The 60,948-nt window shown below is 40.8% G+C and overlaps 3 protein-coding genes across 5 annotated transcripts; 2 read left to right on the plus strand and 1 right to left on the minus strand.

Annotated features, from left to right (window-relative positions):
- Nucleotides 1-581: 581 nt before the first annotated feature.
- plgrkt (plasminogen receptor, C-terminal lysine transmembrane protein) lies at nt 582-13,220 on the plus strand. Its single transcript, XM_069673510.1, has 5 exons — nt 582-704; nt 1,156-1,257; nt 9,999-10,129; nt 10,758-10,867; nt 11,398-13,220. Exons 2-5 carry the CDS (start codon nt 1,177-1,179, stop codon nt 11,523-11,525), a joined length of 450 nt encoding a protein of 149 aa, XP_069529611.1. The 5' UTR covers nt 582-704; nt 1,156-1,176; the 3' UTR covers nt 11,526-13,220.
- Nucleotides 13,221-13,685: 465 nt separating this feature from the next.
- Nucleotides 13,686-14,931, plus strand: rln1 (relaxin 1). Its single transcript, XM_069673817.1, has 2 exons — nt 13,686-13,884; nt 14,417-14,931. Exons 1-2 carry the CDS (start codon nt 13,686-13,688, stop codon nt 14,743-14,745), a joined length of 528 nt encoding a protein of 175 aa, XP_069529918.1. The 3' UTR covers nt 14,746-14,931.
- Nucleotides 14,932-15,435: 504 nt separating this feature from the next.
- Nucleotides 15,436-56,532, minus strand: jak2a (Janus kinase 2a). Of its 3 annotated transcripts, none has more exons than XM_069673033.1 (24): nt 56,169-56,532; nt 39,736-40,021; nt 33,757-33,880; nt 33,560-33,680; nt 31,877-32,022; nt 31,178-31,484; nt 30,860-30,979; nt 30,389-30,546; nt 30,184-30,289; nt 29,625-29,811; nt 28,292-28,416; nt 27,180-27,314; nt 26,556-26,643; nt 25,033-25,160; nt 24,812-24,950; nt 24,520-24,671; nt 23,400-23,550; nt 23,178-23,311; nt 20,935-21,124; nt 20,503-20,627; nt 19,465-19,637; nt 19,065-19,182; nt 18,670-18,783; nt 15,436-17,494 (listed from the first exon to the last, which is right to left on the minus strand). In XM_069673033.1, exons 2-24 carry the CDS (start codon nt 39,995-39,997, stop codon nt 17,381-17,383), a joined length of 3,417 nt encoding a protein of 1,138 aa, XP_069529134.1. In that variant the 5' UTR covers nt 39,998-40,021; nt 56,169-56,532; the 3' UTR covers nt 15,436-17,380. The 3 variants fall into 3 exon arrangements, with proteins under 3 accessions (XP_069529134.1, XP_069529132.1, XP_069529133.1); XM_069673031.1 differs by having other exon boundaries at nt 30,178-30,289; XM_069673032.1 differs by lacking the exon at nt 56,169-56,532 and adding an exon at nt 47,043-47,134 and having other exon boundaries at nt 30,178-30,289.
- Between the last annotated feature and the right edge of the window lie 4,416 nt (nt 56,533-60,948).

The following is a 60,948-nucleotide window of genomic DNA, read 5'->3' on the forward strand; positions in this document are numbered from 1 at the left end:
TTGATCCCTTGGTCAAAACTTCACACAACTCGAGGGTTGGCTGTGGTCCAGAGTTAGAATTTTATTCAGATTTCAATCATCAGAAAGTACTTCTAATTGCAAACAAGCACCGACTTTAAAACATACAATTATCGTCTCAGACCTTAAAGTAACCCACAAACGCCAGCAGAGGGAGCCATTACTCATATAATTGCAACCAGCCTGTTACCTGGGGACCATGAAATATTACTGTTTAACACAAGCACTGTCTGTAGACTGTATATTTTTTCAACCCCAGTTTTGCACTCACAGTAGAAGCATGTTAATAAAATAGTGACTTACGTTAAATCATGAATATTATCTGTACTTAAAAAGAAATCCCCACGGATTTCCTATGCGCTGTGATAGAGTTTACAACAACTTATTTTGGTTGTGAGCCATCATTATGATGATATGATCCCATAATTTTAGCTTTTGACATTTGTAAAGCACCTTTATTATATTTATGTTTTATTTTGAAGGGTGTACCGGAAGTACCGCGTTCATTGGTTGTCTTGACGGCACTTCCAAAATATGTGACAGAACCTCTGAGAGGAAGTTAGCTGTGTTTGAAGCGGTGTACACACGCTTGTTGTGATAGACCCATGTCCTTGAACCCTCGTTAGTCCTGCTTTTGTGACTAACATAATTCTATTTTATAGCTTACCGTCTTCAAAGTACAGTAGGTATGTAAGGCTTTCATTTTTAGTAAGTCTAGCTACTCAAGGTTAAAGCTGAAGCTAATGAGGTGAAGCATGGGACGCTATTATATTCAAGTAATACTAGCGCATATCGCTAGTCAAATTAACAGGAAAAGCCTGAAAGAGACAGACGTTAAGTCGTTTAACGTTTGCTAATGTCACGTATTGCTAGCAGCTAGCAATAGCAATATGTGTAACAGAAGCATTGAAATGAAGCTGTGCAGCTGCTCTATAGCTGACAGCTCTGACTCAGTTAAAGTTAAGGGAAAAACTGGCGGTGCAAGTAAGGTTACACTCTGAAGCCAATGAAGTTTTGATACTGGTGAACCAGTTTTACCTCTATACGTTGAGTATTTGTGCCTGTAACTTTGCTAATGATATGTTGGCTCATCTTTTGTCTGCAGCCAAAGTTCATTTTGAGTTTCTGTATTTATAGGTCAACAGCAACAACGCCACCATGGGGTTTCTCCTGTCTAAATCCATGGATGCAAACTTTAAAAAGCAGCAAGAGTTCATGCTCCACAATGCACGGTTACAGGTGAGTCAAGGTGCACACACTCAAAAAGTGCTCCTCGGATTTGACATAATCTGATTGTAAGGATGCACGATATTTTTGGCACGTTATTGGTATCTGCCAATTATGGCTTGAAAATGACATGACAATGACAAGCGTGACGAACATAACAGTTTTATTTGAAAGAAAATGTTACAAATATATATGGCATTTTGTACATCACCTAGGTTTTAAGTAGTTTTCTTATATTGCCCAGTGAATGTGTACATTTTAAAAAGCACTGCATTATGTTATTTCTGCATCTGCCAGTGGGACACTACAGTAAGAGTAGGCATGATATCAATTCCGCTACAGGGGAGACTTGATGTTCTCTGCAATTAGGTGGAAAAAAACATGTGCCTAATATATCGGTATCGAAATCGGCAAAAAGGGTTGGAAAATGTCGGCATATCTGCATAAAATCCACTATGGTGCATCCCTATCTGTTTGTTGTTTTTCTGTAAAGAGACTGTCAGCTGACTTATATCCTGATCTAGTGTGCCTGCTTGAACAGGGTCCCTGTGTCAAAATCTAGCTGTGAGTTTATATTTAGTTTATACTGCACGTACAATGTGCGTGTCCTAAAATACGATCTTTTTAATCAAATTATCACACAGCACACACTGGGCCGTGTAATATTCAGGGGAAAATAAGTCAGTTATACAAGTGGACCCAGCTGATTGTCAGCAGATTTCTTTCCTGAATCTCACAGTATCAAAGCCACTCACAGTTCTATTCTGAGAGCAAAGATTTCACTGCCCTTATTACTTCTTGTTTTTTCATTTAAACAAAGGATTGTTGTCTTTTCCTCGCCGTCTTGGTGCCAATTTGTTGTTATTTATTCAAGCCTGCAAGCAGCCGAGCAGCAGGTGGAATGTGTGACTGTCATAACTCCAATAACATTATCCGACCCACAGCCAAAAGGTGTGTTGCGTTTTCTGCCCCGTAATTTCCCCTTGTGCTCCAGCTGTGTATGTGGTGAATGATGGCTTATATTATATTTAGTGATGGCAAAGGTTTGACAATTGAGTTTTAGAACACCCTTATTTAAGACACGAGGACTCACAGGTGAATATTAGGTACATGTTTGAGAATTGCTGTTGTGTATTTACATTGTTTCAATGATCCAGCTAATTGCAGGAATTTTAATATGTATTTAACCTAGAATCACTTTTAGATACATATTTATTAAGTCTGTCTACTTAAAATTAAATGAAGGCAGATATCGTAATAGTTTATATTTCAAATTATATTACTATTTAGATGAACAAAACATAATCACGTCTCTTATTTATCTCTCTAACAGAATATTATAATTGCTTCTTTTTTAATCTTACAACCTGAAATTGAATGATTTTTAAGCCACCAAATTAAATGTGTGAGATTGACCCCAGCAATTAATGTAAAGCAACACTGGCGCCTCCCCCTGCATTAAGGTGTCAAAGATATCTTGGTCTAGCTAATTGGTCCATTATTTTTCCGTGTGGACTCTCAAGGCATTGGGTGTGAAACCACAGGGTCCATTTTTGACACTACTTGAAAATTCATTGGATACGTGTGTGTTTGTATGACTCATGTCCTGAGACCTTTCGCAGCTCTGAAATGTTGAAAATTTGATTTTTATTCCATTCATGTTCAAAACTGTGTCTTCGCTGCTAATAATAGGGTTATGCTTTTTACTCACAGTGAATGATATTGAGTGGGTTTGGGTTTAATATAGGTGTGGAAAGACCCCCACAGGGATTTAGATTTTTTTTATTTGATTGGTTTTTCACCGCTGAGATCATCACTTTCTAAAAATAATACAAATATATTATAAAATAAATGGTGTTCATTTCTTCAGCACTTTACAGAAAGTAGACACATTAAACAGAAAATACTTACAATAAAACACAGTATGATTATAAGACGCTAAGGGCTAATCAGATGTAGTTTAGAAAACTGAAAACCTATACAATAAGATAGATTACAGTGATTGAAAGTACCAAGTTTCTGACCTTTGAATGCACCATTCACCTTTACAGATGTAATGACACTCAGAGCTAACATCTGTTTTCTTCATTGTCTTGGAGCCGTTGCTGCAAATCCTGTAATTTTATGTTAAACTTGGGGGACAGCTTAAAGTGCTCAAATTTTAGATGGTATGAACCCTGGAATAAGTCATCAAGTCCACAATTTGATCTTCTGCCATGTAGTGCCTTGTTGCTAATAAAGAATACCATGATTTAAAGCAATGAAATTATGTGTTTAATATAAGCTCAGCACTAAAAGCAAGACAGAACCAGTCATTTAATGTACTTATTATAATGAAAACATGAATTACATTAAAATTCGTACATTTTCCACGACAGGATTTTTTTCACTCCAAATTTAAAGATGGCAATCAGGATTTCAAAACGGCTCAAGCACTGGGGTCAGGAGGACAACATTAGAAAGGGACCCAGAATGGTACCCTGAGGAACCCCAACATCTAATTAGACACGAAATAATGAGTTATTTTTTTAAAGATATTAATGGATTCATCAACCACTGATCATATCATATTGAAAGATACAGCTTTTGTAGCTTCTTCATTAAATGTCTTTATAACCCAAATAAATCTTACAAGTGATGTAAAAACAACCTTTTATAAATGAATGGTCATGAAGAAATGCTTAAGACATTTAAGACATAAGACTGTGTCTTCCGTGATGTGGGCCTTCTCCGCTCTCTCGCTCTGTTTATCATGTCTCTGTGACGTCATCAGTTTACCAGGTATTGCCTGCTCTTGCAGCCTTAAGATAATGTCAGTGAATTTCCCACTTACGTTTCAGCTCTTCTCTCTCTTTCTCACCTCCAGGAAGGAGTCATCATAGCTCATTTCTTTCTTTCACTTTCTCTTTGCTGTTTTTTCCTGTCACCGTCCTGCAGTCATTGTGCAGTCTTCCGCTGCTTGTCCAAGCTTGCCTCCTGATCTATGTGTCATGCCTTGTGATGTTTCCACAGAGACACAAGCTTAAGGTAACACTATGTTACTTCTTAGCTTTGTCAATTTTATGGCAAGGTATCCAACCTCAAGTATCAACAACCGACTAAAGCTCTAGATGCCATTAGATACCATTTGGGTAGCAATTGTATTTGTGCTAGTATCAAAAATTCTCAAGTGAAAGCCAATCTCCAGGCTATTTGCAATTTGTCTGGCAAAGCAAGCTTTTGGGGGGCTCCAAATTATGTTAATGTGACCACGGTTTAAGTGATTTGGACACTAAATGCGTTTGTTTTCACATCTGTGCGGTTGGAATTGGATTTACTTGTTGTGTGTTTGTGGATTTGATGAGTTTTTTCCTGTTGATGAGTGTCCACGTGGTGAAGTAGCAGATGGAGCAATGCAAGAGGACTGGCTGTTAGATGCTTTGATACAAGGGGAGTGGTAGGTGGAGTGCAACAGAAGGGGCGTTGAGTTTCCGGATGGGGGAGAGCATCTGCTGGCTGACTTCATGATTGGTGTTTATTGTTGGAGTGATCTCGAAAGAGAAATGTCCGAGAAAATTCCCACATATTTTAAATGAGATTCCATGTCCGGGTGCGTCAGTGGTGCTGATGATGCTGAGGGGAAGATTCAATAATATGTCTACTGTGAATCTCCGAACAGATTACATCATGTCTAGCTTTAAGCTAATAAGAATCTGCTGTTCTTTATAAACAATATACAACCAATATAACAGCTCAAGCGGGACAACTTTTTTGATTAGTCTACTGACAGAAAGATACTGCACAGTTATTAAGATTAGAAATGGAATAAGGTTATTTTTTACAGCAAAAATATTGAAAAATAGGCTAAATTACATTTAAATGACATCATGTTCTTCCAGCTTCTCACATGAAACAATCTGCTGATTCGCATGTCATATATCACTATATAAAACACCTCTAGATTTGGACTTTTGGTTGACCAAAGAAAGTTTTTTGTAGTCTGTACAATTGCACTTGAATGCATCATTGAAGCTGATTTATACATGAGCCAGAGTGGTGCCATTCAGCCAAGTGGCAAGCTACCGATCATATGTTGTTGAGTCAGGGTTCTGTTTTATCAAAGAAATACATTTATAAATGTATCTTTTTTGCAATAAGCCTTTATGTAAATATTTGTTATGTAAATAAAGGCTTATTGCAGAGACATGACATTGGTGGCGGGCGTCCTAGATTGAGGAAGTGTTGTTAAGCAAGCTCCCTGGCCTCTGCCAGATGACCAATTTTTCGATGCCTGGCGGGGGTTTTCCAGGGCCCATTGGAGAAGCGGATAGCGTCCTCCGAAGGCACAGAGCGAAATTGCATTTTTTTTTCAATCATAATGGCATTAGCTCCCCGTAATAGCATGATAGGACTGAGGTTGAAAATCGGAGAACTGGCCCTTTAAGCAAGTGAAATATCGTAAGAACAACCATTCTGATTTTCTTTAGACCAAAGAATGCCTTTACTTCCTCTCATTGTTTACAATTAGTTTCAGCACCATTACCTGAAGACCTGAGAAACTTTATTGAGTTGTTTATTAAATGTTTGAAATTCCCTAAATTCTGCTTTGAAAAGTCTTTTGTGAAGGTTTAATTTTTGGAAGATAGAAAAAATCAGCCATCAGTTGGTTAACTGACTGATTGATTTTTTCATGTTTGTATCTTTTGGGAAACGAATGCCGAGGTTGTGATCAGTGTTTAAATTCATCAGGTCACAAATCTAAAATTAGATTTTGTTAAAATGTTTGCATTTTAGAATATTTGAAATTGAAACTTCTGGACCAAGAGACACAAAATGATAGGTTATATGTTTTCATCAGCTTCCATCTCTGTTTATCTACTATTTTTTATTACTATATTCTACACATTCCCTAAAAAGCTAAATAGAAACGTCCGAGTAGTTGGGACAATCATTATCACTGACGGGAAGCGGGTAGTTTCCAGATTTACAGGTTGTCGAAATCAAACATCCAATGTCTCTGTTCTACTTCCTGTTTCGTGATCAAGATCAAGAATTTGGATGACATCACAAGAGTAGATGTCTCTTTAAACATGTCACCAGAAACCCCTCATTAAACATTTCCCAGAGCACCGTAATGGCTCAATGAATGGATGAGTAATTTCCACTTTCTGTCCGTGGTGAGGGTTCTAATTGAAACACGATTAAATCCTTGACTCATTAACAACACCTGCTGCTTTTTATTGGATTTTCTCCACACGATTAGATAACAATGTTGAGTATGATAAAATAGTCCCTGAGGCATTTAACAGCTACTAGCTTCCTCCTTCCTGGGGAGAGTCGCTGTAGTAGTCAGCTCAGTTACAGTAAGGGATTGTAAAGTTTCATGACTAAGTAGAAAAAAGTGCATGTGTCCACAGAATTTTATAACTTTGTTCCCAAATTTTTCACCTCAATTGTGGCTTAAGGGATTTTTTATTATAGCAAAGACAATTAAAGGTAGGTATGCTATATAGGTGTATTTATTTGTCCCATTAGTTAATCTGGTAATTATTTAGTTAGTTAATCAATTAAATGTTTGGTCTATATAACAACAAATGTCAGAAATTCCTCTAGCCATCAGTATCATCTTACAGTGGTTAGCGCTGTCACCTCACAGCTAGAATATCGTTTCAGGCGTAGTGGGCCTTTCTCTGTGAAGTTTGCATGTTGTACCTGTACATGTGTGGATTCCCTCCGAAAGCTCCGGCTTCCTCCCACAGTCCAAAGACATGCACGTTAGGTTCATTGGTGACTCTAAAAATTGTGAGTGTGAAAGGTTGTCTATCTGTATATAATTGACTGGTGATCAGTCCAGGGTGTACCCCGCCTCTCGCCCCATGACAGCTGGGATAGGCTCCAGTCTCCCTACAACCCTGTACAGGATAAGCGGTATAGATAATGGATGGGTGGATAAGCTTAATGTGCTAAATAAAATGCAAACATGAATCGCAATATAAGTCTTAAATTTTCCACAACAGGATTTTAAAGACAGAAATCAGGAGTACAACATAAGAAAGGGACCCAGAATGGTACCCTGTGGAACCCCGACATCCAATTAGACATTAAATAATGAAATAAACTTTAGCTGCCTCTGTGTAATAAAGCGTACAATAAAATAAACACATGATCTGGCTGATAATGAGTCAAGTTGTGATAATTTCCTCTCACAGTAAGGGAGCAGTTGGCTCATAATCCAATTTCAGAAGAACACATAAGCACTATAATCATGTATCTGGATGTATCTTTGTTGTTCACAAATTTAGTTAACACCACAAGCAGTCTCACAGCACGCCATAAAAAACACATTTGATCTTGTTAAAGGTTGATTGCTTCATTAGTGGAAGTGCCTTTGACTGTACTTTTAACAGCCAGTCACTTCCTGGTCCGGTGATTACAGTTTAACCCTCCTGAGCTGTTCTGTAATTTCATATATTTTCTTTTCCTCTACTTATGACCTTTATTAGTCGCCAAGTGTTGAGTAATCAAACAGCCCCACATCATGTGTCACGCATTATTAACCACAAAAGCTTTTTGATTAGCACTATTACAATATCCGTTTTTAGATGTTTCCCATTGGTATGTAAAGATTTTCTTTCCTGTATTATATCAAGTATTTTGTTTTGTTGAAGCAATGTTTCATACTGTCAGACAATGAGGGAGTTAACTGATCCTCCTCGTCTTTACTTACCCTGCTTGACGAGTTAAACACATTTCATGCTGGGTGTTGGTCAAAATGAAGCCGACTCCCTCATTCAACATTGTCAAATGAACTGAACATGTTCAGGCGCCTCATACAGCCTGGCTTAGAAATGAATCATCCTCTGGTCTGTTTCATTTACTGTTTAAATATAGGTACTTTAATACTTAGAGTTTCTAGCAGGGATTCTGCCTGGCTCAAATTTCATTTAATTCTTCTGCTTTAAAGTATAGTAGTTGGCTCTGATGCTGCCTCAAATATTTGGTCGCTACATCGAGTCGATTGCGCAATAAAACAACCCGTTTGTTCGTCTCAAAAAATGTACCCTACATGGCAATAGTGAGAAACATTGCTGCAACTAGCAACTACTGTTTTACAGCAGCAAAGAAGAACATATTTCAGGTACATTATAAATATAGCTACACATCTCACATATTAAGGCTGTAATATTGCTGAAGGATGATGGTTTCTCTGACACTCTCTGACGGACAAAGGACAGCTGTAACCCAAGCTGTCGCCAACATTAGCTCTGTTGGTTCTTTGAGTATTCATTCCGTGTGGTGAGCCAGGCACTATAACAATGAAAGCAATCATAAGTCATCCATACGGGGTTAGTTTTTTTTCTATACACCGATCAGCCGTAACATTATGACCACCAGCCTAATATTGTGTAGGTCTGAAGGTGTGCTGAGGTATCTGGCACCAAGACGTTAGCAGCAGATCCTTTACGTCCTGTAAGTTGCGAGGTGGGGCCTCCATGTATCGGACTTGTTCAGCACATCCCACAGATGCTCTTCTGTTGGATCAGACCACACGGGCAAGCCTTCACTCCCCATGCGCGTCAATGAGCCTTGGCCGCCCATGACCCTGCCGCAGGTTAACTGGTTTTCCTTCCTTGGACCACTTTTGGTAGGTCCTGACCGCTGCAGACCGGGAACACCCCACAAGAGCTGCAGTCTAAGAGATGCTCTGACCCAGTCATCTAGCTATCACAATTTGGCCCTTGTCAAAGTCGCTCACGTCTGTATGCTTACCCACTTCCTGCTTCCTTCTTCCAACACATCAACTTCGAGGACAAAATGTTCACTTGCCCTCAAATACTTGTCATGGCAAGTCTTCATTAAATCTCACTGACATGTTATAATTTTTCTAATCGACTCACTCAATTGGTCCTGCGATCTTTTTTTTTTTTTAAAGGTTTGCATCATCAGTTAGTTAATAGTGCCAATAAAAGCTCATCTTGGACACGTGCACTTTGCGGGAAGAAAGGCTTTTAAAATGAGAATGTCACTCTCGTGTCGTGTGAGTGTCGGACAGGAAACGGCAGACAAAAGAGCCGTCAGCATCGTGACTCTGTCTCTGAGGCCGAACTGGCTGTCCCTCGTTCATTCGACCCCGTCTTTGTCTCTCTGTCTGTCTCACCGCTTCGCCATCCAGCTGCACAGACACGTTTCATTTCCTTTGTTGTCATTTTAATTGCATAACACCGTGAGCAGATCTTACCCTCTATACATCTCCCTCGCTGCTTTCTTTTAGATTAAAAACATCTTCTTCAGACCTGTCCTTTAAATGTACTGTGATTTATTATGATTGTTTGATTTGCCTCTTTGCAAACAGCACAGACATTTTACAGTTGAAACATAAACGTATTAGTGCTCTCTGCTGGACAAACCATATAATGAAGATACGGTTTCTAAATGACTCTGATCTTTCAATATTTAATGTAAAAAGCTGGATATTCAACTCCTTCGTGTAGGTAACCTTTGTATTCCTGATCCTTCTGTACATATTTGTACCTTGAGATGAAAGCTTATGTTAATTTATTTTGTGATTAATAAGAATAATCTCTATAAATAAAGTAAAAAAAACAACTTGTAATCAGAAGCTCAAATTTTCTTCAGGTAACAAGCGTTCATTAAGAGGCACCAGGCAGTGTCCATATTTGGCTCTAAAGGTCTGTAATGCCTGATGACGTCTTCTGTGTCCTTTCTCCTGTGTGCGTATGTCTGTGTGTGTGTGTGTGTGTGTGCGCACATAGATGGAGCGTCAGATCCTGATGCAGAACCAGATGAGGGAGAGACAGATGGCGATGCAGATCGCCTGGTCCAGGGAGTTTCTCAATTACTTTGGTACTTTCTTCACAGTGGCCGCTGTGGGACTCACTGCGGGGTGAGTTTTGTATTAAACAACACTCTCTGATGTTTATTGCTCAAGATTCACCCAGAGATCATCTGTTTAAAACGCACACACACACATGTACGCACGCAGTTATAGCTCAGTGAGAGAAACACCTGTGTGAGCAGCAGTCCATTAACCCTTACTGATGCAGCTCCGTGGATGTATTAGCCTACTTAAAGTAAGTTTTAACTGTGTAGCTAAGCTAACAGTTACAGGCTTAAAATTGAGCGCCCCCTGTAGCCGGCACATCTGCAGCTGATGCATAGAAATGGCTGTGACTCCGGGGTACAGAGGCTACGTTCCTTAATGCCCTTTAAAGGGTGTCGTCCCCACACTCTCCTCCACTGTTTCCGACACTATCCACTGTCCTCTCTCTCTGACATTAAAGGTATAAAAATAAAAGACATGACTGTGACTCCAAGAGTCTAGTTTACTTTTTACTTCTTTCGTTGCATGTTCCCAAAATGCATGTTTTGTTAAAATACCAAAAAGTCTGTCTAAAGTTGTACTGTAGTATTGGAGTTAAATGGAATTGTTTAGCCTCAGCTGAAGCCTTTATGCTTGTTTTTATTACATATTGACCACATTGTCTTCCTTTTGTCCCCTTAATCGTCTTCAGTGCCATCAAAAGAAGGAAACCCTTCCTGTTGGCTCCCATCATTCCTCTGGGCTTCATATTTGCCTACCAGATGGACAGCGCCTATGGGACACTTATTTATCGTATGAGAGGTAAGACAATGCAGTTGTAAAACTTATCGCCATCAGCCCACATACGCACACTTAGCCAGAACAAAATAAGCTTTATCTGTTTGCATCATTTTCCATTCAGTGTTTTATAGCGAAGCCGCTAAACGATTGAGTAAATTGGCTTGAAACATGTTTGCATGGCTCAACCTGGCAACACTTACAGAACCCTTCTTGTTTCAAGAGTTGGGTAACCTGATCAATTTACAACATGTTATCATGACTGTGAATACAGTCAAAATGCCCCAAAATAGACTCATACAAACATGTGCACATACTAAGCCAAACAAACTAGCATAAGCTGCTACTAATACACACAAATTAAACATTTCTGCCAGTAGTCTCAACTGAAAAGACACAAACCTAATGTTTAATGTTATTAACTATCCAATACAAAGACCAATGTCCTGACTTAAAAGAACATAACACAACCACTGTACATGTAGCACAAAAGCAGTCGGTGTCACTGACGCACGTTTTCCACACACTGATTTTTCCCCTCATTGCACCTCCAGGAGAAGCTGAGAGTATCATGACGTCGGAACACGACCGTCTGGACTTGCCTCACGGGACTCCGACCTTCGATAGCATAGAGAAGGCTCGGCGCGCTAAAAGCAGCCTCGCCTCCTTCTTGGAGAAATGAGGAGTCGTTCATCTGAGACAGAATCATAACCGTCCGGTCGATGCATTCACCCGATCTGCTTTTGCTTGAAACATCAAACATAAACTGCCTTTTTGACACGAAGGAGTCCATGGTTTGCACTAATTTTATATCATGGACTTTGAGTCAAATAAGCTTCACTATTAATAGATATTTAAAAAAAATGTGTTTTTTTTAGGTTCTTATTGGAGGTGCATCATTAGCCAAACAACACTAAACCAGAGTAGTACTGCTAGTCAGTAATACACTTTCAATACTGTCGTCTATCATGAAACAAAGCATCAACATCAACAACAGTTCTATTCAACCATTGTAACATTTACTCAGACTTTAACTGTGTCCCAAATCCTACTACTTCTATACAGCATGACCTGTTTCACCAGTTAGTACACAAATAACAACGAACTAACAGGAAATGCTACAATACATGTGAATCAGATTTAACCTCATCTGTAGGAAGTGTCTGCCAATTCAACAATTCAACTTCATAAGATTTAGGATTTTATTCCAACATTTGCTGTTGCTGTTTGACCACCACCTACATGTCGTCCATGTATTTGTTTTCTAGCCGTGTGCAGCTCCATTGTCTGTGCAGTGCCAATCATCATTTAAAAAAACGGCTTCATTTGCATGCTGTATAACCAGGAAGTAGTGTGGATTTAGGATACAGCAAAGCATTCTCTTAAAGCTTCATGAAGGGATTTCTGCTTGCTATAGAGTGAAGAGTAAAGTCACCCCTACATAAGCTGTGTCTCAGTTCCGGGGCTTATGGTGGATGAGTCATTCGTAGCCTGTGTAGACCGCCAAGGCTGTTTATTTCCTGTTTGCGTCACCAGCTGTTCCCACCCTTACCCTTGCGTCACCAAACGCGGCTCCTGTCGCCTAGCAACAGGTAGCTAGCGAGTTAACTAGCTATCATAACTAACGTCAAGCAATCTAACCTATCATTTTAAAGATAATTCGTTTCAAGGTGTTTTTATCATTTGTATCGCTAGCTATTCGACTGAGTTGAACCCAAAACTTTTTAATTTAAAAGTGTATTCATCGGTCGCTTGCGAGTCCGCCATCTCGTTTGAATTGGCGCGCAATGAATTTCGGGAAAAGGAGGACACACCTGAAGGAGCCTTAGAAACAGGACAGCCTTCGACGCGCCGCTATGAAGCAATCGTCCTTCAAATACAGCCTTTGAAGGACGCAGCCCCTGGACTGGGACACAGCTATATTTACGCCGTACGACTATTCATGCACATTTGTAAATTTTCCTGCCTCATACAAATGCAATATTTCCATATTAGCTCAAGTTTGGTTCCCAAGTTCACACTAAATGTTATTAATCAGATAGTCCAAGCAGCTGCAGAGAGATCAGATGTTCCTATCAAAACATTACCTTACAATCGCCAATTGTTATTACAAAACTGTATAAAAAAATATTTTTGGTCGTTGCACCCAAAAAAGCACAATTTGCAACATTCAATTTGAGTGCTGAGGAGCTTTACACCAAAGCTGTAGTTAAAACTGATGCACCTTTAACTTTTATTTTTATTATCAGAGTGGTATTAAGTGGTTGTCAAATATTCCAAGGTGCTGATATTTATGCATTGTGTATTTACCATCATTTTAACTCGTGTGTGACCTCATGAAAACTGTCTTTGTAAATCCAATAAAAATAAAAATCTATTAAAAAAACAGAAATATGTGTTTGTTTTTGTCTGTATGGACACACTGTGAAAAGAAGCCGAAAACAATCTTAATTTCCTCCCTGCAAAGTGAACAAGACGTCAAACATGGCTTCAGATAGTTTTCATGAGTAATGTGATATAAAAACATGTCCCTCATATTATTATAATAGAGGAATAACAGCAAGTACGTCATTGTCATCAATCTAACTGACGCCTGTGTATGTGTGTGAGAGAGAAGGAGGTTGGGGTCGAACACATGAGTTGATGAGTGAACTAGTGACTAAGACTATAGAGAGTACAAGAAGAGGAAACCAAAGTCTGCTCTGCAGCACAAACAGAAGCATCTTTTCCAGCGTTCAACAGGCTGCAACAAAACATCTAAGAAACAATCGAGGTGGAGCTCAGCTGACCCTCCTGTCGAACACCAGCCGGCTCGCTCCGTTAGTTTGAGGACAAGTGCAACATGCTGTGGAGACTGACTCTCGCCGTGGCCGTGGTGTGTGTCAGCGGCATCTGCAGCTGCGTGAGGGCTGACGTGATGAGCAGGCTGATCATCCCGAGGGACTACGGGGTGAAACTGTGCGGGAGAGAGTTCATCAGGGCGGTCATTTTCACCTGCGGAGGCTCCCGCTGGAAACGATCCACAGATGGGGACTTAGCAGGTGAGTTAACAATACTACACTTTGAGTAATGACTCAATTTGTGCTCTGTTTTAGTTATTATATAATATTAATAGGCGTATCTACTTTTGTAAATATCTCTTTTTAACACAAAATCTTTCTGATGTAGTAATGGTGTAGTGTAAGAAATTGACTGCCAGTAAGGAGAGTGATGAAGCGTAGGAATGTAATTATTGTTTTCCTCATTCATACATTTCTACAGAGCACATGTTAGATACTAAATTGTTTCACAGTAAAAGCTGAGGCTGCCACAGGGTGCTAGTTACCCCCCACATTTCATTCAGACAGCTGATTGACAGAGCCTCGTATTTCAGCACCATGGTCAGCTCACATTCTGTATTGATTGGACATTACATGACAACTTTTAAGTGCAAAAAAAACATCATTTCTGTGTTTGCAGTCTTAAAAACGCACTTTTATTTAACATGTTTTTTTTTTTACTAACACAATAAATGCTTTTGAAATCCTAGTCGGTCTTAATTTAATCATTTATCCATCCTTTTTCTTTCTCCAGATCCCATCCAGTGGACTTCCCCCAGTGACGTTACAGTGCAGGACAACCATCAAACCTGGCAACCCGGCACAGAGCTGACACCAGATAACCTCTCTCCCCTCCGTCTCAGCTCCTCTTACTCCCTTGCAGACCTCGTGGCTCTCTTAGGAGTCAGACAGCGGACTCTGAGCGATCCCGACATGCAGCCGTCTACATTTTTCGGAGAGCGAGACGGGTACCCAGCTGACCGGCCCGCGTCGAGCAAGTGGAAGAGGAACTTTTCTCTGGGCGTGGCGGGGAAGTGCTGCAACCAGGGCTGCACCAAAAACGATATCGGACGCTTGTGCTGAGGAGGGGGTAAAGGGGAGAAGGCAAAGATGGTGTGATGGGGGGGTGATGGACAGTTGTGGGAAGATGTTGGAGGTTAAATATGTAGAGTAACATCTGCTGTTTAAACTGTAGTCAGATAAAGCCACTTATGTCTTATTGCACAGGATTTACAAACAGAGTTACAAAGCTTTTCATCTTTTCTTTATTCTCCTCACTTATGTTTAAAAAAAGCATCATGTTCTGTATGTTTCGTTTGTCTGCTTTTAATCATTGAGAATAAATTTTAAATACTGTGTTAATATGAAATGTTGTGTACGATCTTTCATTGTGTTTACATGTTTGCAAAGGATTAAACGGCATTCATGTTCACCCCTGCAGACTCTCTTAAACTACCTTCATACTAGCACAGTCCAATATCACACAGTAATGCTGTTAAGGCTGCTGTGAACATATCACCGTTCACAACGTTACAGCTGCCTGATCATTTAGCACACTGAGGAGCAAATAAAGAGGATTCTTTTGGTGTCACTCTTTCTGACGCATCTTTCCAGAAATACCACTTTAGTCTAAATGTGGAAATCATTTTACAATATACCACATATCCCTTCTTCAGTATTTACCACTACATGTATTAAAGGCGGGTGCATGTCGTGATCTAATGACAAAACAAGGCTTAATGTCGTTCACACAGAAAATGGAGACAAATGGAGTTTAATCAGGTTAAACTTCAATCTTGAAGTAAGAAATGGCATGTTACACAATATAATCATATTTGGTTCAATACAACAATGCACATATATATTACAATATGAGTTTAAAAACCCTGCAGTAAAAAAAAAAGCCAAATTAAAGAGACAGGACATACTTCAATAGGCAACAGACTGGACATTAACAAAACATTACAACTGGCCACAGCATTAACTGCCCGGAGGTGAGGATGGAGCGTCATACGCACTACAGCTCCGGGAAGAAAATAAGAGACCACTGCAAACGACCACACCACTCGTTTATTGGCATAACATGATGACTGGTTAGAGCTGAGGAACTTTCGTTTTGTGTTCAACTTTGGCGCCCTCTCATCCTGTATATGTATCACTCACTTTAAATGTTTGTCCTGGAAAATGTAAACAAAGGCAGCGTGCAGTTAATCGCTTCTTCTGACACCTACCCCCCACTGGCTGATCCAGGCCATAAAAATAGCTATAAAGAAATAATCAATCTTGTCGCTGATGGTCTGCTTTGCTTTTGCTTGTTTCATAACCAGCGAAAAACTCCTCACGGGACCTTTAAACAACAGAATACTACTGTTTTAACTTCAACATCAATATTTAGTGGAACAACCTGGTATTTAATGACAGCGTTCATGCATCTTGTAAGTCTTTCACATTGCCTTTGGGTGACGTTCGGCCACTATTGGCCCAAACATTCAGGCAGCTCGGCTTTGTTCAAAAGCTCGTGATCATCCATCTTCCTCTTGATCACATTTGGAGTGGTCTCTTAATTATTTCCGGAGCTGTATGTGTTTGTTTGTGTGTTTATATTTAAGAGCAGTGACTCATTCTCGGCGATGTAGGAGGGCATCCACGCTGTGTTACTGTTTGCATATACGTATTTTTCCCTTTAAAAAATAAGAAACGTGCTGTTGCACAAGCCATTTCCTCGCACATGCTGCTGCAGATAAAGTTTTAAATATTTCAGCACAAAAAACATCCCGTCTATGTTAACGTTAACTATGTACGTTAATGCTAACGTACAATGTAATGCACATAATAACACATACACGCATCCAACATAGTCATACTGTATATATCTTTAAATGAGTGGGAAACGTTTTAAATTAAAGTATGTTTTGCAACAACAAGCGACAGCAGAAAATCAAAGCATTTCCCTTTGTAACTTTTTCTCCACCTTCAGCACAAGAGACCGTTTAACTCTTCACATTAGGAGTTGGATAGTATTATAAAACATATACAGCTTAGTCATGTAAGAGAAGATAAGATGCACCTGATACATAGTTCTGGAATAGATGAATGAGGTGGTATTGCTGATGTAATGTAAACAGGAGACAGGTGTTTAAAAAGATGTGTAGTTGTAGAAAAAAAGGCAGCTTCATCCGCTCAGGCATCAACCTCAATTTAAAGTGAGTATCCACGGTGATGGCAGGAACCTGAGTCCAACCCTCTTGGAATCTGAAGGAAAGGCGACCCGGAGGTGTCCCGCTCGGCTGCACTCAGATGGCTAACTAACTGTCCCATGGCTTCATTTGGTTATACACAATAAGTTTCTGCTTATTTACAACAATGAAAGCACAAAATCAAAGGACTTCAACATTCAACACGAGTTACTTAAATCAGAGACAATATCTCAGAAAGGTATGTTATTTCTCCAGTCAATGACTATCGTCAAATTCACGATGTAAAACCCAACATCAGAAACAATCTGTTGTTTCGTGTATGACGTCCGTCAGATGTAGTGTATGAACCAGTTAATTTGCATGTTTCATGTGGCCACAGTAAGAAGCAAGTTAGCTGCTTACAAAGGAACTGGATATCAGCATTATTTATCCTCCATATTTCAGACATCGAGAGCACACAAAAAAAAAACTCCCACTGTGGACTCCCAGAAGTCAGAACCTAAAGGTCAAAGGTTCTGGGATCAATGCCGCTCATCCATGCTGTCTCGTACAGTGTCCACGCTTTGGAGTAATGTCTTGAAAGTAGGGCGCAGCCGCGGCTCACTGTTCCAGCACTCCGTCATGATCTTGTGAATCTGGAGGAAGCATCGGAACAAGAACAAATACATGAAAATACGTCTCTTTTGTGGCGCGGCAAGTTTCACACCATAGAGCCAGCCATGGTCTCTTTACTTTTCAAATGACAGGGTACTCTTTTAGGTTTTTTTATGTTCTCTTTACTCCCAACAGTTTGCCATTGATTTGTCTTTAACTAGTCAGGTTGTTACTGGTAAGTTATAGAGACAGTCACACATGCGTTAATCTCTATTTACAGATTCTACATAGAAGTCTAGAATCTGTAGGCAGGGACGTGGATTTCCGCAAGTGTTCTGGTTTCAGTTTGAACTACGCTTGTAGTCCGAGTAATATTGACCAATCACGTATCAGCAGTCTGTGTGGAGAGCAAAAGCAGGCGGAACAGAATGCACCGTAGTGACATCCCAACTCCCATTAGCGTCCCTCTGACGACGATCTGACGAACAGACATCTGCATGCTAACAGCTAACAATCTGTTTTAGATCTAAAATTCAACTTGAGATAAATTCCCTTAATAATGTGTCACGAAAGCCGTTCAGCGTTCAGATTTCCCGTCTTCCTCCAATGCTTCAGAAATGATCGATCCGACCTCCGTTCAACAAACGAGCATTTTAAGAGTAGTTTTCTTCTCCTCTTGAGGACAGGCCTGACAAAGCTTCAGTTTTACTTCTTATTCATCTGCATCGAGATGTTGAAATTTCTGCAAATTGAAGACACAAGAAAAACGGGTTCTTTTTCTGTAAACACTGCAACACAAGGAAAAGGAAGAGGCTATATCGTCGTCAGACTATAGCGGACGGGATCTGAGATTGCACTAGCATGAATGTAGGCGAATTTGTATTTCGTGCTGTTGACAGGGACGTGTCAGGTCAACAACACATACTTCTTTGCTGTGTTTGAGGCTGCTTTAAAGTTCACCAAAGTTAAACTTGAGTTGAACTTGAAGCAAGAATGCCTCTTCACCAGAAGCTTTATTTGCCCCCTCGCTTTCGAAGAATGGAAGTGAGCGTAGGAGCAAATATTTGTCCATGTGTGACCATGCTCTACACCTGCTCCGGTGAAACGTGTTCGTGCACTTGTAGTTGTTGGCCCTGGTATGATTAACTCAACAAACATAGTGAATTTTTTTTGAACAAAGAACATTTTTATTTATTTTTTTGTAGTAGTCACTGACCTCCTTTGGACAACTATCCGGAGCAGGCAGCCTGTATCCCTGTTTGAGCAGGTCGATCAGATGGTAGACAATCATCTGACCCTGCTTTTCGTTTCCCATTTTGTCCATGAACACCTGAAAAGGAAACAGAGTAGACTGTTTGGCTTAAGTTGAAAAAAAACTTTGCACAATTAAAACAATGATAAGAAGTGTTTCCTGTTTTTGAGTGCTCAATCAACTAATTTCTTTAACAACTCAGAAGTCCACTGTTTTATAGCTTAATTAAGCCAGATTAATTACGTCGTTTAGTCAGACAGTTGACAAAGCAATCAGAGGTAAAACAGCAAAACGGTGACCTGACAGAAAAGTCAAATTAAGAAACAGAACAGAAGTTAAAGAAAGGAAAGTTGAGGTACCGCAGGCGGGCTGCAGCTCTTATCGCTGTAAGTGAAGAGTTCATAGAGGACGACACCGAAACTCCACACGTCTGATGCCACTGAGAACTTGCTCTCAGTCAGCGACTCTGGTGCATACCTGAAAAACACAAAACATGCAGATTATGGAAAAGCATACTCAATGCATCTTTTATGCAGTCAGAAGTACTCCTAAATGACAGGAATTACAGACACAGAACTCACACGTGATCTGGATTTAGAAAAACAACACATCTATTTTCTCACTGTGTAAATCACATGATCTGACCTTTATCACCACAATATAAAGATCAGCCTCAAATAGTTAAAAAATCACCACAGCGGCGGAAGAGAAAGTCAAAGTGTCCTATAGGAGTAAACTCATGCAGTGCGTCTTCCTCACCAGAAGATGGGGCTCTCCCCGGGCTCTCTCACTGTGTAGTACTCTTTGTCCTGGGGCAGCACCTTGGTCAGGCCAAAATCCCCGATTTTCACCCTCGTCTCGCTCTCCACCAGAATGTTTCGAGTGGCCAGATCTCTGTGGATGTACCGCTTGATGGCTAGGTAGTCCATCCCCTAAAGTATGAGTATAATGACACAGAGAAAGAAATGTCTTTTATGCATACTTACGTTGAGACCAAATGAAATACCCCAGGTTTATTCCAGTGTTTGTTAGAAGGGCCAGATACCAAAAAATAAAGTGCAGAGAGATTTCCTATGTCAGACCTGTATAGCTAGGAAATTAAATGCTTTTTAGGCTTTTAGACAAGCTTTCACATTCACACAGGAAGGCCCAAACCGGGGCTTGAACCAGTGACCTTCTGGCTGTGAGGCAACAGCGCAAACCACTGCCCTACTTAAACATCAACAGGCAGAATTATAATACACTGAATTGCCTACTTAGAATATGATGATCATCTTATAATTAAACTGTACTGACGAATGATCTGAGCTTTGTATGGCGGCATCAACAGCTTTACAGGTTACTTCTGTTATTGAAAATCAGTTAAGTTGTATTTATATTTACATTTTTCATAAATGATTAAGGGCTGGATTGAGTTCATCAAAGGGTCTGATTTGGCCTTTTTGGTGCCATTTAAAAAGGTCTGAAATACACAATGTAATATAATATTCAGTGTACTATAGAAAACCGTTTCCCTCTGGTGTACCCCCAAAAACACACTGCGTGTTATATTCCAGATTTTACGGTATATTTGATGGTTTTGGCTTTCAAAAAAACAAAAATGAGAAACTAAAATAAACATAAAATTATACAAAGAAAGACAAAAAACGCAGAAAGGAAATATATATATTTTGTACACACGTATATTATGTACTCATACCACCACATACATAACAATACCACGAAATATAACATATTTATATCTTGAGCAGCTCCAGGGGCTACACAAAGTCTACACCACCCACTCCACTACATTACCTTGCAGATCTGTGATGCATAGTGCAGCAGTTTCTTGGAATCAAAGCGGTCCTTGTGTTTGATGAGATAATCCCTCAGGCTGCCGTAGGGGAGATACTCCATGATCAGCCGTAAGTTCCTCCGTCCTGCAGACATAAACAAGTTAAGTGCAGCACTAAAGGGCGGTAATATGACGCGGGAGCGGTGGAGTGGAGGCCTCGACTGTGAAGTTAGTGAGAAAATCAAGATGTATTTGTTTCATGGGCACTGTCATTGACGCCCCAGGCAGCAAACGTTGGAACTCGTAACACATTATCATGTGGCAAAATCCGTCTGGGTGGTTAAATAAATGAACACTTGTACACACTGACATGTTTTTCTTTAGAATTGAGACATAAAACTCTTTTATCCATTTCCTGTTGCACATATAACTTTCAATTGACGTGCTTGTACCTGCACTGTAGCAGACTCCTTTGTATTTGACGATGTTTTCGTGCTGGAGGGATTTAAGGATCTCGATTTCCCGCTCAAAGTCCCTGAGGTGCTCGGCCGTGCTGTGTTGCAGTTTCTTCACGGCCACCACCTCCCCCGTGCTGTCCTGCAGGGGGTCGTACCTGCACATCTCCACGCTGCCAAAGTTTCCCTGCAGAGTGGAAACAGGAACAACAGCTTTTACTTTGGGCTTTTGTTAAAGTTCTAAAGAATCTTTTGGTGCCTTCCCATTAAGAAGATGCCTGATCACAAAAGGAGAATTAGTTGTTATTTATGATGAATTATGTTTCTTTATCTGAGCAGGGACAATGCACAAAGAACATTGACCTTATGTAAAACAAGAAAAGATGTACTGGGTTTTAGCTTATTGCTACTAAAGTTAGCTAATTGCTAGTAAAATAATGAAATAGTAAGAAGACATTAAAAGAGTACAAAATACATTCCCCACCCCGCAACGACATTTGAATGTTAGATAAAATTTTGTGTATTTAGTGAGAATATTACAGCGGTGATATTGACGTGTTTTTTTATCATTGATTTTATAGGCAGATTCAAGCGGTTTTAAAGATATAATCTCAAAGATTTTCATGTAAATAAATGTCTGTTAAGTCACTATCTATCGCCGAATGAGGTTACACAATGGTGATTGAGCCTATGGCCCACTGATGAAAGTCTTTGTATTTGCAGTATATAGTATTATTACAGACTGGGTGTCTGTGGCGACATTAGCAGAAAAAATAACAAGCAGCGCCCAGTTAGTGACGCGTTTCCATCACCCAGCAGTGGTTGGTCTGCCAGAGAGGGTAGGTGGAGCTAATCGGCTGCTTTTCCGGTCTCTGCAAGTGTTATGAGTAAACAGTAATCTACTATGGCTGAACAAACAAAGAAAAGATGGATGACGACAGATACAACTTCAAAAATAAGTGAAAATCCAAAGAAAAGGAAACAAATTCAACGCTCAGATGAAGGCAAACAGTCTGAAAAGGAAAGCGACCGTCAGTGAGGAAAATCAAGAGTAACAAAGGGAGCCAACCATGGACGTCTGGTTATGTGGGAAATGTGCTCCCGCAATTGCCTTTTATTGCCATAGGGTGTCGCCAAATAGAGCGAAACTGAGAACTTGTCATACCGTATGAAAAATGTGAGAGAATCATTGTTTCTTATATTTCTAAAATTTGTAAGATTACATTTTAGTGTGTTACACAACTTCTTAAACAGCTTTTTAAAATCAAGACTTGTGTCAAGTGCGACACCCAAATATTTACATTCCTCCACATTGGTAATGTTTTGCCCATTGACGCAGATGACTGGGCAGTCTGTATGTGTTTTTCTGTTGGAAAAGTACATGGTTACAGTCTTTCCAACATTTAGAGTGAGACAGGAGTCATTTAGTCATTTCGCAACATGTTCCAGTTGGTCATGTGTCCCTGCCCTTAAAGTATCATGGTAGTATCTCAGTAATGTGTGTCGAATATTTGCTTCATAATTTATCCAAAAGATGCGTTTCCATCGCCTATTTAACACAAAAGGAAACCCCACCTGAGATGCGTGTGGAACTGGTTTTGCGTTTTAATCCAGCTTTTCCTGTCAAAGTCTTTGGAAAGCTTAAACAAATATTTGTATAAAATTAGCTTAAACGAATTAAAAGCTTTGCAGAGTTTAGAAAGCAGATGGTTTGGATTGGATTACAGTGTTTAGTCATGGATCTGATTTGTTTTTGGGTCTGGAGCAGGGAGGGATAACGGTTTACTTCTTGTGGCACACTGGCTTTATACAATGATGGTTTTGACCACCACAGTTCTCATTACCTTTAAAATTTACAGCCAAGCCAAAGTGCTCCCACACATACTTTAAGATAGCATATGATGTTTCCTGTTTTTTAAACGCCGTGCCAAGTCGGCCATTGCTTTCTGGACCAGACAATGAGTAAAGAGAGGAAATTAAACTTTATTATCCGTTTGTTTAAAGGCAGTTATGCCCTAAAGCACACATTAACACGCCCACACTTCCCGCACATCCCCGCTGGAAAGTGACTGTTATTGTGTGAGTCCGGCAGGGCCACGCGTCATCCCACCTCTCCGTTCTAAGTGCGTGCAGCTCAGGCCCACCCTCGGTCAGAGTCAGGGAGCAAAGGAAAGACGGAGGCAGAAGGAAAAGAATGTAGAGTGCGTGTGTGTGTGTGTGTGTGTGTGTGTGTGTCTCACTTTGCCCAACTGCTTCAGAAAGATGAGGTGGCGCTCCTCAAACTGGGCCGGCTCCTGGCTCTCTGAGGCCCACGGGAAGCCGGAGCCTCTCGTCCTGTTTGGCACCATGTCGCTCTCCACCAGCAGCTCATAGTCTGCAACACAAGAAGGTGCAAAGTTATTTGTTTGTGTGTATGTTACGGATGTCAGTGATTGCTTTTCCAATAATTTTTTCCTACTTACCCGGTGTAAAAAGGCTGTTGAGATCTCTGATAACAGCTCTGAAGGAGGGTCGGTGTGAGGGCTCGTAGTCCATACAGCTGTTGATCAGGTTAGCCAGCTCTGTCCATTTAGGAGCCGGCAGCTGGTGCCTGTCCTCGTAGAACAAGTTCTTCTGCAGAGGACAAGAGCAAAAGTCAGAACTGGCATGTTTTCAAACTGGGTCAGGAAAAAAAAATCGGGAACAGTATGTACATGGCAGACATCCCTAAAATATTCCCACCTCTAGCGAAAAGTTTGACATGTTAGGCCGTTTGTTATTTACTTCTTGCCAACTATTAAATGTAAAGATGGATACCGCTCTCATGTCTGTAAAGTAAATATGACGCTAGAGCCTTTTAGCTTAGCTTTGCATTTTTCTTGGCTGGTAGCAGTGACTATCTAGAGTCAGCGAGGACATGACACCACTGTTTTTTTACACTTAAAGGGCCAGTTCGCTGATTTTCAACCACAGTCCTATCATTTTATTATGGGGAGCTAATGCCATTATGGTAGAAACAAAATGCAATTTTGCTCTGTGCTTTTGGAGGACTCTATCCGCTTCTCCAATGGGCCCTCGAAAACGTCCGCCAGACTACGTAAAGCGCATCATCTGGCGGAAGCCAGGGAGCTCGCTGAACTACACTTCCTCAATCTAGGACGCCTGCCTACGATGTCATGTCTCGTTCAAAATCGTCAGGTTAGAAATGTAGACTGCAGACCTGAAGATTTTTTAGACGATACACCGGTATATTCTCGTCGTTTTTCAGATTCTGTGCCGCTCTGAGCCATTGCCTGCAGTGATCGGTAGTGTTTCACTCCAGCGTCTCTCGCTGGGCCGTTCCTTTTAGAGGGAGGGGTGCAATGCACGCTGGGTGTTGTAGGAATGTAGAATGGATGAAACTACGAGTTTGTACAACTTTCTCCACAGCTATGGCGCCCATTTGAAATATTATTGCTTCTATCGATTACAGAGAACACCAGCTTTGACCGGCTTTTTCCAGGGGCGAACTGCTCCTTTAATTCAATATTTTCCCAAAATGTGGAACTGTTCCTTTGTGGATTATCAGTAAAAAAATCGTATTCTATCGTTTGTGTCTGAGACCTTGGAGCAGTCCAAGGTGCTGAGCGGTTTGTCTCCCCCACTGCAGATCTCCCAAAGCGTCGTCCCAAAGCCCCACTTGTCTGTGGCCAAACTCAGGTTTTGGGCGTTTTCGATGCACTCTGGAGGCACCCATGGGATACGCTCCACCAGAACTGATGGACGGGCATGAGGAGACACAGAAGCACATAGAAGAAGAAGATTAACAAACGAACATTATTGCCACACCTCATCGCACAGGTGTGACGTCTATGTCTTCACACATCAGGTCCGTGCAAGCAGCCATGTGTCTCACCTTCTCTGGGCAGCACGGTGATGCTGATACCCGGGTCGCTGAGCTTAATAAAGGGCAGGCTGCCCGTCGTCCGGTCCTCCTCTCTTATCAAGAGAACATTCTTGGCGCAAACATTTCCATGAATGAGGTTTTTATTCTCCTGTGTGAAGATACGGCAGCGTCAGAATCACTTATATGTGTTTCTCGATTAAACATTTAAGTTAGATTATATTATGTCTTACCAGGTAGTGCATGGCCCAGGCTAGCTGCTTGGCCACTTCTAGCTTCCAGGTGATGTTTACGCAGCTTTTGTTCTTTTTCAGGTAGGTGTCCAGCGAGCCAAATTTACCGTACTCCTGCACCATCATGTCTGACGGGGAGGCGAGGGGAAGGTCGTTAAAATAGTGGCTACTATTCATACAGAAAATCTTCCAAACGCATTTAACCAGTTTGTGCTTTGTTGCAGCTGATTTCCTTATAATTCATTAATGACCCTTTCACCCAAACTGTCTTACATGGGAAATCTATTTCTCTGCATAAAATCTGAGTCCAAAAGTTGAATTTCTTCATAACTGTTCGGCTCTTGGCTGTACAGATGTCTCTAAAAAGAATGACACACCCTGATGCTCTTACTACGTAACTAAGTTTTGGGTAAGTACCTGATATATCCCCAAGTCTTTTCTTATATAATTGTTGTTTGTCTTCTCTTTCCCTGCACTCAGAAGTATGATATGGTTTGCGGGAACACTCCTCAAATGTGTGTGGGCACATGTAGTACATATCAAGGCTGCAGTGGGCCCTTCGTGACTCGATCCCGACGGTTTAATCCAGTTAGAGGGTCAGTAGGTCAGCAACCAGCTCTCTTTGGCTTCCTTTGAATTCTATGTTAAAGCGCATACAGCTTGAGGCTCGCCTATTTTCTCAGCCAAAACAAACTGTGAAAATGAAACGTGATGAGTGCTACTGACAGCGATATTAACATCTGTTCCTGGAGTAAAAGTCCCAGGCGAGGAAATTAAAGTGGGTCAACACTTTGGTATGATTTTTCAAAGTAAAAGCCCGATCTGGAATTCTGACTCTCCTTGTTTGAACACAATGCTTTTATTTTGATTCAGAAAAAGTCACTCGCAAGGCTCTAATGCGGTTCCTGCTTAATTTTCTTTGAATAAAAACGTACTCATAGTTCTCACGTGGGCCAAAAATACATTATGTTAATTCATAATAAATAAATAACAACAGGTTACAGATGTACCTCTGTTGCAATCTCTCTGTCTCTCTCTCCTTCTAGCTCTCTCTCTGTCTCTCTATCTCTCTATATCTGTAAAACAAAGACCTGAAAGGTAGGTGCCGCCAAAGAGAACGAAACAGAACTTCGAGATTATATCTTTATCTTCATCTTCATTCCTTCCTGTATATAACAAATATAACAAATATAAATAAAATAGACATGTATAAAGTGAACATATTCAAATTGTTTAAGGCCTTTACTAAGGTAAAGAAAAGCTGAAGCTGAAGCTGCAGCCAACACACACCCAATGTGAACACCTTGACGGCACAAGCCGGGGGCATCGTGCCACGCAGCTGACACGCTCTGCTCACGCTTCCAGTCTGAAGCAGGCCTTAATGTCACTGAGCCTCTCATCTACACATGAGAGCTTTAACTTTGGTCTTCATATGTCAAAGGGGAGGATGGTCGGTGCATCTATCTCTGTCCAGTAGTGTGTGTACGACTGTATGTGTGTGTGTGTGTGTGTTATACACTTACTTTCATCGCCACACACACACACGCCATAGTTGAGGAGTAGGTGCTTGTACGAGAGCTGGCTCATCATACTGGCTGCTTCATAGAACGACTACAAGGGAGGAAGTCAGAGAAGAAATCATATTAGCTTATCTCCTCTTAACATAAGACCCAGAGTTAAAGTCGAGCTGAAACGGCATTTCGAGAGTATCTAGCTTCCGTATCGTGACGTATTTCCGAGTGACACAGGACGTGCAGGCGGGACATATCATTAGAGGGATTTGATTTGATCGTTGAGAAGTGGGCGTAGACAGACGTTCTCCACAGCGCAGTAGCTAGCTAACTGACTGAGCGTTCTTGGTGCTCTGCGGCTAAATGTTGCAGATTGATTGGTTGAAATTGTTTGGTGCTAACTTACGTAAGCATGTGACATTTGGTTTTACCGGAAGAAAAAATTATCAGAATTTGATATAAGAATACGAAGAAATGGATTTTCTGTATTTCTTTTTGGCCTATATTGTAAAATAGATGCACAATATTACCGGGGATGTGATCCAAAAGGATTAAAATGCCATTTTTCACCTCTACTTTAAAGCAGTAGTAAAAACGTTTGATTGATCTGATCCACGCGCTCGATCACTCACTAACCTCTGAATAGTTGCGGTGAGCCTTGTCCAGGATCTTGATAACCACGTCAATCTGGTGTATCTCTCCGTAGTCTCCCAGCTCCTTCCTCACTCCGCAGAAGATCTTGCTGAACGTTCCTTGACCCAGGCTCTCTTTCTAAAACACACAAGATTTATTGTTATGTTGAAGTGAATTTTCTTCAACTCGTGAACAAAATATAAGACTTAATTCCCTGAGCGACACTCTCAATCCATTAAGATTGATGTAACCTTTCAACTACTATTCCCAAGGAGCAGATATGTCAAATAATGATTTATTGAACGACTACATGGAACTATGCCTCGAAACTGTAACTACAAAACGAAATTAGACAAATGAAACCCTGGTGGACTTGGATTTGATATAAAAGGAAGACAGACACACATCTCACACACTTTTCTGAGTTTTCTATGTTCCCATATCAAAACTTGTTTGGACAAAAACAAAGTTTTTACCCGGTCTGACCACAAGGCTTTGACTGCTTAAGCTTAAACGTTATAATTAAGGCTGGTCGCTCAAATCTTTGAAGTAATTGCACAACAAGGCTCAACACCAGTTAATAATTCTGACAATACTGCAATACAGAAATACCCCGGAGCTCGCTGATTAGCGGAGCGCCTTCTGTGCTTTCCTGTGACAGACCGGTTGTTCAGATGTTCAACACTCAGGAACAGAAAGCACGGTGAGGCGGAAATGGATCAAGGTGTCTGAGGTGAGAGCACGGCTGTCACATTAACACCTACAATGTGCTCACACATGTCCGCTGGGACTGCTACTGACGTCTTTTTGTTAACTGATGCAACCTCACTGACCCCACAGGAGTCTTGTGTTTCTATGATAATTCATAGTGAGAAGTTTACAATTGTTTGTGTGCATCATGTCTGTATTAGTAGAGTTTGGCTTTGGTGTTGTTTTACAAATACAAAGCAGGCCACAGAATTAGAAAATGTACACCTTTAAAAGTATAACTGATCTGTTCAGGGCCAGAACTCGCATTCATGTGCCTCTTTGATGATGTTGTTGTACCTGAACATCCCATCATGCATGTCCCTACATATTTTCCAGAAGCAAGAAGACCAAGAGGGTTGTCTTACGATGACGAGGTCCTCTTTGCGGATCTTGTGGAAGACCATCTGGCTGATGTTGTGTTTGTGGAGCGAGGGGGACAGCGGGACCTCTTCGCCTTGGTTACTTCTACACACCAGCAGGTTGGACTTATCTGAAATAAGGTACAATGTGGATTAAAGTACATCAAAGTCACAATTTAGCTCTAAAAGAGGGCGATTGCTTCAATTTGTCAAGTCAAAATGCAACAGCTTCCTTTTGTAACATTCGATTGTTTAGTAACAGTTATTAATCATGAATGTTGGTATGAATAAAAAAACGTTTTTTAAAGACAGGGAACTTTGCTTAGAAACAAAAGTTCTGCCAGATGGAAATTCGGTGGAGTAATCATTGAATTTTGATTGACTCATTAGCAGTCTTTAGCAACTATATCAAATCACCACAGAGATCTAATGGTCATGTTGAGCTGTGGGACAAATAGAAAAATGTTCGCCGACGATCCTTTTTCCAGGACGAAGACGAGATGTTGACGAGGTAAAGATAGATTGTTGATAATAAAAACTCTGACGACGCCTTTTTGTTGTTTCCGTTCATGAGACAAGACGGGACTAAAATGTGGGACTAAAAGTGGTGTGCTGTCGACCATTTAAAATCCATACTTTCCCCCACTGTGAGTCTAATCTGTCTGTCAAAATACAAGCAATTCATTCCTGTAACTGGGCGACCAGTTAGTTCAGGCTCTGTGCGCTCACACAGAAAAAGGGGGGTTTTACGCTTCTTCTGCACAAAAAGGAGGGACAATCGGCCGTGTCCTCACCATTCTTTTACTGTACGGATGATCTACTGAAATTTATAGTGTTCATTTTACCTGAAGCAAACGGGTAAAATCGAGAAGAGGGAGACTGGAGAGGGGGGGTCATATTTTCTCGAGAGAAAAAGTTTTGACTAAAATGTTTTGACTAAAATATGACTTTTTATTAACTTAAACTGGACTAAAATGTTTTGAATTTCCGTTGCCTAAAACTAGACTAAAACTATAAAGGGTAAAAATGACTCAAATGTGACTTAAAATTAGAAGCATTTTCATCTGAAGACTAAATCTAAAGAAGCTGCCAAAATCAACACTGGTTGGTACAAACCTTTTTTCTTTCCATTTAAAAGAATAATCTCTGCTGCTGTGCAAAATGTACATAAAATACAGTGTAGTGCAACACCTATGTTAAAAATCTATACACTTCTATCAGTCATTAAACTTCAATGACAATTAACTAAAATATTATTGCAATAGATCTAATAAAGTGTAAATGTCTCAACCATGTATTTGAAGTGAGTATCAGTGTACGTTTGAGTGTGAACTCTGACCTTTGGGGCTGGGTGGGCAGCACCTGGTCAGCTGGAAAGTGTATCCATCGGTGCGGAGCGCCTCCTTCTGGTAGCAGTGCAGGAGTTCCCTGAGTGAGCCGAAGCTCCTCTTGGCACCGCTCAGAATGTACTCGCCGGCCTCCGTCTTCACAATCTGACAGTGTTTGTAGTCCACCATGGTTTCATTCTGAAAATATAAAGGAAACAATACAGGTTAGTTGTGCTGAATGGATCAAAAGAAAACGTGTATCCCTCCTGTGGTGAAAAGTATGGGTAATGCTTGATATTTAAAATCTATAAAATCATGATAGAGGTCTGGTGTGCAAACATTTATGACTCGGTTTTAGCAAGCAAGTACAAACAGACTTTTACCAACTTTAACAAGTTTAAATCAAATCCCACATGGGCATTTTAATTAAAGACTAAAAGCTCTGGTTGTTGTGTTAATATCAGCCAATAGAGGATCTGGTGGTGATAAGCCAAAGACTGAAGATAGTGTTGTGTATCAATTAGCAGTGATTGTGTCCTCCACATGGATCGATTAACAGCTTACCCCCACCACAAAGGACATGAAGAACTTGTCGTAGTCCCTGGGGCTGCAGCGGAGGATGTACAGGCCTTGGTGGTTACCGGAGCGACGCAGCTTACCAATCGTAAACTCCATTCTGTGATCAAAGAGGCAGAATATGTCTGCGTGTTAATGGTTATGTGGTTGTGGGTGCGTGACAAGATGCCTAACGACTGTGCAGATGTGTGGCACTCACGACACGGGGCCGTGGCAGTAGCTCTGAATGCACTCCAGGAGTCTGGGCGGAGCCACTTCTTTACACAGGTAATGATGAGCGTCTTCAACCAGTCTGTAATAGCCTTCCACTAAAGACACGAACGACAGAGCCTCTGAGAGCGAGTGAAACTCCAGCTCCTTTGTGGTCAGAGACAGATTGTTTATAGAGTGGATGAAGAAGACAGGATGAAGTCATTTATTTGATATTTTTAACTGTCGATCCGTTTAAATAATGACCCATTAATCAAATGTTTATGCAGTCTAGTGTAACAGATTAGAACTTATCAAAGGCGAGTTTTCTTTCAAACAGATGCAGAACAGATGTTTTTGTTTTTATCTTCAGACTGGACTCTTAACAACAAGCATGTGACTGTAAACTTAAAATTCCTGATGTCAGCACAGCGGATTAGAGCTCTTTGATTCAAAACAGTAGTATAAATATTTACTGTACCAGGATCTTGTTGTCCTGTCTGGTGAGAGTCACTATGCGACTCTCCACAGAGCCTTCCTTATTGGACTGTTTGATGCTGATGTCGATCACCTCTGGGAAGTCGCAGTACGTCTGCAGCTCCTGGAGACACAGAAACGGTTCGAAACAGTGGTTTACATTTGTATGTAATGAAGAAGCATGCACACACAAGCTCTCTTGTTGTTATCGCCAATTTTAACCCACTCCTAGAGCTCCATCTATTGGTAATAAAGCCGACATCACACTGTGGTAGGAAGCATTGCCACGGCAACTGTACCCATCTCCCCGTCCCGTCCTCACCTCCTCCTCCTCCTCCTCCTCTCCCTCTTCTGTTTTCCCTTTTGACCACTGGATGCCCTTGTTGCCCATGACGACGATGGTAACCTTTCGCGCTTCCAGGTCGGTGACCTGGAAGCGCTCGGAGTAGAGGGAGGGCAGCAGCATCTCCAGGCTCATCAGGTATTTGAGCTTGAGGTTGCACACGGTGGCTTTGCATTCGCTGAACTGCTGGATGAATCTCTTGAAGCGGCAGCGGATCCTCTTCCGAGTTAAAATGTTGTATTCCTTGATGCGCATTTGCATGCAACTCGGCAGGAAGGACTTGTAGCTGAAAACGGGGAGGGTAGTTAGATGGGGACGGGGTTGAGAAGAAGAACAAGAAGAGGCAAGTTCAGCCAGTGTACGTGCTGTTTGCACACCAGGAGGATCAGATAGACACTGTGTATAAGTATTACACACAAAGATAATTCTTCCTGCATGAACACACATAATGAAACTATATTAATGCTGGCTGTGTGCTGAGGAGTCTGTCACACTGCTCTGAAAACATTATTTATGAGCTGCACCACATGCACACCAGCAAAACAGTGAGCGGGTATTTAGTAAGTAAGTTGTATTTTACAGGCTGAATTTACAGTATTAAACTCTTGTAGATTAGCAATAGTCTTAATAACATGGCACTGTATTTCTGTCCAGTGAGTGTAAGTGTGTGCATCCTACCTGTTGTCACTGCAGATGTTCACAGGGGACTGACCGCTCTCCTTGGCGAGCCTCATCATGTCCAGCACGGCCATGCCCAGGCACTCCTCCTGGGCCTCGTGGCTCACTGGAATATTCACTCGGCTGTTCAGGAAGTCACTGCGCCACTGGGGGAGGTAAGAAAACACAAGATGCAAACATTCATTAATGAGAAGACAGATGCCTTCCTAAGAGCGTAACTGGCTTTATTTATTTATTTATTTACTGGATTTCAACTCCCCCACCGCCCCCACTGCCGTTTTGCATTTTATGGGTGTAAAGAAACATGAATATACAAGGAGCTTCATTCACCTTCATTAGACTTTAAAAAAACATCTTTAAAAACTCTGATGCAGACTCACAGTGCTAAGAGGGAGGGAGCGGGTGATCTACAACTTAGTTTGATCATGAGACCTGATGCTCTTCTACAACTCTGTGTGGAATATATGAACTACACAGCAGACTGGAGTCTCTGTTAACAGAGACAGACAGACAGAAAGATCTGCGTGATTGTGACACAGATCAACCTTACGTCTCTCTCTTCCCGGCGCTGCGTTCTTTTGAACTATGATGAACTGATCGCAGGTTACAGCTCCTGCTCGTGTCGTTCGCAGCATGTGCAGACGTAGTTCATACTTTATGGTAACTGTGCGCTGAAATACGGACAGATCGCGGCCTGATTGAGCCACGTACAGAGCATGAGAAATACACAGATCTGTGTCATAACTGCTTGTCTCGTAATGCCTGTGGTTAAAAGGAGAAAAAAAAATAGAATCCTGATTTTTTGCTGTCAATTACCATGGCAACGACTGAAGCTTCAAAGCATTCGGGGTCAACCATCAAGCACTCTACCGGTAACACCGGTGGTGTCACAAGTTTATTAACCGGTGGGAAAATGTCCCCACCATGGCATCCCTAGTCTGAACATGGCTCTAAAAATACCGTACATGGTGGGACTAAATATTAAGTAAAGAGTCAGAGAAGAAAAAGAAGGTTTTTGGACCTTTGACAATCCAAATTAACATCAGTCAGACAGTTTTTTGTTTTCTTAGCACATGGATATTGATGTTACTCTAACAAAGTGTAATTTCAAATGGAAACTTATCACTTCAGTTGTTATTGGCGCTCTATGTAACACATTTTCAGTGGGTGAGTCTGTTGACACTCAGCTCGTGGTGTCAATGTGACAGCCGAGATAAAAGCAAAGCACAACAGAGCTGCACGTCTCGAGTTTACACAAGAATGGGGGCAAGAAAAAAAAGCAGAAACCATTTCAAATGTACTTAAAAACACACGCACACGCACACACACACTCACACATATATATATAAACACACAGGGTGAAAATAGCCCTGGCATACCCATCTTCCCCATTTGTGCTTCTTTAACACTCTTGAGACCCCACATCCTGTTTTGTCAATGTACACAGCAGAATGACATGTCGGGGAGACTGGCAGTCAGTCAGAGGGAGCGCAAAACCAGCATCTTTTATCTCCCTCAACTCAACATTTCTGCTCTCGTTATATTAAAAAGGAGCTATTGGAACGGGGGTTTGCATACGGTTTAAGGTAAATCTATAAATCATCCAGACTATGGATGCACCCTGAGAATCCTAAATAAATAAAGGAGAATAATGTTGAAATGAGACGTAAGACAAAGACTAACCTGAAAAAACTGGTAAGCCATGACGCAGTCGTCCATCACAGGGCTTTCCCTCCCCTTGGACAGGCCACAGCGATGGGCGTACAGTGAGTTACCGCTGTTATACCAGCCAGGGAAGTAGTATCTGTGCAGAAAAGGAGAATAGTAGTGAAAGGAATTTAAAGAATAAAACATGAAAAGCCTGAAGTTTAATAGTTCACCTGATTCTGAAGTGCAGGTTCTCGCTGGCTGTCTGGTCAAGTTTGAAGACGTGATTAGGAGGGAACCATATTCGGTCGTTCTCCTTCATAAGGCCGAACAAGCTGCAGTACTGTGGAGCAATCCCTGGAAAGAGACAAACAATCATTGTTTAGTATCAGCACAGATACTAGAGAGGCTAACAACCTTAGTATGGATCACAGTAACCACTTTATTTGTGCATAATAGACTTCTATTGTTTGCTAGTCCCCTGTGTGTGCTTTGTTTTTGTTTATGAACATTCACACGTCCCAATTATGTCTTCACAACAGCAGCTGCAATTAAAGGAAGGTGTTGTATCAGCCGAGGCAAGTAGGTCATTAGCGACAGAAAATGTCATCACACAGCAGGAAGCACTAAGTGTTGAGCAATGGTGTGAGGGTGTGAAAGAGGAAGTCAGCTCAACCACAACAGGGGAAGTGAATTCAAAGTTGTAAGAAGTCGACCTTAAAGCAGATCTTATACCTTGTAGAATGACTGCCTAATTATAAATGAGCAATGCATTGCTGTGTGAATTATGTGTTTTAACACCACAGGAGCTGAGATTTGTGCATGATGTTATGCACAGCTTAATGTACATAAAAAATGCTGCAAATTTCAGCATTTATAGGCCAAACTGTTTTGCAATGCTAGCTGCAAAATGTCCTTTCAATACATAAAAAGTTGAAAAATTAACCAGATAGAAAAAGCCGAAATAAATCCCACCCATGTTTTTATTTGTCGATTGTTAAAGGAACAGTGGATGGGAATGATGCAGAGGTAGAAGTGACAAAAACAATACAACAACTACGTAATAAAGAAACAATGGGGAAACAGAAAAAAGCAGAAGATAAAGAGGAGAGAAAAGGGGCTTCTTCTTATCGCCTCAAAAGGGAATGAAGCAAGAGAGTGTGGTGAGGAGCGATAGAGCCGAGGCGGAGAGGAAAACAGACAATAGTCGACAACTTCCTGATTTCGAGTTTGCTAGAAAGAGATGAAAAAAAGCCAGGTCGGCCTCTGTAGTTCTGTCAAGACAGCATAAAGCTTTTCACAATTTCTTTACTGTGAAATTCTTGTAGAGATGTTAATACATTTGGCCTTAGAAAGAAATGAGTACAAACACAGCAGGGCTTGAATGCTGAATGCACAAACAGGATTTCACCAATGTTGAAGGTACATTATAAATTACTATAAACATATTTACAGTAAACCTGAATGACATCCCTTTCAGAGAACACCAGGAGGAAAGTATTTTTTTGGCTGACGACAGTTGACACTCACTCCAAACTTTTCACTGGAAACATTAATCTTCTTCAGCCCAGCTCTCCCATTAATTTATAACCTTTACATGTAAGCTTAATCTAGAGCAGAGCCTTGAGCTTCACTCCTACTAGATCACTACTGGATGTTTGCACAAAGTATTTTCCCACTGTAGTTAAGTTAACAAAAAACAGACCCAGCTCTTCTCTAGATACACAGAGAGTGGACAAACTAAACCCAAAAAAAAGCACTTAACTTGGTTGGGCCGGCAACAATTAGCTTGTGAACAATCTCCCGTTGTGAGGGGATCTACCCTTTGTATCTCAGGATCTGCCCTCTTCTGATTCATGTCCTACTTCTCAGGGAGATCTTTGGAAGGGAAAACTGTCCAAACCCCACAGCTTAGCCACTGGGGTGCCTCCAGGGTCAGTGCTCGGTCCCCTTCTCTTTTCAATATATACCACTTCACTTGGTGAAATCATTCGCTCCCATGGTTTCTCATACCGTTGCTATGCGGACGATGCCCAGCTCTTCCTGTCATTCCCACCAGACGACACTACAGCCTTGGCACAGATCTCGTCATGCCTTGCCGATATCTCTAAATGGCTGAAAGAACGCCACTTTCAGCTCAACCTATTCTAGACTGAGCCCCTTGTCATCCCAGCCAGTCCCTCTATGCAACTATCCTGAATTAAATTTCCATATATACTGTACATGAGTTAAATGAGTCACATGCTATGAGTTCAGTTCGTCCAAGCTGGATATTGATCTGTGGTTATTTTTATATACATATCTATATAAATCAACATCAGGAAGATCAGACCCTACCTATCAGAGCATGCAACACAACTGCTGGTACAGGCTCTCGTGATATCACATTGACTACTGCAGTTCCCTACTGGCAGGCCTTCCTGCATGCACATTCAAACCTCTGCGGATGATCCAGAACGCGGACAGCCTTCGACGCACTTCTGTGACGAAATCGGCCTTAAAATACGGCCTTCGAAGGCTGCAGCCCCTGGACTGGGACACAGCTTGTATCTACAGGTTACCACAGACCAGTTGTTTTTTTATCATGTACATTAATCTGTTTGTTTTAATTTATCATCAACCACTGAAATAAGAGTCTGCTGTGTGATTCAGAGGATATACACGGTCTGCTGTAATGTTAATTAACAGTATTCAGAACACGTGGCTGAGGCAGAGTGACACACAGAGGGGAAAGTCCCAGTGATGTTATACACTATATCAGCACTCATGGAATGCTTATCCAATCACATTCTGTTACACAATGATAAATAACAAGTTTTCCCATGTTAGGGGACTATTTCTCGGCCTGTTTACTTTAATCACAGATATTTCCACACATCAAAGAGCATCATGTCTTTTTCTGACGCTGTTAGTGGGGAATTTGTTTTTGATTTGTTAAGTGACTAACATAACTCTGTCGTTCCCAGGCTTCCCACTCTTAACCCCCTTGTGGCAAAGATGACAGCATTAATAAAAGTAAAAGACAAGCATTACACTAACTCCATTTATGGTCCAGTGTACCATGTCCTGCTCTCTGGTCTCAGTTGGCCATCTTTTGGATCTTCAAAATCAATGGTAAAGCCCCTGTGCTCTATGTCCTGACCTTTACAGACTTCAATGACAATCAAATACCTTTATCGGTGAATTCTCCTAAGTGTTAGCTCATATTTTGCCAGGTCATGAAAGATTTTCTACTTCTTATTAAATTATTTAATCTTGTTCAGTCTATATTTAGTCTGACACGTGTCAAAAACCACACCCTGGACTTTTTTATTCTCTGGTATCCCCCCACTAACTCATAAATTAGTCCTGTAGCCTTATTGTTGATTCGGTTGCCCAACTTAAAAGAAGAGCCCTTAAACCGAAAACATTCATCATAGCAAAGACTTGCTTCAGATCTCCCATGATATTCACAAAGATCTTATGGGATACAAGACCAAAATACTTATTATTTTGGAATTATCCTAAATAGCTCCAATAACCCAAGAGTAATAATAATTTCTGGCTCGAAGCCCACCGCCTGCTGTCTTCATATTATTCATAAGAGGTTCTTCGAAAATCGGTCAAGCATACTAAATATTATTAACAGCTCTTTGCTAAATGGGGATGTCCCATAATCACTTAAGCATGACAAAGTCTGGTCTGAATCTTCTAACGCCAAACAATTTCAGACAGATCTCAAAACTTCTTCTTTCCGTACCTTTTCTCAATTTTGGTCCTCTTAGATCTCAACGCTGCTTTTGATACGCTGGACCACACAATAATAATTTAACATCTACTTCACTGGGTTGGGGTCTCTGCAACAGCCCTTGACTGGCTTCAATCCTACATAACAGACAAGCCTTTCTCAGTCGCAATTAACATCTCCTCTTCCACCCCTGCACATTTGTCATGTGGAGTCCCCCTAGGCTCCGTCCTTGGGCCCCTCCTGTTTTCCATCTTTATGCTTCCATCAGGTAAAATTGTTTATAACCATAATATCTCATGGAATTGTTCAACCCAGTGACCAATACAGACTAACTGCTCTTTCTTTCCTTTATGATATAAAGGGATGGATGACTAACTCAATAAAAACAAAACAGATTACTGTACAGTGTTCCACCCACCAAACTCCTCCAGCACCATTGTCCAGTCTCTGAATCATGTATCATCAGATACAGATACAGGATCATAAGACCTTCAGCAAAAAACCTTGGAATAATATTCGACAATTACCTCAAATCTGATGAACAAATAAGCACAGTCATCTGATCCAGCTTCTTTCAAAGATCATATCTAAGATCAGAACATTCATATCGCACAAAGACTCAGAAAAAGTCGTCCATGCTTTAATATCCTCCAGGCTGCAGGCCTCCAGGCCTCTATACATTGCTTACAACTTGTTCAGAATGCTGCAGCCAGACTCCTACGCAGAAGCAAAAAAATGGGAACACATTACACTCATACTAGCATCCCTGCACTGGCTACCCATTCAGTACCGAATCCCTTACAAGATTCTTCTGTTTGTGTTTAAAGCCTTTGATGGCCTTTCTCCGAGCTATATTACAGAAGTAGTATCATCATACAGTACAGCTAGGCCTCTCAGATCGTCTGATCAGGGGCTATTAACCATCCCACAATCACGGCAAAAACTGTTCAGAGGCAGGGCCTTCTCCGTGACCGTACCAAGACTCTGGAATAATCTCCCATAACAAGAGCAGAAGAATCTCTTGTCTGCTTCATGCCTGAAGACTCACCTGGTACAAACTCTGTTTGTTTTAAAACGCTCGATAAATACATTTGAACCTGATCTTAACAATGATACACATTATTTCAACAGTATGCTCAAAATTTGCTCTGACACTCCCAGAATGATAGACACATCCCTTCAAAATTTCAAATTAAGTAAATATACTTTGATTACATGAAATCTGAGATAGAACACCTGTAGACTAATCAATTTTGTAATCTGCATTGTAGCTGCAGTGCTACAACAGACAGGGAATCAGGACCAAGCATGAAAACATAATCCATAGTGGTCTGTACTGTAGCTGCTGTGCCTTAGGTGTGCAGCATCAGTTACTATGGAAATCGTACCAGGTAAAAACAAAGCCAGCTTCATAAGACTAAGGGCGGGTTCACACCAGCCTTGTTTAGTCCGATTGAACCAAACCCTGGAGCGTTTGTCCCCTCGGTGCGGTTCGTTAAGGTGGTGTGAATGAATGAAACTCTGGTGCAGACCAAACAACGGGATCATGGTCCGCTAGAAAAGACCAGTCCCGGTCCGTTTCCAAACGAACCAAGGTCCGGTTTGATTCTAGTGAGAACGTAAACGGACTTAAAGTAGCTGCAAATACAGGAAACAAACCATAAAACTGTGCATTGTCATTGTAGTATATTTACGGGTGCTGACATTTGCAGAGACACGCAGCGAGATGAGTAGAGGACAGACAGGGTGTTCAAACTGTTCAGTGAAAAACTAAAGGAGGTCGAACTGATCGATCTGTGGATCAATGTCGGTTAAAAGTAAAAAACACCGACAACAAAACATTAAAGTCCGCGATCATGTTGAGTGTGATTGATCAGTGTGCGCTCTTGCTTTGTTTACTTCAGGCAGTTTTCCCATGTGGAAATTCTGACCAGTTTCCTCATGCATCAAAACTGTGGTCTGCTGGTAAAAGCCGCCGTGTGAACACAAACCAAACTCGAGGCAAAATGCAACTTTGTAACAATTTGGTCTTTGATTCAGACCAAACTAACAGACTTTAGGTGTAAATGCGCCCTAAAACTCTGGCTTTAGATCAAAAGACCTCGCTTATCCATGAATTTAGCTTTGTAGTACACTCATCTGTTCTGTACGTTTCATGTATTAATGATTTCACATTCACAACAGTCTCACTACATATTCAACTTAGCAAAAATGCCCAAATAAAAGGCATGCCCCTTTTACTTTCTAATGTCTGTGAATAATGAAAAATATTCCTAAGAAGCATAAAATACAAAACATTGTTTATTTACCCTGACCCATTTAGAGTTAGTGGTTTTCCTCTGATTCCTAGTACTTATTATTCATGTTTCTTTTATTAGCAGTCATGTCATGCCCCTATTAAACTGATGTTACGTAAAATCTCATGTGAATTATCTGTAATTGGTGTGTGAGCAGACGGCAGAACTGAAATCTACTTATGACTCACCACATGCTTTCGCCGCACTGATGCACAATTCCTCCGCTATGTACTCTCCAGGTGGAAACGTGAGCACACTTTCTGAACTGTTGGCCCCGCCCCCTCCTCCACCTTTCCCAGGGTAGTACAGGTGGACGGTGAGGCAGGTGGCGACGTTCTCCTGCTTTTGGTCGAGTCCAGCTGCTGGGTCGAGGTCGGAGTGGAGGCCATTGTGATTTGCTGTCGGACTGGAGGCGGACGGGTCCATGTCTGTCAGCATTATACAGACCATGTGATGCTTGACTCAAACATCCAACTGTAAGGGTACAAAGGATAAAACACAGGACGTATGTGAGTGAGTAGAAAGTTCTAACTAGCAGTGTTTTACAGTACGTACAGCATGCTGCTAACATTTGCAAATGACCACCAAACACAAAGCACACCTGAGGCTAGTGTTATTAGTTTTAAAGGTGTATTCTGGGGTATAAACCAAAGTATTGGACAAATTAAACTTTTCATTCAATGATGGTGATAGTAAAAGGTCTATGTGAGATTTCGCTTTGAATGACAAATATAGTCTTTCTACTGAACGTATGACTTATTATTCAATTAAAGGAGCTATATGTAAGATTTTACATGAATTCATCAATCAAATATCATATTTTATTGCCAATGTGTGAGGGGGTAGTAGAGGAACTGAAAAATTGAGACCTTCCCCAACTTCCTCCATTGCCTCTGATTTTTATGTAAAGCACTTCAGACGTTTTTTCCGCGAAAGAAGAGGATGTGGCGTATCTGCACACTCGCACCTCTCCCGAGAGCCCACTACAATCAACAGTGTGCAACACGAGACAACGCAAGCTGTGAAATGAAGATGTATTATGCCAACAAACAACTGGCACCCACAACAACACCTACACAAAGGTCACACAGAATAAAAACCCCAAAAAGTTTTATCTAGTGAAGCCCGTCTGACCATGCGAGCAGGGGCATGCGACTCATACAACCCCTGGCAAAAATTATGGAATCACCAGTCTCGGAGGATGTTCATTCAGTTGTTTAATTTTGTAGAAAAAAAGCAGATCACAGACATGACACAAAACTAAAGTCATTTCAAATGGCAACTCTCTGGCTTTAAGAAACACTAAAAGAAATCAAGAAAAAAAAATGTGGTAGTCAGTAACAGTTACTTCTTTAGACCAAGCAGAGGGAAAAAATTATGGAATCACTCAATTCTGAGGAAAAAATTATGGAATCATGAAAAAAAAACAACAACAAAAGAACACTTCAACACACCACTAGTACTTTGTTGCACCACCTCTGGCTTTTATAACAGCTCGCAGTCTCAGAGGCATGGACTTAATGAGTGACAAACAGTTCTCTTCATCAATCTGGCTCCAACTTTCTCTGATTGCTTTTGCCAGATCAGCTTTGCAGGTTGGTGCCTTGTCATGGACCATTTTCTTCAACTTCCACCACAGATTTTCAATTGGATTGAGATCCGGACTGTTTGTAGACCATGACATTGACCTTAGGTGTCTTTCTTCAATGAATGTTTTCACAGTTTTTGCTCTATGGCAAGATGCATTATCATCCTGAAAAATGATTTCATCATCCCCAAACGCCCTTTCAATTGATGGGATAAGAAAAGTGTCCAAAATGTCAACGTAAACTTGTGCATTTATTGAAGATGTAATGACAGCCATCTCCCCAGTGCCTTTACCTGACATGCAGCCCCATATCATCAATGACTGTGGAAATTTGCATGTTTTCTTCAGGCAGTCGTCTTCATAAATCTCATTGGAACGGCACCAAACAAAAGTTCCAGCATCATCACCTTGCCCAATGCAGATTCGTGATTCATCACTGAATATGACTTTCATCCAGTCATCCACAGTCCACGATTGCCTTTCCTTAGCCCATTGTTTTTTTCTGTTTAGGTGTTAATGATGGCTTTCATTTAGCTTTCCTGTATGTAAATCCCATTTCCTTTAGGCGGTTTCTTACAGTTCGGTCACAGACGTTGACTCCAGTTTCCTCCCATTTGTTCCTCATTTGTTTTGCTGTGCATTTTCTGTTTTCAAGACATATTGCTTTAAGTTTTCTGTCTTGACGCTTTGATGTCTTCCTTGGTCTACCAGTATGCTTGCCTTTAACAACCTTCCCATCTTGTTTGTACTTGGTCCAGATTTTAGACACAGCTGACTGTGAACAACCAACATCTTTTGCAACATTGCATGATGATTTACCTTCTTTAAGAAGTTTGATAATCCTCTCCTTTGTTTCAATTGACATCTCTTGTGTTGGAGCCATGATTCATGTCAGTCCACTTGGTGCAACAGCTCTCCAAGGTGTGATCACTCCTGTTTAACTGCAGACTAATGAGCAGATCTAATCTGATGCAGGTGTTAGTTTTGGGAATGGAAATTTACAGGGTGATTCCATAATTCTTTCCTCAGAATTGAGTGATTCCATAATTTTTTCCTCAGAATTGAGTGATTCCATAATTTTTTCCCTCTGCTTGGTCTAAAGAAGTAACTGTTACTGACTACCGCATTTTTTTTTCTTGATTTCTTTTAGTGTTTCTTAAAGCCAGAGAGTTGCCATTTGAAATGACTTTAGTTTTGTGTCATGTCTGTGATCTGCTTTTTTTCTACAAAATTAAACAACTGAATGAACATCCTCCGAGACTGGTGATTCCATAATTTTTGCCAGGGGTTGTATATACCTACGATTGCTTTTGGGGATCAAAACAGACTCAGAATTGGTTTTCTTGCTATGTGTTGTAAGCTTGTTGTTGCTTGTTGTTGCTCTGTTGTAAGTAAGCTGGCAACAAGCTACCATTAGCAAACAAGCCAACGTTAGCTTGTGTGCTATCGCAGGCGATTTGCCAATTAGGCAACATAGCAAAATACCGTTGAGTGGATAACATCAGCTAACTCGCGCAGACTCCCGGGGCTGATCTGGCTGGTAATTGAGTAATATGCCGTTTGGTTATGAAGCACAATGCCAGATCCATGCAGTGTAGTTATGTTAGAGCTAGTTGGCTAACCTTAGCATACCATCTGAGTGTGTACGTCAGTGTTGTCAGTCTAGCTTGAGAAATAACTTTGCCAGCTAACATGATACTAACTTAGATTTTGGACAACATGATGCCGGTGAACATGATGCCGGTCAATAAGTTACATTCAGGACCTTTAAGGGGGTGTGAAGACACATAACTGTATTTGCTTGTCATGTCTTAGATAGAAGAAAGATTTCTAACTTTAATCAACTTATCATAATATGATTAAGGTGGGTTGTAAGAACCTCAGGCACAGTAAAATTTTACTTTGAATAAAGTCCTTTCTAAAGGGCCCGATTAAACCTTTAATAATCAATTTAAAGGAAACAACTTTATTGCTTTTTCCTTTTCGATCATTTCTGTAGTATCTGTTTTCTTGTCCTCTCGTGTTGTGACGTTCGCAAACGATCCGATTCTTTTGAGTGGCTCTTTAGTGCGAACGACGGGAACCGGGTCGTAGGTGAGCCGTTCTTTTTATAGTTGTGCCCAAATTCACTCCCCTTTATGCCGAATTACTCAGATCTTATGACTCCGTTTCTTTCCGAGAACCGAGAGCCATAAGATCTGGCTCGCTTCTAAGGAGGTCCTGTCACTACAGGCAGGCCCTCAAACAAACCCTGCAGGAAAAACAAGAAATGGAATCCACTTATCAGAATAAGATTAAGAAGGCTTGAAAAAACACATTAGTCACATTCGCATGGCTTATTTTAATTACACTTCAGTCCCACAGAAAGGGCCAAATGAAACCTTTCTTATCAGGTTACACTTTTTTTCTTTATCATTGTTTACAACTATTATTCATGGAGTATCTTTCTTCTTCTGTATCCTGTCAGTACTGCAATAATATTTCCTTAAACTATTACTTTGAAATGATTATTTTAAAAATGCAGAGAGAGTTTGAATGGGGTGAGGGAAATTGGAAAATACAGTCACAAGTCCTCAAGTGAACCCTGCAGGAAAAAGAGGAAAAGAGCTCCTCCAAAGAAAGCATTAAAGCTGTAGTAGGTAAGATTATTAAAACTGTCACTTTAAACATGCAGTAGTACATGAGATAGATATTCATGTTCCTCTGGCTCCTCCTACTGCTCCTAATGACATTTGTAACAATCCAACGCTCCCGAAACACAACAACCAATCAGAGCCGATCAGTCTCTCAGGCTGCTGTCAATCACACGCTGCGCAGCACCACTATTCCGCACATGTTCACACGGTCAAGCTCAATCTCTTCAGTGTGCGCAGCCTCAGCCGGTTTGTGTGAATGAAGAAACTGCCCATCCCTCCACTGCCAACTACGGCTTACACTACAAAGACCGTTAAACCGAAGAAGAGAAATGAGGAAGAGCAAGCTAAAAAGAAAGAGTTGGACCAAGACAGAAATGAAACCAGAGTAAACATTGGAGCGGCATTTCCGAGGTGGAGAGAGCTACGGGACCTGAAAAGATTAAAAAGCGACGCTGAGTTCTGCTCGACAGGTAATCACCCCAGCTTCATCTCTCCTGTATTTGTTTCACATTGCTAAGATGTCTGCGGTTACTGTGACGTTGTGTTACATTAGTGTTGCAGTCAGGCTAACGTTAGCTTGTTCTCAATGCGGCTGCTGTTCTGCGTTGTTTCATGGCGGTGTGGCTGAAAATATCTCTGAAGTGCCTAGGTAGTGTTACCGTTTCGGGCTTTCTTCTGATAGTTCTGTGTGCCTGTGCTCTCACGGCTAAATGTTCACACCATCAGCGTGTTACTGCTTAGTCGGCACTGTTTTTTCCACAGTTTCTGTTAGCTAACTAAGTGCTGGTGGTTTTGCAAAATAGAATTAGCTGTAGATTACCGTTCACAGCAAAAAAAAAACAGATTTCCACTGGTTTGATGTGTATCTGCTTCCATAGTGTTGGTGGTGCGGTTGTTGTCATTTCACGTTTTTACATAGTGTATATCTGGCTCCTTCAGTTGCTGTGGTTACTAGCTTGCGCGCGCATGACAGCCTCCTCTGCAGGGAGGGCTTTGGAGGCAGGACTGTGCGCCGCGGAGAGAGAGAACGGGAGGGACCTGGAGGTTGTGATCTTTCAAATATTGGAGCAAAGTCCGCTCTCTTCTCCATCTTACCTACTGCAGCTTTAAGGATGGAGCGGGCTGAAATGAAAGTGATAGCCAGAGTTGGAATAAAAAGGAGAGAAGCAGAAATGTGTTACAGCAGATGAAGAGAAGCCATTACTCACTCATGCTCCCAAGGTGAGGAAAGGCTGAGGCAAGTCAGGAAGTTTGCAAAATTAATGTTTGGAGTCAGCATTATAGTGTTTATGACACATCTGGCAAATTACACAACGCATAACACCAGTACATTTTTAGCGACCACAGACATTTGGGACAGCAGCTGATTCAGATGCCTGAGATGTTGCTGTATCATTCTCTATAACCATAAACTGTCATCTTCCACGAGATGAGCATCACTTATCACCAATTACATTCAGAACACATGACTTCTCACAGGACCGCAGTGCAGTAGGCTTACTATCTTTGTCAGTCTTCAAACTATATGTGTCAGTTCATAGACCAACATTTGGTATTTTCTCGCATTTAGCTCCCCTGTCAGCTGGTAGATGTTTTCAATACAATTCTGTTGTATTTAAATTTAGTGATATTTAAGAAATTCTGTAGGTCTTTAGTGATGTGTGCAGCCTGGCTCTTCGGATGTCGAAGTACGATGTCTGTCCACAATTCTGGTTCAAACTGACCAAGGCCTGCTGACCTGAACCAGCAAACTAATATTAGTTTTGAGTGGTGATAACTGTTGGATGGATCACCATGAAAATTGTTAAAAAACAAACATTCATGTCCTTTACGTCAAGCAAACTTAGTTTAGGGAGCTAACATTGTAAAATTACTGATACTGATTTGGCCAAAATGTAGCAGGCAAACAAAAACAAAATGTGCATTATGCCAAAAATACCCGGATGTCGTACTGAATCGGAGAAAATCTCCAGTATGCATCGGACCAGTCTACCTCGTCTACTGTATCCCACAATGCAAAGCGCTGGAATGTCACAGCGGCAGTTAAAATTACATTCAAGCAGAAGGGGGCGCTATAGCTAAAGAAGTGCTGGTTATTGTTTACTTCCGCCTGCCGTAGCATTCTGCAAAATTAATATGCTCCTCCATACGACACACTACCACCGAACGCAGTATGCAGTATAGCATGTAGTATGGTATTTAGTATATAGTATATAGTATGGCATTTCAAACACAGTCATGGTAATTATTATGCCATCTTAGCATTAGCATGATAGCACTGTGAGCATGCACATGCATCACCACTGCCGTACCTAAGTACAGTCTCATCAGTTACTTTTCATGACAATGCTGATGAATTTAAGAATTTTAATTTGTTGGTATTCGTATCCTCATATTGGCTTTTCTTAACACTTCCATTTTTCACAACATTAATTTATTTTGGCTTTTTTTTCAGTGTTTTTTAAACTCTCCTGTTTTTCTTTTAAGGAAACACTGAAAAATGTGATTAGCCTAGTTTAGCTTTGATGCAGAGCACTGAGGTGATGGATTACACAGTAAATGCAAAGAGAAAGAACCATGCTTTTTCCAAGTCTAATACTTAAATAACAGATACACATCTGGTACGTGGCTCTGCACTGCCTGTCTGCTTTTGATCAGAGGCTAGCTGATGTGGCCTTAAAGTGGTAAAGGCCGACCAAATAGACAATGTGACTTACTTTTGTTTTGCCACATTCAAGATCAAACAAGCTGTGTGTGTGTGTGAGGGTTGAGATAATGGAGGTGTTTTTAGTGTGTTCTGTCTATTTTGGAGCTGAACATTCAAAAATTATTTTGCATACATGATTTCCCTACACAGTGTTGAAAATTCACACAGTAAATGGATATAAAAGCTACAGTCTAGCCTACAATATTGGCCCACAGCACCACATCCTAACACTTCTGGTCTCTTCCGGTGTTGCGCAGCCAAACAAGGGCGGTAATATCAGTTGATAAGGGTGAAAAACCATTAAGAGGAAGTGCGATTGTATGAATACAAATATAACTCAAACAAACTGCACAAACATTACTGTAAGATAACTAAGTCAAACAACTATACACTGCAAAACATTTTAAACCAAAAGCTCCTTAAAATCAACAACAAAAAGACAACTCACTGAAATCATTGCTGTAAGTAAGGGGTGGGTGGTATCCTGGTTTCATCGGTGTCACGTTCTAACATGATATAGATTTTGCAATCGCGTTAATATCTTGATAAACATAAAATGTTCACCTGCTGTGCACACACGGCATGAGGTTGTGCGCTTGGCGTCAGGAAGTAGGATGCGTGAGTTTCGTTTCCAAAAGGTACCGTCACCTGGCTGGTCACGCTGATCAAACATACATTTGAACGCTGTTAGAAACGGTAGATGACAAGTAACCCAGCTGCAGCCCACAAGTCTATTTGTAGTCGCTGAAGCAGTGTGGTAAAAGTAGGAGGATTTTTGTTATGCAAATTAGAAAATAGACTTTAAAGTGCCAAATAATATTAAGTATAATTGTTAATTGTTTATATGTACATATGTACTTACATTAACAATAAAGCAAAAAGAGCTAGAATCATGTTTTAAGTAGAGCACTTTTTCATCTTATTATAATATCGATACCGCCAAAAGGAAAATAAATATTAATAGATATAAATTGTAGGTCATATCGGCCACCCCTGCTATAAACCTATACTGTATAAACGACCCAGACATGGAAAAAAATGCCAATCTCCAATCAGGATCTTTGCACATTCACATCCAATCTGGGGTTCAGTGTCTTGCACGAGGACGCTTCGACGTGTGGACTGTAGCAGTCAGGGATCAAACCCCCAACTTTACAGTTGAGAGAAGACTGACTCTACCACTGAGCCACAGCCGCCCTAAAGAATGGACTGACTATTCTCTTTTAGTAAAGTGTCTTCAGATAACTTTGGTTATGGTTTGGCACTATATAAATAAAACTGATTGATCGATTATTCCAAAAGCGTACCATTTTGTATTTGTGCCATTTCTACAACAACTGAACTTGACTGCGGTTTTCTCACAATGTATCTTTAATATGGACCTGCAGCACATTCAGTTTGCAGAGCTTTTCTGTAGTTTTTAGAGTCGAAGTGGCCAGAGTCTAATGTTAAGTCCCCGCTGCAGCTTCCAAGTAAATTTCTTCACAGAGTGAAAACAGGTTTTTTGTTGAGAAACGCTCTGCCAATGAGATTTCAAGCAGAGCATGATACAAAATCCAGAACCATCACGACGATAATAAACGATAAATAAGCAGCTTGGGGTTTTTTAACACTGTGCCTGTGTGAATTCTGGGTAATAGCTTTATTTACTCTTTCAAATTAAGTGTTTGTGGATATAGGGCTCTGATGTGGAGATTTGTTTGAGTGCAAGTAAAAGTAAAAAAAAAAAAAACTGTATGATGGATTATCAATTCAATCTCCATTTGGAGCATGGGAAAGAATGTAACTATCAATGGTTTGCTCCGATGTGAAATACAAAAATGTATCTTCTTTGAGTTAACAAACTTTAAAATGAAAAGAGAGAACTGGAGGTTGTTATCAACAGCCTAAAAATGGGCAATACAGCACAGAGTTTGAAAATAAACATTATTACAGAGTAAACAGCAATAGGCCTATTACTAAGCCTTGAGGGACACCATTATGTTTTGTTGCTGTCAAACTAACCTAATCTGACTTGAGGATTAATGTGGGATTTGGTTTCATTCTAGCCAGGATAAAATTTGAATGTGCCAGCTGCAAACAGTGTCAGTGGAAATTTTATGTAAATTTTTTATCAGTCGTAGTCGTTAAATGTTTGAGCACAGCACAGAAGCAGGTGCAACGTGGAAGTAAAATATGAGCAAATAACGGTGCAAAGTATTGTATTAGTTTAAAAGCTCTCAGCAGGTGAGGAAGAAAGTTATAGATGCAACACAGTGGGAGTCCTTTGATATGAAAGTGCACATGTTTAAGCGTAACAGAAAAACACTGCTCTCTCTCAACTTTCTGTCAGAGTGTTTACACACCCAAAACTGTTATCATGTAACAGACAGGCACAGAGTTGGACCAAGTCCTAGCAGTGTCTTATCTGGTACTGGTTGCTGGTTGAGGTCAGAGGAGCTATCTGCTCGGAAACATTTTGCCATTGATGGCTGTTTTGCTCCAATGCTGGCCAATGATACAACCAATTAATCTGCCTCTAACTATGTTGCACTGGCCAAGTAACTGTTGAAAAGTTTGGATCAAGTTACATGCTGAGCAACTAGAATATGGAACAATTTAAAAACTGAATTTAGAGCACTGGATGTTTTGAGTACCTCCCAGCTCTTATAAGCCAAGGACACAACCTTCCCACTAGAAAACAGCTTGCTGATAGACTGTCTTATAGATAGATGGGTGTTTCATTCCTTCATTTTCTGTACCATTTTAGTTCATGTCAATGAAATGCTGTATTTCCACAGTAAGTGACTTATTATTTACTCATTGTACCTAAAAGACTTGGACATATCACAGTCTTAAAAGCGCAGGTGTAAAATCAATTATGACTACAAAATACAGTAGAACAAACCCATCGCCAGTGTCATTAGGATCACCTGTGCTTTTTCTGCTATGACAAGTAAAACCATCTGCCGTATAAAAAAATATTGTCAAATCCATATTTTTAGTCTAACTGGCCTTTAATAAACGATATAACATTTGCACAGAGGAGTAAAACACATTCTGCTTAATATGAATAAAACCGTGATGCTTGCCACGAAGAGGAATGGGTTAGGATTTTATCGATATCGGTATCAATACCGATATTTATCGATACTCTTATCGATACTACTCTCCATTATTTGGTGCAGGAAATAAAGACATGTCTTTACTAGGGTGTCTGATAATGTGTCTCTGGAAGGGGGGTTGTAACTGGGGTTAAGGGCTGTGGTCATCTTCCTACAGTAACAATTAACATCAACAGTAGTAAATGTTTCTGGCTGTCATGGCCACTTGTCTGTGAAGGTTCTCAGTCATCCAGGTCATCTAAGCTTAAGTCCAGTTGCCTTTTGGATTAAGCTTAGAAATGTCATGGCAACTCAAAAATTCCCACTTAGGCGAGCTGTCAGTTATAAGCGCACCTGAACCAACTGGACTTCACTGCAGTGAAGTAAATCTGTTACAGTAAACTTGGCGACAGCTCTGTGACATTCTGCGGTTTGTTCCTGTCATTTCCCTCATTTATCAATGGAGAATGGGCTTAACTTGGATATCTGACTTCTGCTAACATTACCCACTGCAGATAAAGCTGGGGCTGCTGCTTGACCGACACTGTTTATGGATTACATTGGAACATGACTTAGAAGTCATGCTAACAACAGTGACTGAATAACTACAGGCTTATTCATAAGAACCATGCGTTTAAACTGCATTTTTAATTTGGCTAATCCCATCTGCAGCATTGCCATCGGAGCCACCGGGACTCGGAGGCTGCACTGAGGACGTACGAGCAGTACACTAGCAACGGCATTAGCATTAGCCGTTTTGCTAAAGCAGTCAAACACGCTGCACCGCTTCAGATTTATAGACCGTTGAACTTTGTGTTCGGATGCCAGCTACGTAAGAATGAAACAATCAAATGAAAACGACCTTAAATAAGACAGAATGTTTACACAAATACCGATAGGAGCACCATTTGTCGATTAGTTTATCGGTACTTACTGACCAATCACGTCTCGATACCCATCCCTAGACATAAAACAAGTCCGCTTTATAACTTCGGCCTAAGCTGACCTGAGCTGAGTTGTAGTCAGACCACAAAAATATGGTACAATCACTAATAGATCCTCTTTAAACTGGCATCATATAAGTTTGATTATTGAATCACACTGTGAATAGAACCTGAGATGACAGAGCTGCCCTCACCTGCAAAACCTTGAGGAAATCGGGAAGACTGGAAAGAACCCACAAATCCAAACATGTGCCATACAGTAAAAGATTCCAGGACAACAGATGGAGTATTTTCCGATGTATCCTAATACATAATTATCCTGATTATTCATGTCGTACAGCAAAGCAAATACAGTAGTACTCATGGACAAAGTGGCAAGGATTTCTTAAATACAAAACTAAACTTGAAACAAACAGTTGGTGGAAAATTAACTGGCAACAGTTTTGAATTATTGTAAAACTAAATAATGATTGCAGGATCCAGCTTCTTCAATATAAACCTTTCTTGGTATTCTAAAGTCCTTAAATATAGCATACGATGGAAACCACTATTGATTTTTAGGCGAGACGTCCTTATAAGTGGAAAAGCCCTCCATAAACTTCAGCTTGTCCAGAACTCTGCTGCCCGGATCATCACCAGAACACCTTCTTCCCACCACATCACCCCCATCCTACAGCAACTCCACTGGCTCCCAATCAACCAACGGATCACCTACAAAATCCTTCTGTATACTTTAAAATCTATTCACAACCTCGCCCCTCCCTACCTCTCCGACCTCCTGCACATTGCCACTCCATCCCACACCCTCCGGTCTTCCTCCTCCATCCACCTCACCGTACCCCCTGCCCGTCTCAGCACCATGGGGGCCAGAGCTTTCAGCCGCTCTGCTCCCCAGCTCTGGAATTCCCTCCCACCCGACCTCCGACACTGCACCACCCTCCCGATCTTTAAATCAAATCTCAAAACCCATCTGTTCCGCCTCACCTACTCTCCCCAACTCGAAGCACTGTCCCTCACCCACTCTTAATGCATTTTATCTGGTTTGTTTTACTCTTGTTGGTGTTTTTACTCTTGTTTGTGTTTTTTTTGTACAGCGACCTTGAGTGTCCGGAAAGGCGCTTATTAATAAAATGTATTATTATTATTATTATTATTTTTAAATTAGGTGTGAAAGTGACCTGCAGCGGCATATAGCCAAGCTCCGGTGCCGGTACTCCGGCCGTTACCTCAATACACTGTATGTAATACACTTATTACTGCTAAGTATCTCATACAACCCAACTGCAAACAAACAGAACTATCCCTTTAAAAAAAAAAGGAAAGCTACCACGTGGCAACTCCCAAGGAGCTTCTGGTTTCCACTGCAGAGATGCCAACGGAAACCTGACTAGCAGAGTTTTGACCATAACACTAAACACATCAGCAGTAGCATGCCATCCAAAAGCTGAAGCCAGGTGCTGGCAGCCTTGCTGTGAGGAAAAAATGCACATGCCTTACACTTGACAGAACTACAGCCTTTTTGCGAAGACAAATGGGGTAAAATTCCAGCATTTCACAGCACTAATACAAATAAAAAATCAACATGCTGAAAAGCTGCTGCTAGTGTACTCCTCCTGAGGCACAATGTCAAAGTTCCTGCCTTGTAGGGTCTGTCTGCAGACCACAAGCAAGTTTAGTGTGAGAGTTTCAGATGGCACAGGGTCACACGAGATTCTTGCTCAAGTTGATTTTTTTTCGTGGTGGGCAAATAAACAAAGAGTAGCATCGTTCAAACGATCAACTTTGCCTCGTAATCCTGTTTGAAGTTGTTTTGCTTTTGGTCTGAGTACACTTTAAAGGGCCAGTTCGCCAATTTTCAACCTAAGTCCTATCATGCTATTATGGGGAGGTAATGCCATTATGGTAGGAAAAAAGATAAAATTTCGCTCTGTGCCTTTGGAGGACGCTATCCGCTTCTTCTAATGGGCACTGGAAAACCTCCAGACTATGTAAGATGACGCGTTTTACGTAGTCTGGCGGAGGCCATTGAGCTTGCTAAACTACACGTCCTCATGTCTGCAGTGTTTAGTTGAAAAAAACACATACAGTAAAACAAAACATTTGTTTCGTGTGGTGCCTTGAAACGCTGCCTGCTCTCCTGTTTTCCCTCCTAGACATTCCACATTTAAAACTGAGACATGTCTCGTTCAAAATCGTCAGGTTTGAAATGTAGACTGCAGAGCTCAAGACTTTTTAGACGATCCACCGCTATATTCTCGTCGTATTTCAGATTCTGTACCGCTTTGAGTCATTGCCTGCAGAAATCAATGTCCTTGACTGGAAAACAGCGTCTCTCGCTGGGCCAAGGGAGGGCCACAATGCACACTGGGTGTTGTAGGAATATAGAATGGGTGAAACCACGAGCTGTACAACTTTCTCCACAGCTTTGGCACCAATTTCAAATATTATTGGTTCTGTCAATTACAGAGAACACCAGCTTCGACTGACAGTGGCTTTGTCCAGGGGAGAACTGCTCCTTTAAGAGGGTTTGTTTAAAAATCTGCTTTCTGTTTTTTGGCAAGACACCTCAGAAAGTCTTTTCTTTCACACGTTAAAAAGATAAATCAATGGACAGAGGATAGAAAGTTTTCCAAAACTTTGCTTTGATTGTGATGTAATCCTTTGTTACTAAGCAAACAGTACAATGAGAGAGATGTGTCTAAAGTTCATATTGTCCTTCGCATTTCTGCTCACCCACTTCCCTTTGTTGTTCCTGTTTGATTTAACTTCCCCAAAAGTGTCTAGGAAGCGTAACTAGTAACATACACACTTAGGAAATGATTTAAAATAAGCACAATACTCTTGAAAATTACACTTCCTTTTAATGTTTCTTCTTACTATAGGCGCAATACACAAACTCCTGCATCAAGGCGAGTATGTTGATTTACTCTTTCTAAAGAAGCATGATACCTCTTTCTTACAGTTTTCTCTCCATGAAACGTCCTTTCAGGGGAACACAGTTTAAAGCCCCTTTCCCACTGGTCAAAACACCCACTAACACCTGGCTTTTTTGCTTAATGGTACATGGTTATACTTGGCATTCAGACCCAGATTAAATGACTCTGCAGTAGACCCGGGTAATTATCGCCGCCCCCTTTCTGGCGCGCAGCAGAAAAGAGACAATCGGAATTTATAAGCGGGTCTTCCCCGGTCTGAAAAACTCACGTCAACGCTCTCATTTTGGTGGGAAAGGGGGATAAGTGACAGTTTGCTGCACTAGGTTATGTACACTTTAACAGACATAGGAAGCACATATAAGACAATTGTTCTCTTGCTTGATTTGGCATTGTACCAATTCTTATCATAACATTCAATCAACCCTTAACATCTAAAAAACATATTTTTCTACATCGCTTCATCAACATAAATGTTCAGAATAGACCGCAGAGTAATGCTATGAAAGTGAGACGGGGAACACGTGTCTCCTTTCCCCGCTGCAAAGTATGTGTGGGCTTTTATGACTGTTTGTTGCTCTCTCTATAGTAATAGGACAGAGACCAAATGTTTACATTCTCTACTCCTTGCACTGAACATCATTTTGACAAAACTCTAACATAAAAAAAACAAGTAACTTTAGCTTTGCTGTGGCTGTTTGTTCCATTTCAAACTAGCCAAGTCATCTTTCTCAATTACAGCTGACGGTGCAGTTCTATGTATGTGGCCTGGATACACTTTGCAGAATATTACACATCACCCCTGTTGTACTTTCCCCATACATGTTTGTCAATGATTAGCCTCTTCCAGTAAAGACTTGAAACAAATTGCTCAAGTGGCTGTTAGCGTTTTGAACAGTAGCCTAATGAATCAACACCGCCTACATACAGTTAAAACTAAATGTAAACCTATCAGGATTATATTTGCTTATTTTTTGAAGCAACATAAAAAACATTTACAGTAAAGTACACTATTAACAGCATGTCTAACTTTGCATTAGACATACTACATAAGTAATGACTTAATACTACTTCCTAAGCACAGTCGTACATTTAACATGGTTTACAGTCAGTTTAAGACTCCATATTAGGCCTGTTGGTTATGGTATGACTCAAACATTGCAACAACACTTCTCCCCTTTTTAAAACCATTATGAAGTTTCAACTGAAAAATGACACAACAGCTCTGAAGAGGATTAACCTGGTTTGTAAAATCAATTATTAATACTTTAAGCATATCCATGTAGATCATATGGCAGCACCATCAACTAACTCATTATACTCTCCATTATCAGTTTATAACGCACAGCTAGCTAAGGGCTAATAGAACAGCCCTTGCTAGCCTGTTTACAAGCTCTAATAACAGCTCAATTCAAAAGCACTAAAACAACAGCCTCCAACATGACTATAAAGTTAAAGTAAACACCACAGGAAAAGAGTTTGGATTTAGGCCCTGAACAGTAAATAAGCCTGGTCTAAACACTGAACTGATTAAAATCATAACCTGGGATGTCATTGTGTCACCACTGTGGGAGAAATGGATCTTGTGCAGTGTTTGTATACGGTGCTTTGGATGTTTTTGTGTTGGATAACAGTCTGACAAGCAAATTATTGTCCTCCAGGACATAAACGTTTACTACTCTACTCCAATCTTCTCTTCTGTTATTGTTAAAAAATGCATAATCTCCCACATTTTTCATAGCTCTCAATTATGGTCTAGTTCCTCCTTGAAACTGTTGCCAAGTGCTTGCTTAATGATGGATTAAGCTGAACTGGGAAACTTACTTTTTTTTTGTTTCATGCTCAGGGAAAAACATAACATTGGGTCAATCGCAAAGAGACAGAGACAGAGAGAGAGAGAGAAAGGAAGAGATGGTTAAGTATGTAAATTACATTGGTTTATGTCTTGGAAAAAAATACTGTATTATGCCCATTCATAACCATATACTGTATATTAGGGATGCACGATATTATCGGCAGGTTATCAATATCTGCAGGTTATGGCTTTCTGCCGATATTTTCCGCCGATAAAACAACGCTTTAATTATGCCTAAGTGCTCGATGATCCCCCCCTTCACTCATTAACTCTGCACGAGTGTGCGCGTGCACTGTTTTATTTGAAAGAGAATGTTACATGCAAATAAATATGGCATTTTGTACATAACCTAACCTACTTTTCTTATATTGCCCAGTGAAGGTGTACATTTTAAGAAGCACTGTATAAATGTTATTTCTGTATCCGCCAGTGGGCCACTACAATAAGAGTAGGAATGAAAACTGTGATAAAGCTAGGATATAGGTGACTGCAGGGCTTTGTATTAGGATTCAGGTAGTTATACTTGTAAATTGAGTATAATTATACACCTAAAGTTAAATATCAGACCTGTCAAAGGAGAAGGTTTATTACCTTCACATTTCAATTCATGAATGTCTGCTTTCTGTCTTTGTTCGGCACTTTCATGTTGCAGTGTTAACCACATGAACAAAAGTTTCGTAGTTTTTTTCTTGTACAGCTATGGCAGGTATGCGTCACACACACACACGCACACATACACACACACACATACTTCACGGACCAGGTGTTTTGCCGTTAGCGTTAATTGTTTATGCTTCGCTAACTAGAACTGAGGTCATTACACAACGTCAACACACACATATAGACACACACTCTCACGCACACACAAAACTTACTCTGGCTGTAGTCCTCTGAGGTGTTACTGCTGCTTGAGTTTTCCTGAATCAACACAGCTCTGTCGGTCGGTCTTTGAACTCCCCTCAGAGCTGGTATCGGACGGGCTCGCGCCGTTAGCTCGCTCACCCAGAGCCGTTACATTAACGTGAGCTGTCAACGAGAGTACCGTTTCTCCGTTATTTGCCGCGTCAGTTTCCACTCCGTCATCTTGACATGTTTTCCTGAACTATGTCGCACTGGCATCTTGTAAACTCTCGGTGAGCTCATTAATTGTCGCCTGACATGCCGCTGGGGTTCAGTTACAACAGCCAACCTAACTATCACCCTGACTCTCCGTCGGGTTGCTTCCTCCTCAGTTTAAGGTCTCCCTCATGTCAGCCGATGATTTTACACTGCATGATGATGATGGTGATGAGGGCGGAGCAGGAGAGCATTGGGCTTCCTCTCTGAGCCGCACACTCGGGGTTTACTTCTTCCTTGTTTGACGCGGAAGCATTTTATTACACTGGAATCCCGTTTATAAGTAAATCCTCCTGACAATGCACGTGGAGTAGGCTACTCCTGCTAAGGCACTTAACATTTTTTTAAGGTACATTTTTTAGCTTAATTTTTACTTTGAAAATCCCCCGCCTGTCATAAAATACATAGAATATTGTTGCTTTTAATTTACAATAAATAGACAGTTTGAAAGTTTACTTTAAGGGTATGATTTTACTTACACAATAATAAGCTTATTAAAGTAGGCTACATCAACATTCGATGTAATTATAATGCCTTAGCTTAATAGTATTGTATAACTTAATAGAAATTTTATGTAATGAGTACTTTTTATGTTAGGTAGGTTTTATTTGGCTGATAATATTTACAAAATTTTATTTTGGCAACATATTTAACTTAATTTGTTGTTATATTAGCCTGGTATGTTTCTACATGGGCTTAAGTAAAGTAAACGGATAATAAAACTTATTCCACCAAGCACAAAATAACAGGAGCTTTAATGTGGAATTCAACTTTTCTTTTGAAGTTGTAATATTTATTTATTTGCAGCAGGCTCACACATGCACTTCTGGGCGGCGTAGGGGTCTTTAGGATGCACGCAGAGGGGAGTTAAAGTATAAAAAACCCATACACGCCTGGAAGTCCCTTTTGTGTCCAAGTGTGCAACACTTTGCACACATTTCAAAAAGAGAAGAGGCTGCTGCCCAAACTAAGTCTTACTGGATTTGAGTTTCATGAAAAACAAATTAAGATAAAGTACTTTGTCTGAGGTTTATCTTCTTGGCTCTGCTGTGGAGAGGTCACTTCTAAAGCTCAGCTGAATGACTGCCCTACTGATTAATGATATCATTTCCACATGGTAAGCAGTAGGCCTAGTTCATTTTCTAATGTGATTCATAGGTGGGGGGAAAAAAGAAATGCAAATTGCCTTCCAGTTGAAGCATGTACTCTCCAACAACAACTCCCAACAAGTATTTCTCATAGGAACTCTGGGAGTAAAAGAACAGCTTGACATTGTCAAAGGTCCTTTTGCAGGTTTTTTACTTATTTAATTTATTTAATAATCATAATCTAAAAGCATTCATTTAAAACATGCCAGAGCTTCAGCTAGCATATCACTTTCACATCCACTGTAGGGATCAAGCTATAAAAACTTGAGCACAAATTTATCAAAAACTGGCTCAGGGAATATGATAAGCAAACATTATGAGCACCTCCATTACTCTGGAATGGCTCACAAACACTACTATCTGAATCTTGACCCTACTGTCTAACATATCTTACCTGGTTACAACATTCAATCAAACATCCTGCGACTTTGGTTCCAGAGTACAAAAACAAGCATGAGAAATTACTAGCAAAGAGGAGCTGGTGAACTTGCAAGTAAAAGGTCACGAAACATAACTACATCGTACTTACGTTGCAGTTTCTTATGAAAATCAAGACAATAACTATCTAAAAATGCAGAACTGTGTTTGCAGAAACAAGTGAAAGTGAGAAAATGTGGCGAGTATTGGGAGCAGGAAATTGCTGATCAAAGCACGCTTTAAAAATGATCTGAAAAATGTGCAAAGCTAATCACAAATCTGGCAACACGAGACCTGCTGCTAGACAAAGCATCATCATGCTCCGTCACAAAATGCACAATCTCGGATCCCATCGGCTATAGTCTGAGACAATGTAGCCTCTGGGGACACCGGTGAACGTGTGGGGCAGTAAGCGATAATTGACTTCCTTTTCCGCGTGCTGCATTGTTACAGAAGAGAAACCGTTTTCTTATGATTGTTATTAACGGATCTAACCTTTGCCGAAATTTCAACATCATGATGCAGATTTGTAAGAAGTGAAAATTCAAGCTGTGTCAGGTCTGTCCTCAAGAGGAGAAGAAACTTTTAAAATGCTTGTTTGTTGAACGGAGGTTGGATCTGATGCATTCGAGGAAGTCGGAAAACAGCATCAAGGGAATTTATCTCAAGTTACATTTTAGATATATAACAGATTGTTAGCTGTTAGCACGCAGATGTCTGTTTATAGAGATTAATAAGAAGCTAAATCGTCGTCAGATGATGCTGATGGGAGCCAGCATGTCATTACAGCGAATTATATTCCGCCTGCTTTCGCTCTCCTCACAGACTGTTCTTCCTGCATACGCTGCAGCCTGCTGATACGTGATTGGTCAGTATTACTCGGACTACAAGCGTAGCTCAAACGGAAACCAGAACACTTGCCTTCCCAGAAATCCACCTCCCTGCCTACAGAATATATATAAATAGAGATTACAAAATGCACACAAACCTGGAAGTGACACACGAGCACTACTCTGAAGTAGCATTCCCAAAGGGTTCTCTAAACAAAGGCTCACTAGTCATATCGAGGCATGCCAGGTTCAATGAGAAGAATGAAACACGCCATCAAAAGCTGACAAAGTGCACTAGTTTTATTTTATAATACTTACTATTGTGTGCTTAAAGTTAAAATCCCTCAAGACACAAAAAATAACACAATATATTCAAGTACAGGTCAAGTTCAATGTTACAAAGAGCCCCAACGGAGTCCCTGCCCTAAATAATTCCACATACTTACAAGTCTCGACCCCGTTGGTGGGTGTGCACAGGGCTGAAAAGGCAACAAGAAGCCCTCCAGAAACAAGGGAAATCCTCCTTAAACATCACACAACTTCTCTGCTTCACTTAAAAAGAAATTATTTTGACTCCCACAGCTTCACCGTCCAACAGAGACGCTTGGCTAAAAACTATAAGACCTAAATACTGAATCCTTAAAATAGCGTAACGTATTAGAGCTAAAGCTAATCCTTCAAATATCCACCAATAATAGACTTCACAAAAGTAAGTTCCTGTGGAAACAACCAATAAAAACGTTCTCCCAAAATGCTGCTTATTACTAAAGGCCTTTCGATCTGTAACCCTGCTTAATCTCACTTTAACACTGACATGCCAAAAGGGTCTCAAACCAACTTGGTCATCAGTAAACCCATCAACAAATCCTCATTTGTCCCGAAGGTTACCTTTAACCTTTGTCACAAACTGGTTGAGATTGCAGAGGAGCCTGCAAGACAGTGGGAAGGGCGTCAGAATGGCTGCATGTTTGACTGCACTGAAATAATCCTGGAGAGACCACAGAGACAGTTTAAACAGGCTCGTGTTTTTTTTACAGTTTCTTATCTTAAAGGGAGTTTAAAAAAACAGACCGACTGGAGAGCAGGAAGCGCTGTTGGACTCAGAATACAGAGGACCAAACCGAAAAAAAGAAATATAATCGTCTGTTTTTGATGGTGGAGTTTCCTTTGTTATGGTTTGATTTTAAAAATCTTTGTGTTTTTATTCTCTCTTCATACACAGGCTTCTGACGGCCGTAGCCGACGACAACACAACATAAACTCCAAGCGTAAAACTGATGCACACTCATGACACCTTCACTGACCCCCGGAAATATCAGTAACTATCCTTAAAGGGCCAGTGCGCCGATTTTCAGCCTCAGTCCTATGATGCTATCATGGGGAGCTAATTCCATTATGGTGGAAAAAAATTCAATTTGGCACTGTACCTTTGGAGGGCGCTATCCGCTTCTCCAATGGGCCCTGGAAAACCTCCACCAGACTTCTAAACGTGTCATCTGGCGGAGGCCAGGGAGCTCGCTAAGCTACACTTCCTCAATCTAGGACGCCCGCCTCCGATGTCATGTCTCATTCAAAATCGTCAAGTTTGAAATGTAGACTGCAGACCTGAAGATTTTTTAGAAGATCCACCGGTATATTCTCGTCTTGTTTCTGATTCTGTACTGCTCTGAGCGATTGCCTGCCGCGAAACGGTTGTATTTCACTCCAGCGCCTATCCCTAGGCCGTTCCCACATTCCTGTTGCACGCTGGGTGTTGTAGGAACGTAGAATGGGCAAAACCACGAGCTGTTTGTACACCTTTCTCCACAGCTATGACGTCAATTTCAAATATTATTGCTTCTATCGATGACGGAGAACACCAGCTTTGACTGACAGTGGCTTTTTCCAGGGGAGAACTGCTTCTTTAACAGTCCTTTTCTTAAACTGAACATTACAGCATGAACTATGGCATAACAGTAACCATGTCACCCAGTCCGTTACAATAATAACAATCATCCACAAACCACCGACCACCTGTAAACCTAGAAACACCAATAAACTGTTCAAACAGCACTCGATGCTGTCTTTAAAGACAACAGTGTGAACAACAAAGCTTGTGACTCTCAGACACTGGCAGAGAAAGTGCTGTGATCATGGACTGATAT

This window comes from Semicossyphus pulcher, unplaced genomic scaffold (genome assembly GCF_022749685.1).
Source record: "Semicossyphus pulcher isolate SPU_LCO1_2020_fin unplaced genomic scaffold, fSemPul1.0.p SCAF_22, whole genome shotgun sequence".
In the NCBI taxonomy this organism is placed as follows: Eukaryota; Metazoa; Chordata; class Actinopteri; order Labriformes; family Labridae; genus Semicossyphus; species Semicossyphus pulcher.

What these genes read in the sequence shown, in the direction of transcription:
- rln1 (XM_069673817.1), top strand. Translation starts at nt 13,686, where the DNA reads ATGCTGTGGAGACTGACTCTCGCCGTGGCCGTGGTGTGTGTCAGCGGC. An exon ending in CACAGATGGGGACTTAGCAG is followed by an intron (nt 13,885 to 14,416) that starts GTGAGTTAACAA and finishes TTCTTTCTCCAG; the next exon opens with ATCCCATCCAGTGGACTTCC.
- plgrkt (XM_069673510.1), top strand. Translation starts at nt 1,177, where the DNA reads ATGGGGTTTCTCCTGTCTAAATCCATGGATGCAAACTTTAAAAAGCAG. An exon ending in GCTGTGGGACTCACTGCGGG is followed by an intron (nt 10,130 to 10,757) that starts GTGAGTTTTGTA and finishes AATCGTCTTCAG; the next exon opens with TGCCATCAAAAGAAGGAAAC. An exon ending in ACTTATTTATCGTATGAGAG is followed by an intron (nt 10,868 to 11,397) that starts GTAAGACAATGC and finishes TTGCACCTCCAG; the next exon opens with GAGAAGCTGAGAGTATCATG.
- jak2a (XM_069673031.1), bottom strand. Translation starts at nt 39,997, where the DNA reads ATGGTCTGTATAATGCTGACAGACATGGACCCGTCCGCCTCCAGTCCG. An exon ending in AGGAGGAGGAGGAGGAGGAG is followed by an intron (nt 30,980 to 31,177) that starts GTGAGGACGGGA and finishes CTGTGTCTCCAG; the next exon opens with GAGCTGCAGACGTACTGCGA. An exon ending in TTCTGAAGCAGTTGGGCAAA is followed by an intron (nt 21,125 to 23,177) that starts GTGAGACACACA and finishes TCCACTCTGCAG; the next exon opens with GGAAACTTTGGCAGCGTGGA.